General features: G+C 37.6%; 2 protein-coding genes across 9 annotated transcripts; both read right to left on the bottom strand.

The window, feature by feature from the left end:
• Window positions 1-19,595: 19,595 nt before the first annotated feature.
• LOC114309878 (putative F-box protein At3g10430) lies at window positions 19,596-20,438 on the bottom strand. The gene has a single exon (XM_028255755.2). It carries the CDS (start codon window positions 20,436-20,438, stop codon window positions 19,596-19,598), a length of 843 nt encoding a protein of 280 aa, XP_028111556.2.
• Window positions 20,439-43,002: 22,564 nt separating this feature from the next.
• On the bottom strand, window positions 43,003-51,716 carry LOC114317554 (disease resistance protein RGA2-like). Of its 8 annotated transcripts, none has more exons than XM_082879085.1 (8): window positions 48,237-51,716; window positions 47,494-47,942; window positions 46,423-46,555; window positions 45,473-45,535; window positions 45,249-45,357; window positions 44,940-45,109; window positions 44,494-44,538; window positions 43,003-43,399 (listed from the first exon to the last, which is right to left on the bottom strand). In XM_082879085.1, the coding sequence occupies exons 1-2, from the start codon at window positions 51,545-51,547 to the stop codon at window positions 47,912-47,914; spliced, it is 3,342 nt and encodes a 1,113-aa protein (XP_082735211.1). In that variant the 5' UTR covers window positions 51,548-51,716; the 3' UTR covers window positions 43,003-43,399; window positions 44,494-44,538; window positions 44,940-45,109; window positions 45,249-45,357; window positions 45,473-45,535; window positions 46,423-46,555; window positions 47,494-47,911. The 8 variants fall into 8 exon arrangements, with proteins under 8 accessions (XP_082735211.1, XP_082735210.1, XP_082735213.1 ...); XM_082879084.1 differs by having other exon boundaries at window positions 43,003-43,396; XM_082879087.1 differs by lacking the exon at window positions 44,494-44,538 and having other exon boundaries at window positions 43,003-43,396; window positions 47,494-47,624; window positions 47,731-47,942.
• Between the last annotated feature and the right edge of the window lie 20,373 nt (window positions 51,717-72,089).

The following is a 72,089-nucleotide window of genomic DNA, read 5'->3' as shown; positions in this document are numbered from 1 at the left end:
GCTTCAAAACCAACACAAAAGCACTAAAAGAAGTCGATCATTTACTTAATGTCAAGATGGAACCGAGCGACACATTGAAGGCATACAACTCAAGGTATTGAGAAACCTTCAACGAGATCTTGGATTGCCTGATCAACCTTGCAATCACGCAATACAAGCGTGGTCTTCCGGTCGGACATAGACTGCGGGACTCGTTTACCATGTACCAGCCGACATCCATGGGCCAACTCATGCAATGCATCAATGAGCATATTCGAGTTGAGGATGGCACGCCGGCGTCTAACGCAAAGTCAGTTCTGGCAACGTTAGACAAGAAGGCTGGAAAAGTGCATACAGTCGGACAGGAGTCCGGCCGATCTTCTTACCGCGCTGAGGAATCGGACCGTGGATCGAATCGAAAAAACCGGGGTAGAGGACGTCGGAATGACCGGGATGACTACCCCCGAGATGACGTAGCGGACGTAAACAGAAGGTTGAATGCAAGGACTGGCATAACCACGGTCTTCAAGATTCCAATCTATCGCATACTTAGTGAAATCCGAGACGAGGAGTATGTCCGGTTTCCTGCTAAGTTGGGCGATGGACAAAAGGGCTACAATCCGCGGTATCGTTGTACGTTTCATCGGGAGCGAGGCCACCGGACTGAGGATTGTTTGCCTTTAAGGCAACACTTAGAAGAGCAGGTCGCGGCCGGGCACCTAGACCTTTACATTAATGACGGCGTGAAGCCGAATCAGGCTCCGGTCGATCCCAAGGGACAGGATGACCGAGACGCACCACCATAGGGAGTTATTAATGTCATCCACGGCATCGTGGAACCAAAGCGTGTTTGCGAACTCCGGGGCATGATAAAAAAGGCAGAACATATGAGGGAAGTTTTGTCGGTACAGCCTGCCATCAAAAGGGGGAAGACTGAAGAAAAAGACGTGATTAGTTTCACCTCAAGGGATCTAGAGCGTATCCAGACGCCGCACAACGATGCCCTAGTAGTAACACTACGCGTCAAGGAATTTGATGTTAAACGGATCTTGATCGATCAGGGAAGCTCGGTCGAGATCATGTATTATGATGCGTTCAAGCAGCTCAAACTCCGGGAGACAAACCTGGCTCCGGCAACTTCGCCACTGGTTGGATTCAACTCACAACCGGAGTGGCCCTTGGGAAAGATTATCCTGCCGGTTAAAGCGGGATCCGTGGTCAATCAAGTGGAGTTTTGGGTGCTACAAGTGCTTTCGACGTACAACCTTATCCTGGGAAGGGGATGGCTTCACGCTATGCAAGCTGTAGCGTCGACCTACCACCAGGTGATGAGATTCCCCTCGGCTATGGGGGCAATCGAGGAGATCTGGGGGGATCAAGTCATGTCCAAACAGTGCTTCGTGGCGGTGAACGGCAGCCGGGCTGCCAAAGGCTTCGTGCAAATGATAGAAGGACCGGAAGACCGAGGAGTTCTGGAGGATGTAGGCACTAAGGCAGAGGATAAAGCTGTGGAGGACCTGGTTGAGGTGTGACTCGATATAGAGCGGCCGGATAAGTTCTTCCTGCTCGGTTCCAACCTTACTGCCCAAGAGAGGACCGAGATGGTTGAGTTTTTGATGGCTAACATCGAAGTCTTCGCATGGTCGCCTCACGACATGCCGGGCCTCGATCCAAGTTTTATCTGCCATCACCTCAACGTCTTCCCTGGAGCAAAGCCAGTCATCCAGCGAACAAGGAGATCGACACTGCATCACGCCGAGGTAGTTGCAGAGGAGGTGAAGAACCTGCTTGAGGCACGAGCAATTCAGGAAGTGCACTACCCTCAGTGGATTTCCAACACAGTAGTGGTGCCCAAGAAGAATGGAAAGTGGCGAGTTTGTGTCGACTATAAGACAAACAACCGAGCTTGTCCCAAAGATAGCTTCCCTTTGTCACGAATTGACCAGCTTGTGGACTTGACGACTGGACATAATAGGCTCAGTTTCTTGGATGCCTACCGCGGCTACCATCAGATCGCCATGTATGGGCCTGACCGAGAGATCACCTCTTTCACGACTCCAAGGGGACTCTTCTGCTACCGAGTCATGCCTTTTGGTTTGAAGAACGCTGGGGCAACCTTCCAGAGAATGGTGACCAAAATGTTTGCTCCTTTGATTGGCTGGACAATGGAGGCTTACATCGATGATATGGTGGTAAAAAGCCGACATGAGGCTAACCATTTGTCCGACTTAGCCGAGATGTTTGCCATTTTAAAGAAGCACAAGCTGCGCTTGAATGCGTCAAAGTGTGCCTTTGGTGTGGGATCTGGAAAATTTTTGGAGTTCCTAGTCACGAACCGAGGCATCGAAGCAGACCCTACTCAGATCAGAGCCATGCAAGAGTTGAAGCAGCCCAGCTCGACTAAGGACGTGCAGCATCTGGCCGGGATGGCCGCCGCTCTTAATCGGTTTATAAGCCGGTCATCAGATCGCTGCCGCCATTTCTTTCAAGCATTGAAGTCAAAGTTCTCGTGGGACGAAGAGTGTGACCGAGCTTTGGCCGAGCTCAAGGAATATCTGTCTTCTCCGCCACTGTTGGTTACACCAGAACCGGGTGAGGAATTCTACCTTTACCTTGCCGTTCCCAGCACGCAGTCAGTGCGGTGCTAGTCCGCGCTGAAGGAATCAAGCACCTCCCAATTTTCTATGTCAGTAAAACCTTACTGCCGGCTGAGACGAGGTACTTGCCGCTGGAAAAGCTTGCGTTGGCGTTGATGATGGCTTCAAGGAAGTTGGCACATTATTTTCACGCCCATACCATCATCGTACTGACCGAGTTTCCCCTTAAGGCCTTGTTCGAACGGGCGGACTTTTCAGGCCGAATTCTCAAGTGGGCGGTCGAATTGGGACAGTTTGATGTAAAGTTCCAACCGCGCACAGCCATAAAGGCCCAAACTTTGGCCGATTTCGTTGCTGAATTCTCGCCAGGAACTCATCCGGTCTGCTCGGTCGATATTGCCGTGGCAGAAGAAGAAAGGACTGCAAGCCTGACAGAGATACCACAACTGTGTGGAGTTGCCGACGTGGAATTTGCGCGCCCCACCACAGTACCCTCAACTTGTACAATTCAACCAACCGGTGATGCGATGACGGAGTCGGGTATTGTTGTCCCACTCACACTGTCCGGTACCGCGTCGTCAGAGGGTGAAATAATGGAACTACTCAGCACAGAGCCTGCGGCCGACATAATACCGCAACCTGGTGATTCGCCTACGGACTTAAGCATTGTAGACCGACTTGCTGAGTCCGGTACCGAATCACCAAGGGGGGCTGAAGTGGAACCAATCAACATGGAACTTGAAACCAGACAGCCAAGAAACCGTGATCCCATTGCCCTTCGCAACTCTCAGGACCCGTCGGACTGCTGGAAGCTTTTTGTGGGGGAAATGTGGAAGCTTTTTGTTGATGGAGCGTCCAACCGTCACGGTGCCGGCCTAGGTATCGTTCTTATCTCCCTGGATGGCCTAACCATTGAACATTCTATCACACTTGGCTTCCCAGCATCTAACAACGAGGTTGAGTACGAGGCCCTTCTCGCTGGGCTCAAGAGCGCTATTCAAATGAAGGCAGCCGAGCTACTGGTGTACAGTGATTCCCAACTTGTGGTTAACCAAGTCTCTGGGATTTACGAAGCAAAGGATGACAGAATGACGAAGTACCAAGCTCTGGTCAGGGAACACATCAAGCAGTTTCAGGCAATCAGAGTCCAACAGATTGGCCGTGAAGAAAATAGCCGAGCTGATGAGCTGGCCGGCCTCGCTTCGATGGTAGATAGTACGTCTCCGAACCCCCTGTTAATTGACTTTCTTCCACGGCCAAGCATTGAAGCCACCGGGCAGACGGATGTACTCTGCGCCGCGCTAAGTCCTTCCTGGATGGACCCCTTGATCTTATTCCTCAGAGACCGGACTCTACCAACTGACAAGAAAGAAGCACACAAAGTCCGGGTGAAGTCAGAGCAGTTTTGGCTCTCTCCATCTGGTGCGTTGTATAAAAAGTCCTTCACTGGTCCTTATCTAAAGTGCGTGCACCCGAGTAGTGTGGTGGCCTTCTTGTACGAAATTCACGAAGGTATTTGTGGCAGCCACATAGGGGGCAGGTCCTTGGCCTACAGAGCTATTTCACAGGGATACTGGTGGCCGTGCATGCAGGCCGACGCACAAAAGTACGTCCGCAAGTGCGAAAAATGCCAGAAATTCGCCCATCAGATCCATCGGCCTGCTAGGGAACTTCTTCCCCTCACCAGTCCTTGGCCCTTCGCCATGTGGGGGCTAGATATAGTGGGGCCACTGCCAACAGCACCGGACAACCGAAAATTCTTCATTGCGGCCACAGATTACTTCACGAAATGGGTTGAAGCTGAGCCCTTGGCAACAATCAAAGAGAAAGACGTGAAGCGGTTTGTCTGGCAGAACGTGGTCACGCGGTTTGGCGTCCCCAAGATCTTGATCTCTGACAACGGCACCCAGTTTGACGGTCGCCTATTCAGAGGATTTTGTGAAGATTTGATGATCGAATTCTACAACTCCACCCCGGCTTACCCGCAGTGTAATGGTCAAGCCGAGGCATCGAACAAGACTATACTGGATGGGTTGAAGAAATGGCTGGAGAAGGCAAAGGGAAAATGGGCTGAGGAATTACCCAGCGTCCTTTGGGCATACCGAACAACCCCGCAGCGATCTACCGGGGAAACTCCATTTGCTTTGGCTTATGGCATGGAGGCGATCATATCTCTGGAAGTTGGCATGCCCACCCTAAGAAGTGAGAGTTTCGAGCCCGAACTGAATGCCGAGGGTATTGCCTTGGAGCTGGACCTAGTGGAAGAGCGTCGGGAGAAGGCCCTCATCCATGTGGCTGCATACCAACAAGAGCTCTCAAAGAAGTACAACAAGACGGTGCACCCCAGACCGTTCAAAGTTGGTGATTGGGTTTTGAGGAAAGTTATGGGCAACACCCTGGTGCCAGGTGAAGGCAAATTAGGGGCAAATTGGGAAGGACCCTACAAGATCACCGGTCTGGCGGGCAAGGGGGCTTACCACTTGGAGGATCTAGAGGGAAGAGCAATACCCCGGCCATGGAATGCGGCCAACCTGAAACTATATTATTTCTAAGCTTTTGCTTTCTTTTCTTGTGCAAAGGAATTTTTTGGCTTGCACTTCAAAATGTAATTCTTTTTGTCAATATATAGAAGTAATTTTGCTTTAGCACTTGGACTGTTGTTTTAATGTAAAAAATGAGATGATTTACTCTGGTTGGAAGAGTTGGTGTTTTGTCCAACTTCGGATTCCCAACCGAGATGATTTACTCCGGTTGGAAGAGTTGGTGTTTTGTCCAACTTCGGATTCCCAACCGAGATGATTTACTCCGGTTGGAAGAGTTGGTGATTTGTTCAACTTTGTTATTACCAACCGAGATGGTTATTTCGGTTTATGAAGTTGCTGTTTTGTTCTGCTTAAGTACTTCAACCGAGTTATGTATTCCGGTTGGCGAGGTGTTTTGTTCAATCTATGATTTATACCGAGATGTTTTGCTGAAAATGGAATTGATGACAACCGTGCAAACACTTGGCAAAATTAGAGTTTTTCATTGATAGAAAGTCAATACAAACGGTGGGGACAGAGCCCGGTTACATCAGAAACGCAGAAAGCAAACATACAAAAAGGGAAGAAAACTAAACTAAGGGGGAGAGGTTGGTAAACTCGTCCTCGGCGGCCTCAAGGTTGATGGTTGGACTTTTGTCTTGGGCACCAGGCTCGTCATGGCCGGGCTGCTCCTGCACCTCGGCATCCTCTGCCTCTATATCTGTCTCGGCGTCTCCCTCTTTAAGCCCTTCCTCGGCCTCAGCTTGCAACCCGCTGAAGACGTCGTTTGCGTAAGGCACGAGGTAGACCGGTAGGAAAGCAGGAGGAGGATTGGCAAATACGTCGGTGTCAGAGCCCTGGCCGAGATGCTCGCAGGCGGACTTCCAGCCAGCTTTGAAGTAAATGTCTTGTGTTGCAAAGACTTGTTTCTTATAGCTCTCCTTGGCTTCGTTGAAGCCGGCGTTGTTAGCATCTCGGCAGTCTTTCTTCCGCGACTTTTTGAGCGCGTTTAGCTCGGTCTGGAGCTCATCCTGTTTTTTCACGGCCGCATCCAGCTGACCGAGCAGTCTGTTGTTGTCTGCATTAGCCATCTCAAGTGAAGACTTTGCCCGGCCGAGCTCGGCTTGGAGGCTCTGGACTTGGCTGGCTGTGTCATTGGCCTTTTGCCGAAGTCTATGGATGCGCTCCATTACTAGGTGTTGTTTCTGAATGGCCTGCAAGAAGCAAAGTTGATTAGAGAAGGAACCGGGCAAACACTTGTGAAAATTCCAGAGGCACATTGACTTACCCTAGCCATAGACTTCACTGATGATTTTATCAACCGAGTGTCAGGGACGTGGTCGCTGCCGACCACGTCGCTCAGTAGAAGAAGAGCTTTGGTAAGATCGAAGGCGAGCAAATGCTCTTTATCGCCCTTGATCGAAGCCGTGGCCGGGATGTCTTGACCCCGGTGCTTCAGCTGTGGACGCCAGGCCGGCACTGGGACAGGAGTGTCAGATGGCTGCTCGGTAGTCAGCTCGGCGACAAGCTCGGTAGATGGGTCTGCGCGAGCTCTTTTACCACCACGGCGAGGAGCAGGTTCTCGGCTGGACTGCCCGGTCGCTGGAGAGGCAAGAGCGACCACGGCGCCGCTGGATTGACCGGCGGCTGGCGAGCTGGTGACAACGCTCGGCATCTCGGCAGACGTGGCGGTGAGCAGGTTCTTGATTCTGCTTCGTTTGGCCATCTCTTGCTCCTCTGTCAAGCGAATGAGTGGAACGTCTGGCAGAGTTGGATCTGGTGGAGGTGGTGGAGCGCGGAGGAAGTCTGTAACTTTATTCCGGCGGGGAGCGGAGTATCTGTATGAGGGACTGTAGCCGAGCAATTGGTTGCAATCTCGATCGCGGTAGCGGAGCGCGGTCGTGATTGCCTCTACGTTGGGGAAATGATAGTTGGCTTGCAAGGCTTGGATTGCTGCAAAAGAAACAAGAAAGAAAATGACTAAGTACAGAAACATGAAGAAAGTATATTAAGCGAGCTAATTTGCGCGGCTTACATGTGCTGCCAAAGTTTTTGCTTATCATCCAGCCCGGTACCGCGGCTGTCTCGTAATCGCCTGACACCCAGAAGAAATCATCGTCGTGAAGATCCTTGTCTGGTGCACCGGTCACGATTTTCTCTTTGGCCGGTCTAATCTTAAGATAGTAGGCGAGGCCGTCGCCGGTGTGGCCTAGGGTGTATTGGCGCAGGAGCTCGGCTAAACCTAGGCTTATGCCTAACCGGTTGTTTAGCTCGTGCACGCCGTTTATTATCCGGTAGGTGTTGGTGGATACTTGGGTTGGTGCTAGCCCGGTTCGGCGCAGGAACTCGATCATCAGGGGATTGACTGGGAAGCGGAGGCCTCCTTCTACTATTGACAGCACGATGAAGGGGCATTGGTCTAGTCTGCCCCAGGGTGTTGTCTCCTCTTCAGCCAGTTCGAGATGGACGTCGGCCGGGATGCCGTACTCCTCTCTGAACGCAGCTAGCGCGGCCGGAGTATCCACTAGGAAGCGGAATTTCTCCATTTGAGGCCGGACTAAGGTAGCTCGGCTGAGGTGTTTGGCACAGTGGCAATTAGTAGTTGCTCGGTCTTGAGAGCCTGAGGAATAGACAGTGGTCCCCTTGGACTCTGCAAGAAAAGGATGGCAAGTGTAAGTGTGAGCGCGAGCGCGGTCGCGCAAAATGAGCTTTTCTTTAGCTCGGTCATGAAGAGTGCCAAACCACCTCGGTTTCCTAAGCTAACTAAGGAGCTCGGTCGCCCAAGCGAACCAGATGTTAGCCCGGTTGAGCGACCAATTCCTTTTGCTATCTCAGTTTTTGCTTGGGTTCTGACAAACATGTTATTTGCTCGGTTATAAAGGTTTTTTGGATCAAATGAAGACCAGGAGCCCGGTCCGCCCCCGTTCTTCAGTGTTCTTCAGGATAAATGAAGAACACCATCAGTAATGGAGGGTTTGGGATGGTTTTTGGTGCCCGAATCCTAAAAGCTGCGTTTCTCTCCCCTAATGTGTGAAATATCGAAGAAAATGACAATAAAATAGGAGTTTCAGGACTTACCAAGTTAGGGCAGTGTGTTCTCCACCTTGGAGCTCGAGTTCAGGAACGGCAGAGGATGGGCAATAGCTCTGTGAAGCTTGATAAGCAAGAGAGGCAGTGATAACGGAAAGAAGAGGGCAGGGGCATGTTTATAAAGGGTAAGAAACCGCCCAAATTCAAATTTGCAAAGACGGCTGGGTTAGCCACTCGAGGGCGAATAAAAGGACGACACGTGTTCCCATTAATGCAGCGTCAGAGTTGAAGCGACAGGAAGGTCAGGCGAGACGACGACCGAGGAGCCAGCCGGGCTGGTCTTGAAGACAGGAATGAAGAACCGAGAAGTTGAACCGGGCAAGTTCTGAAGCCAGGAATAATAACCGGCCTGATCGCCATTCTGCAAACCGCGGACCGAGGAAAAGATTATCCCGGTCAGTATAGGTAATCCCAGTCACGCTTCAGCGGACGAAATTAAGGGGCAATTGAGAGGGAGATCTATGATCTGTAATTGGGCCGAGGTAACGGCCGAGCAGGTTGAGAGCCTAATGGTGCATGGGGCTGAGATGACCGGCGATCCGCCCGGAGATGGGCTGCCAGGACTTGGGCCGGGCAGGAGTTGAGCCAAGTATGTGCCGCCCCAGACCGTAAAGAAGCTGCTCGGCAGGGCAGTGCTCAGTTGGACCGAGCTGCTTGATCAGGCGATGGTGGAGCCAGTCAAGCTGAGTGACCGGCGCCCGGAAAGGCGTGGTCAGCCGAGGTAATCGTTTGATCGGCAGGAAGGCCGACCACAGGAGGTGCCCCGGGCTCGGCTTTGCCGAGATGCCGCCTAGCCCGGTCCTCCTTGGGCTTAGCCAGTGAAGTGCTTGGGTATGAAGCACAACACGGCCGTGGATAGAGAAGCTTGACTGCCAAGCTCCAGCTGAGAAGGCAGGCAGTTGAGATTAGGTGATGTTCAACAAGGTTTACGCTGACAGATGGGATAGCGGAGCCACGTGTCAGGAGATGACTGGGAGTGGATATGGGGCGCAGAGGGTATATAAGCATGTCTGCGCCCCCCATACGCAGACAGACGAACACTTTGTAAGGAACTCCTACACTCAAACACTCTCTCTCTCTCTCTCTCCTGTCCCTAAGGTGTGTGATAATTAGATCGTCGGAGGGGTTTTCCGGCCACACACCGCCGGGTAGCTCACCCTCATTGTGCTTTCAAGTGATCGGACAGAAACAGAGCTTGGAAGAAAGGAATACGGGCTTGCCTGAATATTTACTCCCCGTACAATAACTAAACACCACAATACATTTGTTACTAATATCAATTTAAATTATAAGTTACATACGGTAATACGTGACTCTAGTTAAATACTTCAAACTAATTGACACTTTTGAGGGGGAAAAAATTAAAACTTAGAGAGTCCAACTCTTTAAAATCATAGATTCAACCACAAATATATATATATATATATATATAGTTTAGTATTTAGGGCTTTGGAAATGGATGCAGGGTCAATGACCCTTTTTAGTTACCTTTGCATCTGCCATTGGTTCAAAAATTGTCACAATAATTATTTTTAGCGACAATTTTATCAAGACTTATTTTCAATAGGACTTAATGAGAGTTAAGTCTAAATATTAGGACCTATTAATAATTTATCCTTTATTTTTTACCATACAAAATACTGCTAGCCACTAAATTCAGTGCATCAGTTTGCCCCCTCTTATACTTTCTCAATTATCCCCTCTTTTTTATCCTTTTCCTTTCATACTTATTGTCCTCGTTTTCTTACCTTTCCCCTCTGAAATTTGAAGTTCAACCCATTTAAAATTCCTCCATCCTTTGTTTAACTTGTAGCTCTGGCTAGACACAAAGCAGAATAATTTCAAATAATATAGAAGTAAGTTGAGACAGAATATTGACAAGTAGAAAGAAATCAACTTGAAATTTACAAAAAAAAAAAAAATAGTTATTTTGTTTTTAAAAAAAAATGTGTAATGTTAAGAATTATAAATATTTTCTGAAATTTTTTATCAAATATCTCACATGGGACTGGCATAGAACTTACATGGTGTGAGTCTCACATCCATATAAATAATTTAATAAAATATTAATAAAATATTTAAAATTCCTAATATTTTAAGCTGATTATCCCAATTTTTTTTTGACAATAGAGCACCATTCCATGGATATACATTAGAACCTAATGGCATCGCAAGCAATATTCAGAACTCAGCTCTTCAACAGCACCGGAAGATTCAAAATAGGGATGAAGACAGACATTTTTTGAAAAAGGCCAACAAGCCAAACACCGACGCCATAGGAATTATTATATGATTTAGAGGCCTCGTTTGGGAACAGACTAATTTAGTAACTTTTTGACTATTTGGCTGAAAAAGTAGGTAAAAAAAACTTATATGTTTGGGATGACTTTTTGGCTAATTACGAAAAGATGTGCAAAAAATAGAGAGAAAAGAGAATCTTTGACTTTTTTGTATGAGTTGTTGACTTTTTGACTAATTTAGTAACTTTTTAGCTAATTGGCTAAAAAAGTAAGTCTCCAAACGGGGCCAGTCATTATTACATCTAGCAACTAATTAGGATGTATTGTAGGGACACTAGATACATAAATATGGACATGAGACCCAAATATAATAAAAAATAAAAAATGGTTGAGATCATTAAAAGTGGTGCTCTAATAGCACCACTAATGATGTAACAGTGGACTCCGCCTATAGCCTATGCCTTGTTTTTTTTGAAAAATGAGTGGAAACACTAATTAGTGCCACTATTAATGATGTGGCAGTGGGTCTCATGCCACAGTGTTGTTGTGTCTGTTTTTTTTATAAAAAAAAAAATTAATGTTACATCATTAGTGGTTGCTTTAGATCACCACTTTTAGTGGTCTCTATCATTGCCTTTTTTGTTTTGACATTCCCAATACATTAGTACTATTAGTAGTATTTTTTTTAGCAGTATGAATCATTGTTGAAAATATAATAGTGCCACACTGAAATTACAATTTTCTAAAAAAAAACTTAAAATAAAAAGTATGACAAGACATGGCAGGAACATAGTATCAAATAAAAATATAAAAAAGAAAATATGTCATGCCTTGAATATTTAAGATCAAAATAACAATGGCCTCCTTGTTAAAGCGGTGGGAAAGTGATTATAACTTATAATCTAACAGCTTATAACTTATAATTGTGAACATAACCTGATTTTTGACTTATAAATTAAGTTTCTCCTCCCCACTCAAAGAATAAGTTGATTTTTGACTTACAAAAAGTTATAAGCTGTATTATTAAGCTAAACCAAACACATCAAAATAGCTTAAATTAAGCTAAAAACTGAAATAAGATGGAAATAAGCCCTACCAAACAGGGCCAATGTCAACAATGACCTACAAGAATTGAGAGAGAGAGAGAGAGAGAGAGAGAGAGAGAGAGAGATCAAACAAAATTTAGTTTAGCTACCCAAACCTGATGAAGAACAAGTAACAAACATCTCTTTCTAAAAATTGGATTACAAATGACCCAATTAATATAATCATATAGCAACTCGGCACATAGCAATATGAATATGTCAAAGCATTAAAAGGAGAGTGTGTTTAAGTTTGTGTGTGCATTGACACAATGTCAAGGTATAAAGAACATACATAGTTGTGATTTACCCTCAGATATCTAAAATAGTGCATAAAGTAACAAAAGATATCTCTCTCTTGCTTCTCACATCCTTCTTTACTTTCACTTGCTTCTTCACAACTGTTTCTCTTTCAACTGTATGTCTTGCTCTCTAGAAAGTTGGAAGCAGAGCATTACAAATGGTTCAACTGCCCCTCTAAGACATTTGTATGTTCTTTCACTAACATTAAATGAGTATGAACGCCCCTTTATTCCAGTATTTGACATTGTTTTGGTTCCAGGGTCATAAGAAATTAGCCAGTTGTTAGTTGTTGATAGCAGAACCTCACCATTCTGCCTAAATCCCAATGTCTTGTTCAACACGCCTGGTAGATTAATACTGAATAGTTTTGTCCAAGATTCTGCAACTCCATATTCTTTCATCACAGATATGCAGCAAGAAGATCTGCCCATTTCTGCACCACAAAACACAGCCAATGACTCTCCAAATAATTCAATGGACAGACACGTTGGACACCGACCAGCTAAAGCAGGAGGTAGCATCATCTCAGAGATTGCTTCAGAAACCATATCAAACGACACTGTCAAATTGCGAAAACCACCCACCACACTTGGATCATATGCAACCCAATGTACAGCTCCATTCACAAAAGCTTGTGACCACATAAATTCAACTAGGCAATATGGAGGAGCAGCAGCAGAATCAATCTCTCCACGACCCTATCCCTCACGTGTAAAGCCCAACCTTCGGAGGAACTTTGAACCGATTTATATGCTCCTTCTCATACACAATCCTCACCACCTTGTACTCATGAGTCATGGGGTGAGCCCCAAATCCAAGAACAAACATATAGGGGCCTTGTGGCTTACAAGGCATAGGGAGAGTCACTGATTTCCTAATTGCTGGGTTCCATAAAACAATATGGTGGGTATCACCGAAATAATCGTCGCAAAGACATAGCAAACCATTGCAGCTACCAACTATTCTGAAACACCCAATTAGGCTTTTGAATAGGAACTCGAATTCCGAATAATCGTCACCGAATTTTTTATCGCCGGAGCACAAGGGATAGTGTTCTTTCTTGTCATTATCAGTGTAAAGCCTAAGGAGAAGCTTGACACTGTTTCTTTTTCTGCCTGTAATGGTTTGATTGAGGTGTTTGGTGATGAAACTAGGGTTTGTGATGAGACAGTGCCATGATTTGCAGACAGATGTGAATCGAAGTAGAGATTGTACGGGTAGTCTTACAAAAATTTCAATTATGAGTTCATTGGGTATGTAGTCTGACATTGATCTAATTAGAAGAGAATACTGATTTTATAGGAATTGCGGTATAAAATACAGAGATTCTATAAAAAAAGAGCTAGAATTTGAGAAAAAAGAGCAAAGTTGGATTGTGAACTTACACTAGTGATGATCCATATATACATACAAGCCCCTGCTTTGACAGCTCAATTCTTCGAATAGTTTTGGCCATGCTTCAGCTTCAACTTCAACAGAGTATTTCAAAAGTCAAACCAATGGAGTAGAGAGGAGAGAGCAAATTCAAATCTGAAACCCTAATTTTCTTTTCGTTCCTCAAATCCAGAATTTTTTTTCCTGAAAAAAATAAATAAATAAAAAAGATCTTATCGTTTGAACCTTTTAATTTTAAGAAATTACCCTAAAAAAAAAACACTTAATTTTTTTAATTTTATCAATTTAAACCCTATACTTCTTATTTGTTTTCAATATAAACCATTTACTTATTTTTATCAAATAAATTTGATAAAAAAATATTTTTTTTTATTTATTCATTAAACTCAATAAAAAAAATAATATTTATGTATATTTACATTAAGTTTAATAGCTTAAATACTTTTTCTCCATTGGTTCTTAACACAAATAATTGAATAATTTAGATTGAAACCAAATCAAAATATTAAGGTTTAAAATGAAAAAATTAAAAATTTAGAATTCATTTTATTAAAAGGCTCAAAAAAAAAATAATTGTCTTTATTTTTTTTGGAAAAAATTTATATAGAAAACATGATAAATGTGAAAGGAAAAAATACGAACTCGGGCCCAAATCTATTGACATCTGCCAAAAAAAATGTGAAGAGCCCAAAGCAATTTCTTGGGCCCATAAATGACAGCTGGCGGCAGGTTGGTCAAAACTCACGCGCATGAGAGACAACTAAACATAAAGATGTCCTTTTAAAATGAAGACATGTAAATAAAGTAGGATTGTTGGATTGGGCTTCAACCCAATGAATGCGAATACATGTCAAGAAATTCAGAAATATAAGCTGGGACTAGCAGAGAGCAACGCCATCTAATCAAAAGCATCTCACGGCTACGAGGCCTAGCAAGTTGGCTACTAGCATCTAACGTGATCTTAGTTATCCAAGGAAGAAAGCAACTTGACAATTGGACTAGTCATTGCCAAACAAAGGCAGAACCCTCCAATCAAAAGATAAACGGACAAATAAGATTTAAGCCAAGAAACTATAAAAAAAATGCCAATAGATAAAGCCCTAAGGGCAAGCAAGAGGTAACTCAAGAACCCTCTTTTAAATACAAATTGTATATTTCATGATAGTCGATCAGTAAATTAACTTGATCATCAGAGGGTCCCCCAACCAAATCTAGTTGGGAGTGATCACTAACATTTGGTTTCTCTTAATAGAAATAAAAGGACAGAATATGTCATCTTGTTTTTTCTGTAGAGATAATTTCACATTCCACAATAAGTTATGGTAATTCGAAAGGATAAACGAGCAAATTAGTCAAAAAAATATTTTGTCGAGCTTGGTGTGAAAATTTTAATGAGTTTTAAGATTTGTTCAAGTTTGATTTATTAAATTTTTTAGCCAATCTCAAATTAAATTTTTTTTATTTTTATTTCTAGCTAAGCTTGAATAATTTATATTTCTATATAGTTTTACACTTATCAAATCGAGCTAAACAAGCAATTGACTGTTCAAATTTGGTTAAAGAACTTTAACAAAGTTGTAAACTGTATTCAAGATTAATTCATTTACTTAATGAACCGGGGATAAGCTCTCCTCCACATCTTCATCTCTCTATACCTCCCCATATCCCTTTTGTAGGCCCCAATTTGGACTTGTACCAATAATCCGAACCGTCATCTCGTAAGTTTCGTAATAAAGGTCATCTATGCAAAAAATAAGTTTCATCAGAAAATTATAGACTTAAAAAAAAAATGCATTTTATTTTATAAAATAAAAGACAAATATGATTGTAAAATTAAACCATCCATTTTATAAAATAAAAATATTTTTTTGTTCCTATGTTTCTAATTTTCTGATGAAATTCATTTTTTATATGAATGGCCTTTATTATGAAACTTCTGAGACAGACGGTTTGGATCATCAGCTTGGGTCCAAATTGGAGTATACAAGAAGAGTATGGAGAGGTAAAGGTATGGAGGGGACCATTTTCATAATGAACGAGTTTTTAATGAGTTGAACACAAATCAAACTTAAATTATTTGGTTCATTTATATCACTCTAATGGTAATATTATTATTATAAATAAAAATTATTTTTACGAAGTTGTGTTTTAAAATAAAAAATATATAAATTGTATATAAATTTTTTATTTGTACATTATTAGTTTGCCAAAAATTGGGGAGGTGGAATTACAATTCAGTGGCATGTCGCAAAAATATTTACAAATTCATAAAGTTTAAAGTTTAAAATGTAAAATTTTAATTATTAATATTTATTAGGTTTGCTATCAATGTGTATTTTTTTACTCTAAATTTACACTGAATTGTAATTTTTCTTTTTTATTTTTTTCCTTTTAGGATGAATGTACAGGCTTTGTTCGGTGTTACTTCTATTTTTTTTTATTTAGCCTATTACTTTAAAAAAATTAATTAATAGTGTTTAATTATAATTTATTTGATTTTTAGCTTATTTAACCCCTAAAAAAAAATTCTTAGCTACTGTTTGTAGTTTACCTTTTAACTTTTAACCATAATAATTCTCATACCTACGTTTGGTTATACCTATTAAACTCATGAAATGGAATAAGTTTTTTATTATTATTATTATTATTTTTAACAAGTTAGTAACAAATAAATTAAAAATTTATATATATCATGATAATATTGATAGTTGTGGAAGTAATAGTATGAGTCATAGTGGTGACAGTAGTGATAGCAATGGTGACAGTAGTTTGTTTTCATGAATATCATTTCAAATTTAACAACATATTCATCCATTGAGCACAATTGTTATAAAAGAGGATTCTCTCAAATCCAATTGAACTGGAGAATATTGTCGAGGTTATGGGGTCTATCATGGGTTCCACACTAATGATTTGAACTATTTATTTTCTTATTTTATGTATAGATTATCCTTGAAAAAAAAAGAAGAGTTATGCTAGGGACCCCAAATAAATTACCAAGTATTCTACCAAATCTCTCACATGGGTGCGGGACCCACACAAATCACATATGTGTGGTTCCCGCACCCATGTGAGAGATTTGATAGAATATTTAGTAATTTATTTGGGGTCTATAGCATTTTTCATTTGGAATATATATATATATATATATATTTTTATTTGAATATGAAAATGAATTTAATGAGTTTCAAGAGGCATGTCAGTTACATGAGGGTATTTTGGGTGATTTAAGATCAAAATTCCTAAGGAGGCAAATTTGTTGTGCCTTTTATATTGAAAATACTATTATGGAACAAATAAAAGAAAATAGAAAATGCTTTTTTTAATTTTCAAATTAGGAAACACACAAGCACAAAAATTTAGTCCCCAACACCCACTGCTACCCTACAATATAGATTAAAAAAGGTAGAGAATAAAAAATGAAAAGAATAAAAATGCCCAATGCACAAGACTTTGGCTAAAGTGGAGTATGAGGATGGCAAAATGTATGGAGTCTTACCCCTATTATTCCTATTTCTAAAGAGATTGTTTCCATGAACAGGAGAGATCTTAATTACACATTTAGAGAGAGAGAGAGAGAGAGAGAGAGAGCAATATAAACCAAGGGTCTGAGAGCCTTCTATGCATAAATTCCTTCAAAGAAAGAATTCTATAACCAAATAAAACTATTACTTCAAGATTGCAAATAAATGAACACAGTTAGAATAGTTATGATATAGATCAGGTTGGCAAGCTAGTACCAACTCTGTGTTGCAGGGATTTAAAGAAACACTAATTATGCAACTTTGAATCTCTTTCTGATATGGAAATTTATAACAAACTGATTTTATGATATTGAGAGATGTGGACTGGTAATGCAAGTTGAATTCAAATATACAATAATGACATCTAATATATGGAAATGAACAAGAGCCTTCAATTTCAATAACAAACCCCAATGCACACAAGCAAACAAAAGCTAAGGTAAGGTAACTATAGTAGAATATGATACGTGCACATGAAAACTCACCCTATAATATGATATATTCTCTTTGGAATCTAATACTAAATAGGGTAACTCTACCTCTTGCTAGCCACATATAGCAGAAATATTCCAAGTAATATGAAAGTAACTTGGCAATATCTTAAATGATATGAATAGTAGGCATGGAAGCTCAATAAAATTTTGAAGCCAGGAGGCTGCAAGGCCTGAGACAGAGTAGTGACAAGCAGAGAGGAATAAAACTTGAAAGATACAAAAACAATTCTTAAAAACAAAATAAAAAAGTTCTTATGCTGTCTATCCCAACTTACTTCATAACAGAGCACCATTCAACGGATAGAAATTAGAGCCTAATGACATCACAAACTATATTCAGAACTCAACTGTTTAACAGCACCAGAAGATGCAACACAGAGTTTAGAGGCATGGCCAATTAAGGTTAGACATTTCCCATGGTCAAAAGTTGGATTTAAAAGTGAACATGGATGGCGCTTCAACTGGTAATCCAAGACTAGCGGGTGTAGGGGCTTTGACTAGAAATAGTGCCGGTTTCTGGGTGGTGGGATTCATCCAGAAAATTGTGTGGGCTCATGCTTTAACGGCGGGCTATGTGTAGTATGGCAAGGTCTACTTTCGGCTTGGCAAAGAGGATGCAGGGAGATCATCTTGGAGATGGATTGCCAAGATGCAGTGAGTTTGTTGCAAGGTCGAAATTCTTTACATCCTAATTTCAATTTGGTGCTACAGATGAGGGAATTTGTGAAGGAATGGGACTGTAAAATCCAGCATATTTTCCTAGAGAAGCAAAAGAGTGTGCAAATCAATTAGCACATGAGGCACTACAAGGAGGTACGCACCTGCAGACCTTGCTAAGGCTGTCTCAAAGGATGCAACAAATTCTAGCTTATGAGACTCCAGATTGGAGATATTTCTGCTAGTTTTTCTTCTTCTTTTTTTTTTTTTTTGGTCCCCTTGGCTTTGGCCACCATTGTATACCAACACCCCCCCAAAACACACACACACACACAAATAAAAAAAGATTTTCCTAGGCTGAAGACAGGACATTTTCGAAAAAAGGCTAAGAAGCCAGACACTGAAGCCATTGGAATCCCCTATATGATTCAGCAATCTAAACTGATAAAGAATTAACTAATTGTTACATCTAGCAACTAATTGAGATGTATTAGAGGGGACTAACAAGACAATTTTCTAATAATAATAATAATAATAATAATATGACATGAATTTGCGAGAACGTGGAGACAAATAAAAAATAGGAGAAATTTCACCTTACCACCATGTGGTTTGGACCATGTGTGCATAAGCTCCCTCACATTAAAAAATAATCAAGTAAATCCCCATGGTTTCAGGACTAAAAAGTACCACTAGCTTCCGTTAATGGTACTTGTAAATTGACATTAATACCCTCATCATCTTCATCTACTCAATGAATGATTCTTTTCCCACCACCATCCACTATGGTTTTTAATACCTTTCGTTATAAATCCCATACTAGGGACAAAACGGCTCTGAGTAATGAAAACCAATAACAGATTTTTGTGACCGAAATGCATAATAATTGATCAATACCACAAAACAAAGTGCAACAAGGCATTTGACAAAATCAATCACAGTTTCTGAAATGGTGCAGTCCAAGAAAAAATATTAACAACAGCTTCTTCAATTGTATGATAATCAACTTGTTAAAAAAAAAAAGGTGAGAAATCAAACATAATTAGCTCCCGAAAACTAATGCAGAACAAGTAATGAACATCGATTTGTAAGAAATGGATTACAGACGAGCCAATAAAACAAAGCAATCTGAACATGTTATAGCATTCAAAAGAGTGAGTTTTTGTGTGTGCATTGACACAATTTTAAGGTTTAAGGTTATTGCATGGTAGGGATTCACTCCAAGATACCTAAGAGGAACAGAAACAAATGAGGGAAATATAGTGCTTAAAGTATTGAAATCAAAAAATATTGATTTTGTTTCCCACATCCTTCTTTTCATTCACTTACTTTTTTTCATAACTATTTCATTGTCAACTCTATCCCCATCTCCCTTAGAAGTTGGAAACATAGCTCACCTGTCCCACTTAGACACCATTTTCACCTTTCACTAAAACTAGGGTTGCCATGAAAACATCAACATTACATGAGTAAGAATTCCCTACAATTCCAGTATTTGTCATTTTTTGGGTTCCAGGGTGATAAGAAAGCAACCAGTTCTCATTTGTTGATAATAGAACTTCACCATTCTTTCTAAATCCCAATGTCTTGTCCAACACATCCGGTAAATTTATACTGAATAGTTTAGTCCAAGATTTCGCATCTCCATATTCTTTCATCACCCATATGCAGCAAAAACCTGCGCTAATTTGTCCGCTCCAAAACACAACCAATCATTCTCCAAATAATTTAACGGACAAGCATGATGGATGTTCATCGGCTAAAGTAGGAGGTAACATCATCTCAGATAATGCTTCAGTACCCATATTGAATGACAACATTAAATTGCGAATACCATCCACCACATGCGGATCAAATGCAACCCAATGTACATCTCCGTTCACAAAAGCCTGAGACCACCACATAAATTCAACCATACAATATGGAGGAGCAGCAGAATCAATGCATCTCCATAACCCTGTGCCTTGCGTGAAAAGCTCAACCTTGGGAGCAAAATGAGAAGAATAGGTAGTGAAATACACAAGCCTTACCACCTTGTACTCATGAGTTGTGGGGTGAGCACCAAATCCAAGAACAAACATATAGCAGCCTGGTGGCTTACAAGGCATACGGATAGTTACCGATTTTCTAATTGATGGGTTCCATAGAACAATTTGGGAAGCATCACCAATGGCACCATAAAAATGATCATGGGAATAATCATAATAATCATCACATTGACATAGCAATCGATTGCAACTACCAAATATCGTAAAATACCCATTTGGGCTTTTGAATGGGAAAGGTAGTTCCAAGTAATCATCAGGAAAATTTTCATCATCAGGGCACAAAAGATAGTGCTCTTTCTTGTCATTATCAGTGTAAAGCCTAAGGATAAGCTTGTCACTGTTTCTTTTCCTGTCTGTAATGGTTTGATTGATGTGTTTGGTGATGAAACTAGGGCTTGTGATGAGAGAGTACCATGATTTGCAGACAGATGTGAATCGAAGTAGAGAATCTAAAGGTAGTCTTGCAAGAATTTCAATTAATACTTCATTGGGTATGTAGTCTGACATTGTTATCAAAGGAAGAGGACACTGGTTCATAGGATTGGGGTTTAGAGTTGCAGAGAATCAATGAAAAGCCCTAGAATTTGAGAAAGAGAGGACAGCTGGATTGGCAACGTACAGTTGTGATGATCCACGGATACAGGCCCTGGATCAAGAAAAAGAGACGGAAAAGAACCCGGAAAAGCCCTGAACCTTATAAAAGTCCTGATTTATCGTTTTTTACCCACAATAAAGTCTTGCTTTATTTTTAACCCATGAAATGAAGTCATATTTTAAAAGAATAATGATATATGTTTAATTAGTGTATTAATAGATGATGTAGTATAATTTTAGAGATTTTGAATATTTATAATTTGTATAATAAGTAAGGTCAGTAATAATAACATAACGCTAATTGATACACTAGTTAGTATATTAATTGATGTATGTAACACTACCAATGAAATCACTCCGTTCCGATATAGTTGATATATACATTTTTTTAACATCTAATGAAATATTAAAGAAAAATGAGTATGGGAAAAATTTAAGATGTGAAATTTGTTGTATATCAATTGTCATAAATTTTTTATGTAAAATTAGTTTGTGTTATATGTATAATAAATATTATGTAAATTAGTATTATATATTATGCAAATGCTTGATAATTGTTTAAGAATATTTTTCAATCACCTAGTAAATTGAAACCATTCCAAACTACGGTTTAAATTATTTACCAATCCGTCATTTATCGATTAATTTATAATTTTATTCTCAAATTATTCTAACCGCACTAAATACCTCCTTAGGTACTACTATATATCATCATGTTAAACCATCTCTAAACATTCCCCACTTTAAAAAAAAAAAAAAAAAAATTTAATTTGATATAAATTCTTTCTTTAATTTTTTTAGCAATTTTTTTAAAAAATATTTCCTATTATTTAAAAAAAAATTCTAATATTTTATGTTTTTAAATTTTTATTAAATTCTAATTTGATAAAGGATTTAATAATTGATTTAATAAACGTCTAATGAATGGATTAGAAATTATTTTTAACTAATTTTTTTATCAAATTATTTGATAAAAAGAAGAAGAAAAACAGTTGGAGATACTGTTTCTCACTTTAGTTTGTTTCAAAAAGCCTATAAATTAAGGGGTTGTTTAGGATATCCTAAATAAGTGCACTTTTTGTCTTTTTAGACTAAAAAATTGAGGGAAAAAATATAGTTATTTGGGTTAATTTTTTGACTTTTTATGAAAAAATATGTATTAAAAAATTGTATAAATTAATGTGTAGGAAAAAATTAGGATTTGGAGTTGTGCAGCCGTAGTTTTTGACTTTTGGTAAATAGTGATAATTTTTTAACTTTTTGAATAACTTTTTGATTTTTTGACTTTTTTTCAACTTGCCAAACTTGGCCTAAGTTTAAACGCATATTACGGGCAAGTTTGGGAACTAGTTAAAAAGTCATTATCAAAAAGTTAATTATTCTCTCTATTTTTTGACATATCTTTTTATAAAATGTCAAAAAAATTAATTAAAATAACCAATTCTCAAAACAATCTTAAATTTATTTGATTTTCAAAAACAACATAAGTAATCAATTACTATGGCATGTTTTGGAAAAGGACTTGCACATAATAGTTGTGCATAAGGGTGTAAAAATCGATCCAACTACCCGTGATCCGCTCAAATTTTGTCCGAACCTGAGTCCAACCCATGATCTTGGACCTGAGCCGTGTGTTATGAGGCTCGGCCTAGCCCGAAGCTTGGCCTGCTCCAAGACCCAATGCCATTTCAAGCTATTTTGGTAGAAAAAATAAATAAATAATGGCTAGGTCCGACCTACAAGCTTGCTTGAGGCCCGAGTACCTCCTAGGTTTAAGCTTGGGCTTAGGTCGAGATCTTGCGTGAGTGGCCTAGCCCCGCCCAATTTTCTGTAGGGGCTCGCTAGGCCCTACGGTTGACTAGCCCGAGTCCGGATGGACCAAGCCAGATCATGCCATTTTTACATCCCTAGTTGTGCATCTAATGAGACCTATTTTGGGTGTCAATTCAATAATTTAAACTGTTCACTTTTTTGGGCATATAGAGTACATCATAAAAGTTGATCGGATATCGATATTTTTTTTATCAAATCATATTTGTATCTAAATAAATGAAGAGTGCTTGGGCCCAAAGTTAAAAATTATGGCTCTGTTTGGAATGATTTCCAAACTATATTTCTACCCCCATATTCCAACATGATGCTTGGATACCACACTCAAATCATATTTCCACAACATTTACAAAACTCTGCACAAAACTCTGTCTAAGGCGCGATTTTCAATTTTTTTTTTTAAAAAAAATTTGGCCTAACTGAACATCCCACTGGTTGTTTGGCCAGTTGACTGGAACAGTGCAAAAAAATTTTTTTCTTTTCTTGACATATGTTCATTTTTATATATTCGAAAAAAATATTTTCCGAATTTTTAAATTTTTTTTATGTGCTTTAATAGAATTTTAAGTTGTATGTTTGGTTATGAGTTGTAAGTTTTTGTATCAAATATCATGTCACATCAAAAAAATTTCACTCAATTCAAAACTATTTTTAAAACTCTTTCACCAAACAAATTTTTCACACTCAAATCATAATTTCAAAACTCATAAACTCAAAATACAACTCATACTCTCAAATCATATTTACAAAACTCTACCAAACGCAACTTATATTTCTTGTGGCCAGAAGTCCAGCCACTCAAACATTTTGTCCATAAAAACAAGTTTAGATAAAACAACCAAAATACCCCACGTGTATATATATATATATATATGCTATACACAAACCAAACATATGCCCTGTTTGGTAGGGCTTATTTCCAGCTTATTTTAGCTTTTAGCTTAATTTAAGTTATTTTGATGTGTTTGGTTCAGCTTAACAATACAGCTTATAGCTTTTTGTAAGTCAAAAATCAACTTATTCTTTGAGTTGGGGAGGAGAAACTTAATTTATAAGTCAAAAATCAGCTTATATTCACAGTTATAAGCTATAAGCTGTTAAGGTATAAGTTATAATCACTTTCCCACAACTCTACCAAACGGGGCCATAGCAGCTCATAAACTCTCTCTCTCTCTCTCTCTCCCTCCTCACCTCCTGTCTCTTTTTCAACTCTCAGCCTTCCGTCGATCGCCGCCGTCCACCCATCACCCTTCGCCTCACCCGTCGCTCCTTCCTCTGCTTCACCCGCAGCCCCTTCTCCGCCATGGTCACTCGGCTCTCTTTCTCCTCCTTCTCTGATCCCCAAAAGCTCAGCTCCGCCGCCACTGGCAATGTCTTCCGGTCGATCGAGCAGTACTTCAAGGAGCATCGCCATCGTCTCAAAGCTTAGAGGGCCGCCATGGATCCATGACAACCCCGTTCTCAAGTACGCCTCCAATGGACCCACTTACCTCTACCCTGTGTTCATGATTGATCCGCATTATATGGAGCCTGATCTGACCACTTTTTCTCCCTGGTCGATCCTTGCCAGCTTGAACCAGATCCGGTTCTTGGTTAAAAGCTTGGTGGATCTCGATTCAAGCCTCTAGAAGCTTGGTTCGCGTTTGTTAGTGTTTAAAGGTGAACCCGGCAAGGTTCTGTTTTGCTGCTTGAAGGAAGTAATAATCCATTTGGTTGCTGTAACTTTATCTGTATAGTATTGCATCAAATGGTAATCTCTTGATTTTATTAATGTATTTATTTTCCATTTTTACTATACTTTCTCCAACATGGCCTTGTGATTGATGGGTAGGAGTCTTCTTTTTAAATTATTTGGTGACGGAGATGGGGTGTTTGGCTAAGAGACTATTGTTTGGGAAACCAACACCACTTTTATTTCACTGTGAGATTGTTCTTTGTTGTTGTATTTCTCAAAGATCTGAGAATTTTTCAATTTTTTTTGTTTTGTTTTGTTGTTATTGTTGTTGATGATAATGATGATAAAGAAGAAGATTGCAACAGATAGGGAGAGAGAAGAGAGATCTGAACATATAGAAAAAAAATATTTGAACAAAGAGGGTTTGGTGGACTCGATGAGGAAGATGATGGTGCTGGTGATGATCTGTTGTTTGAACAAATAAAAAATTTGAACAGTTGATAAAAAAATTGAATAGATTAAAAAAATTCAACAAATAAAAAATTTAAACATATAAGAATGTGAATAGATAAAAAATTTTAACAAATAAAAATAGTTTCAACAGATAGTCAATAAAAAGTCAAACAGATAAAAAAAAAAGTCAAGGGATAATATTGGAAGTAAAATGTTCCTCAAGACTTTTCACCAAACTATTTCACAAAATGTGAACTTTTCATCAACAAAAAATATCCTTTGGACTTAATGTCTTATACCTTCTTTAAATTAAATTTATCACCAATTAACACGTAAATAAATAGTAAATGATTATAAGTATAAAACTAAATATGAATATGATTTGGGGAAAGGGATGCTGATCAATAAACTTAATTTTTTGTAAGTATGTTGTAATTAATGTACCTTAAAAAATGATAATTTTATATTATCAAAACGAGACTCAAAATAAGTCCCAACAAACACACAATCGTGACTACATTGCCTTGAGCACCCATCTTCGAGTATGTTTACCACTCTATTTGGATGAATTTATTGACCAATTGGCTATGTCCTCGACGACGATGAGGTCGGAATCGAAGTACATGATGAGATCGGCTAAGCTATGATGGTGTAGGTGTGGCAAAAAAAAGGAAGTGGAAGACAATTGGCGACGAAGTGGTGGAAGTAAGATGCGATCTCGCTAGGGTTTGCAAACAGGAAACTCTATGTCTCTCTCTCTCTCTCTCTCTCTCTCTCTCTCTCTCTCTCTCTCTCTTTGCATTCTTTTCTCGATCCTCTTTACAAACCATAGCTTTTTACTCTCTCAAATTTGTACAGATAAAGATCAAAAGGTAGTTTGGTCATTTTTCAAAAGTTTTCTTTATAGACATAATATTTTAACGTTTGGATCTTTGGACAAAGAATTTTCAAATTTGGATTTATCAATTAAGTGCCCAATTATTTATACATATTTATTTGGAAAAAAAAATCAAGATCTAATTCTTGTAACAAAATAAATCATGAATTTTTAATTTTATCAATTTAAATTCTAATATTTTTATTTGTTTTCAATCTAAACTATTTACCTATTTTTGTCAAGTAAAATCAACAGAAAAATAATATTTTAGTCATTAAACTTAATGTAGGTGTACATAAAATGTCTAAAATATTTTTTTCATTGAGTTTAATGACTAAAATGTCATTTTTCTTTATCTGTTTTACTTGACAAAAATAAAGTGATAATAAATCCAAAGATTAGGATTTAAATAGATAAAATTAAAAATTAAAAATTTATTTTATTACAAAGCTCAAACCTAGGGTTTTTTTTTCTTCTTTTATAATTTGTCCTATTTATTTTCTATGGCTAACTAAACAAAAAATGATTTTCTTTTGGGGGGGGGGGGTAAATTACACTTCACCTCTTTTATATTTGGCCATTTTCCTACTTTAGCCCTTAATTCCCCCCCCCCCCTCCTTCCTTCTTTGCCTTTTCATGTTTTATGTTTTTGTCAATTTACTCCTAAAACTAACTTATGTTCAAAATTAGACCGAAAATGTCAAATTTACAGTCATGCAACATAAATATATTTTTATGATATATAACTCATATATATGACATAAACTCGAACTTTAAATATAATAATATATTTTTTATGTTATGTGACAATTACCATGTCATTTTTTTAATCTAATTTTAAACAAAAGTTAACTTTAGGAGTAAACTAAAAAAAAATTGAAACATAAAGGGTCAAAATGGGAGGGAAAAAAAACTTCAAGGGTTAAAGTGAGAAAATGACCAAACGTAAATGGAGCAGAGTGTAATTTACTCCTTTTGTTTCAAATACATATTTATTTTATTGTCATTTTCATAACCCAACAAATAAATAAATGAATTAATTTCACTTTAATCTCTTAAACTATTGTCATTTTTTGTATTTCATCTCTAAATTATTAGTTTCATCTATTTAGTCTCTAAAAGTTCTAATTTCGAATGATATAATTCAATTGCAGATTGTCCATCCAAATCAAAAATGGTGAAAACATATTCAAATGGGCAAAACTAGCAGTTTTTTCTTGAACTCATGCCTTTTTGGAGGCACCATCTTTTTTGTTTTATGTTCTTCACAATGATTGTGCATCTTGTTGCAACTCTACTAACTTTTAGTTTTTAATTAAGGCTTCTAAATCGAAAGGAAAAAGGGCTCGTTGGGAAGAGGAGTGCGGCTTGTAGAGCACATGTAACGCACAGTCGGGTTGCTCACTAAAACTAGCAATGAAAGCATAGCAGTTAGTTACATCTCTATTCCATAATCCATGAGATTATCAACACCCAGAGCCTTCCACAATCAAAACAGCATCCGCAGATTGGACGGACTAGCAGTAGAGCAAATATTCCTCTTAGGAATAACAGCCTCAAGAAAAGTTTTTTAACCAACAAAGGATACCTGAACATGAACCACAGACACTACTCTTCAGAGAGTATTGATCTTAAATGAATCACAGACCTGAAAATGAAACAATCAGAGTATAACAAAGGAACGTAAAGAAAGAGTATGGGTGTGTTTGGTTTGTGTTTTGAAATAAATTTTCAAAATAAAAAATTTGGGGAGAGAGTTTAGAATTTTTTTTTTGTTTGTTTGGTTATATATTTTGAAATTCGTTTTGGAGTTTAGAAGTTTGGGATTATTTAATATTTTGTTGTAGTTGAATAAATATGTGTAATAGAATAATTGATTGAAAATGAGAGAGGAGAGAGAAAAAATGATTGATTGATGTATAGGAAAGAGAAAGTGATTTTTTTTCAAAAAAATTGAACCAAACAAAATTTTAAAATTTTTTCTTAAAAATTGTATCTTTAGATACAAACCAAACAAGCCCTACGCATTTATTAGTGTTGTTGGGTATACTTTGTTAGTGGAGTATGAGACTCAATTAGTTTATTAAAAATATTTAATTTGGTTTAGTGTTAGTTATGACATATTTTATATATCATATCTAATTTTTGAAGACACAATGGGTATTTAAATATCTGTTTAGTAACAGTTAGAGTTTTGATAAAAAGCTCAAGAGTCAACAATATTTTTGAATATTGTTTTTGTTTTGCCGTAGAAGCCAGCGGCTAATAAAACTTTTTTGTTTCGAAAGTTGGTTAATTTAAAATATAAAGAGGGTAACCACATTCCAGAACATTTGAATGAAATGAAGAGTATTGTTAACCAACTTGCCTCCACGAAAATTGTTTTTGATAATGAGTTGCAGGCTTTGATGATACTTAGTTCTTTGCCCAAAAGTTAGAAGACTTTGGTTGTGATGGTTAGTAATTCGGCACTCGATGGAGTTGTCAATGAGCCAAGTCACTAGTAGCTTGTTAAAGGAAGAAACTAGAAGAAAATTAGTGGATTCTTCTCATTCGGAGGCATTTGTTGTAAGAGGCCGAAACAAAAACAAGGGGGAGGAGTAAGACTCCTCATGGTCGTGATCAAAGCCGTGACAATTGAGAGATGATTCTTTTTCAAAGAAAGACATTGAGTGCCATTATTGCCATGAGAAAGGGCACATGAAGCGGAAATGTCGAAACCTCAAGAACAAGGAGAAAATGCGTGACAAAAGTGTAGATAAGAAATAAGAAGACACAACGGCATTTACTACTGGTGGTGATCCCATGGTGAAGATGATTGTGTCAATTTTATGGGCCAAGAGACCAACTGGGTGATTGATTCCAGTGCTTCTTTTCATGTGACTTCTCGAGTTGGTTTCTTTACTTTCTATACCAAAGGAGATTATGGTTGTGTTCGAATGGGCAATGAAGGTTTGTCTAAGATTGTTGGCATGGGTGATGTTTGCTTGGAAATAAATTTAGGCTGCAAGTTGTTAATAATGTGAGGCATGTTCCCGACATTCGCCTCAATTTAATCTTTACCGGAAAGCTAGATGATGAATGCTTCAACAACAAATTTGGTGATGGAAAATACAAGCTCACAAAGAGTTCTTTGGTGGTGGCTAATTGTAAGAAGACTCGCGCACTTTATTCGATGCAAGAAAAAATTTGCAAATGTGTTGTCAATGCACTTGAGGATGATACTTCTACTGAATTGTGGCATAAGCGGCTTGGGCACATGAATGAAAAAGGACTGCAAGTTTTGTTTAAGAAAGAGCTTCTACCCGGTTTGAAAGGTATGCATATTAAAACTTGTGTTCATTGCTTGACGGGTGAACAACATAGAGTTTCTTCTCATAAAAATGTTGCTTTTAGAAAAGAAAATGTTTTGGAATTGATTCATTCGGATGTTTGTGGTCCTTTAAAAGTTAGAACACATAGTGGTGCACTTAATTTTGTTACTTTCATTGATGATTATTCAAGGAAAGTTTAGGTTTTTGCACTAAAAACTAAAGATCAAGTTCTAAATGTGTTTAAGCATTTTCAGGCCATGGTTGAAAGAGAAATGTGGCGGAAATTGAAGTGCATCCGAACAAACAATGGTAGCAAATACATTGGGCCATTTGATGAGTATTGCCACAACCAAGGTATTCGGCACCAAAAGACAATTAAGAGGACTCCTCAACAAAATAGTGTTGCCGAGAGGATGAATCGCACCACCGTGGAAAGAACAAGGTGCTTGCTTTCACATGCTAGATTGCCAAGATCATTTTAGGGTGAAGCAATGAGGACAACAGTTGACGTGATCAATTTGTCTCATTCATATTCTTTGAATGGTGATGTTCCCGATAAAGTTTAGACTGGCAAAGATATGTCTTATGAGCACTTAAGAGTGTTTGGTTGCCGAGTCTTTGTTCACATTTCAAAAGGATAAGACGACTAAGCTTGATAGTAAGTCAAGACAATGTATTTTTCTTGGCTATGAGCGTGATGAATTTGGTTATAGATTGTGGGATCCGGTTAACAAGAAAGTTATCGAAGCCCTGATGTTGTGTTTCTTGAAGACCAAATAATTAGGGGACTCAAGCATATAAGTAGTAGAAGAAGAAGTTTACATGACCCAGTCTATCATTCATAAATTAGGGGACTCGAGCATATAAGTAGTAGAAGAAGAAGCTTTCTCATTAATTTTAGGGATAAGAGTCATTACATTGAGCTTAAACATACCGCCCGACATATACCCATTTCCCACATAGGCCCTGTTCTTGGTCAACATGACCTTATTAGCCTTAAACACCATGCAGAAGCCATGTTTACTTAAGAGCGACTCCGAGACAAGATTCTTATGAATGTCCAGCACATATAGGACATCGTTTAGAGTCAACTCTTTTACCAAAGTCATCATCAGGACCACCTTGCCTTTAACCTCAATAGTTGAGGTCGTAGAATTCCCTATGAACAACTTCTTCCTATTTGAAACCGGTTCGAAAGTTGTGAACATCTTCTTCTTAGCATAGATATAGCGAGTGGCCTCAGTGTTCTCCCACCATTCCTTCGGGTTAGACCCCACCATGTTCACTTCTGAGATGACAGCTGACAGATGAATGTCATCCACATCTTGAGACAAATCCTCCATCTCAACCATGTGAGCCCGACTTTTGTTTTGTGGAGGGTTCTTCTTGTAGGGTTTCTTCTTTTTGCGGCAATCAACCACCCAATGCCCATTGCTTCCACAGTTGAAGCACTTTTCATTGAACCTATAAGTAGGTTCCTGTGGCTTGTAGACCAGCCTCTTGGAGACTCCACCTCTAGCCCCCAACTTCAAGCTTTTGCCTGTCAGTGGCTTTTTCTTCACCTTCGAGGATTGGCCATGCTCAACGATGTTTGTTTTCATAGTGGAGGTACTCCCCCCTTTCTTCCTATTGTCTTCCTCAATATGGATCCTGACAACGAATTCTTTGACTGTCATCTCCTTTTGCTTGTGCTTTAAGTAGTTCCTGAAGTCTTTCCACCCATTAGGCAACTTTTTAATCAGTGCAGTTGCCTGGAATGATTCACTCAAGAACATTCCCTCTTCATGAATCTCGTGCAGAATTACTTGGAACTCTTGGACTTGACTAATGACAATTTTTGAGTCCACCATTTTGAAGTCCAGAAATCGGCCAATGACAAATTTCTTTACCCCAACATCCTTGGTCTTGTACTTCTTCTCCAAAGCATCCCATAGCTTCCTTGCCGACTTCTTGGCATAAAACATGTTGAAAAGTGAATATGCCAAGCCATTTAGAACATAGTTTTGGCAAAGGAGGTCTGACTACTTCCAAGCATTTAGAGCCATGAGCTTCTGCTTGTCTTGTTCATTCTCTTCCACGGTTGGTGGATCTTCACTCAAAAACCTCGCAAGGCTTAGAGTAGTTAGGTAGAATAGCATCTTCTATTGCCACCTCTTGAAATTCACTCCCATGAACTTCTCCGGGTGCTTATGATGGTTGAGCGGTCCTCCCTAGAACATTAAGAGCAGTAACAGGGTTGACCATAGAGGTCACAACAATCGGGTTGACCATAAAGGTCACATTAGCAGGGGTTGGCAAGCCAGTTGCCCCGGGGTTCTGATCCCCACCAACATTAGCAGCAATAGCAACAACATCGGAAACAGTTGCCATTTCTGAAAAATACAACAGAATTTCATCATTTTGTGTTTCCAGAAATCAAACTTTACACTAGAAAATCCTGGAGTCGAAAATTTAATTCAAAACCAGTCTCACCACTTAACCTAGAATCGAACATGGTCAGGAATGTTTTCAGGAAAACTAGAGAGGTCACAGCGGTCCCACTTAAAACTCAGTTAACATTAAATAAAATATTCAAGAGCATGTTGATTTCTAGTCCGTGGGAAACAATTTTGAGAATTAAGTTTTCCAGGGGATAAACTAGGTTAAAAACAAACCAAGTTCCAAACTTGCATGCAATTTAAAAAATTACTAACCAAATTACCGGTAATTTAAAATCAATTGCTACAACCATTACAAGCAAATAAAACTAGCTTTTACATATTGGTAAAAACGACAACTATAGTCCATCCAAAAATTACTTCTATTATATATAAAAGAAATAATCAATCCATAAGGATTCTATTTAGTCCAACAAATTCCTTTCTACGCTTAGGTATTCCTATTCAACAAAAATGTTAGTAGTCCAAACTTTTGGTTTTTCAATCCCAAATACTAGTGATTTGGTTTTGTATTTTTCCCATTCCTTTTTACATAGGTATTCCTGTAAAGAAAATTAGTAGAGAGCCACAAGAAAATACAAACCAAACAACCTAAAGACAACAAATTATTATTATTTTTTAAATTAATAGCAAAATAAAACTAATGAATTAAAATGCTAAATGAGTTGCAAATATAAAACCTATAACTTCACAATTAAATTAAAACTTTTCACTGGTAAGAGTTACATATGAACTTATTACACATTAAACATCTACATAAATATAGACAATTAACATGGAAATAAATAATTCTAGGAATTATAAAACAATTAGCATGCAAATTACACTACAAATCTAGAAACTTTAAAACATGTGAAATATCCTAAAAATCTAAGATCTAAGAAACATGTGAATTTACTAGAAAATTAGAAACAAAAATAACGAACATGTACATCGTACTAATGTCTATTTTAACTAAATATTTAAACACTCATCAACATGTAAATTATATTATATAAAATTATAAACTAAAAGGACATCCAAAGCATGGTAGGAAATCATGAACCATGCTCATAGAATAAAATTATACTACAACAATCAATATGCAAATTTTACTAGAGATCTAGAAATAAAGGTATTTAAACAAGTAGAACATAACATTGCAAAAATAAATATATATGTTATTATTATTTAGGAAAATAAATAAATAAATAAATAAATAATTGTGGACTATTTCCCAGACAATAATCATATCACTAAAGGTTTGAATCAATATTTGATAAGAGACAACTAGTAAGCAAACTCAGTGAAACAGTGATATCATGCATATATATATATATATATATATGTTATTATTATTTAAGAATCACAAAAGTCAACAACAAATTTCCAAGGAAAATTTAGAACACATGAACAGTAGGCTATTAGAAGTAATTTCGGTAATTGCTGGCAAAAGCAAAACAGTGTATCATTATTGAAATACTTATTGGAAATCCTATAGGTGGTCTCCACGGAAACCACCCCCCCCCAAAAAAAAAAAAAAAAAAAAATTCAACTATAATACATGTGAATCTATTGAACCAATTTCAAGGAAAATATATAATCTATTTTAAGCTTGTTGACCAAATGGTGTAACTAAATAACACAAATAGATTCATATGTGACACAAATGGATTTATGATTAACAATTTTGATTTCAGCATCAATAAACATGATGGTAATTGCAAAGATACACAAGAAAAGAAAGCAAATCAAAGTCTGCACTAAATAGTGTCTTTAAAACAGATTCACTGTCTCATCGGTTGGGTGCTGGAGGTTCTTCGACGTTTGTCTCCTAGGATATGACAGTTAGACTAGCTATAGCCAAGAACCTACGGTGTAGTTTCGGCGAATACAACTCAGGCAGCACTCTCTCATTCGAAAGAAAAGAAAAACTGGAGGGAAAACTTCTGGAACACAAATTTTCTCTTATAGAAACTGAAGGAGAAGGTTTCCTTTTATACACATGGAGTGAGAGAGGAACAGGCTCCTTTCATCAAATGCAGAATTTAACTATGTGAATTAATCTGCAAAACTGTTGGATTTATCTATCATCATTATAGAGGAGTTACACACATTTTATACACGTGTATAATTCTGCAGCCCACAACACTGGCTTGGCCCAAAAAGATTAAGAAAGGTGGGCCACGAACCTGACCCCATCCCCACACATAATCCAAGCCTCCAGCCTCAAGCCCAAGTCCCACGACCCACGGATCACGGACCTGACCCCGGCTCGGTCCGGGTGGGCGAGTGACGTGTGGCAATTTTTGCATAACCAACTTGGTCCATAGTCTTGGCCCAAGTCCATCCTTGAAGCATCAATAACTCCATTCCTTTGGAAAATTTGGATGCCCTAAAGGACTCACACCATTAGGCAAAAAATGAGTTTTAAATACATATCAATGCTTTCCTCTACAATCAATGTAGGATAGAAGGTTACACACCTTTCCCAACACCTCTTTCAATTTCTCATTCAAATCTTAATGATTTTTTGTCATTGTTTTTGTGGTGTAAAGACTTAATTACAAAGAATCTAAACTCACTTTAATCCACCTCAATAGAGGATTAAAACCCACTTTAATCACTACAACAAAAAACACTATTGGCGACTAAAATGGGAATTTTCATCGCTGAAAGTAGTAGAATTGGCGACTAAAATGGAATGAGTCGCCAAAATTGGTCACTTTTGCCGACTAAAAGAGTTTAGTCGCCGAATGCAATGGTTTTAGCGATTAAAAGGCAGTTTAGTTGCCAAATATAGGGGTTTTAGCGACAAAAAAATTTTTAGTAGCCAAAGGTTAGGGTTTTTGGCGACTAAAACCATTTGGTAGCCAAACGTTAAGGTTTTGGCGACTAAAAACCACTTTGGTCGCTGATTGTACCTGTTTTGGCGACTAAAAACAGTTTGGTCGCTGAAGGTCAAGCTTTTTGGCTACTAAAAAAAAATTAGTAGCTAAAAACAGGTTTATGACGACTAAAATTCACTTTAGTAGCCAAAGGGAGAGGTTTTTGGCGACTATAAACAGGTTTAGTCGCCAAAAGGGTAGGTTTTTAGGCGGAATAGTTTTCTTTAGCGATGGAAAATTAATTAGTAGCCCAAAAATAATAGAATTGGCGACTAAATAATTTTTTTAGTTGCCAAAAGTGATCTAATTTTTTTTTAATAAATAATTTATTTTTTACATAAATTATATTGAATATATATAATTACATTTATATATAGTTTTGTATTAATACTGGTGAAAGTAATATATAAATAATATAAGTTGCAACTATAGTCATGAGATGGTTCAGTGGCATAGTGGGGTCGAGTGTGTGGTTAAGGTTTGGAAGCACCTGGAGGTCTCAGGTTCGAAGCGTGGAAGGTCTGAGGCACAAAGGGAAATTTTTTTTTTTTTCAAAAATGCTTTTGGCGACTAAACACTGTGGTCGCCAAAAGATTGAGCATTGTCGACGAAAAAACTAGTCGCCAAATGTATAAATAATAAAAAAATTAATTCACTACTGGCGACTAATAGTTTAGTCGCCAAAGGTATAATTTCCAAAAATAGAATTGACTATTGGCGACTAAAAACTTAGTCGCTGAAGACCTGTGTATTGCCGACTAAAAGTTTTTTAGTCGCCAAAGGTATTGGCGACCGTCTCTTCGTGACAAACTCGGCGACTAAAAGATTTTGTCGGGGAAAGTGGAAATTTGACATTTGGCGACTAAAAAGGGACTTTTGGCGACTAAAAATTTAGTCGCCAAAGGTGTATTTTCTTGTAGTGAATTTCGCATTAAAGTTATCGAAAAATCATTATTTTCCAACATTCAACAAGTAGAAATAAAGTAAATATAGTGCTTAAAGTATTTAAAAAAATGTCTCGATTTTGTTTCTCACATTTTTCTTTTCTTTCACTTACTTTCGTCATAACTGCTACTCTGCCAATTCTATCCCTTTTTCTCTTGGAAGTTGAAAGTATAGTACAACTGCCCTCTAAGAGACCATTTTGTGCCTTCACTAAAATTAGGGTTCCCATGAAATTATCAACATGGTATGAACTCCCCAGAATTCCAATATTTGTCACTATTTTGGTTTCAGGGTCATAAGAAAGCAACCAGTAGTTGTCATTCGGTAATAGAACTTCACCATTCTTCCGAAAATCCCAACGTCTTTCCCAACATAATAGGTAGTTTAATACTGAATAATTTAGTCCAAGATTCTACAACTCGGTATTCTTTCATCACCCATATGCAGCAAGAAACTCGGCCCATTTGTTCATGGAAAAACTAATAGAAATTGAAGGATTTTTTTCTCCTAAAAAATATAATGAAGTCATACAGTTATTTATACTCAATCAAATCTAACTAAGTTTGTTACACCACCTTATCTAACTAACTCTGTTTCCATGACCGTATCTATATTTTCTAACTGAATTTGATCCAGGTGATTTATCATAACTGCCTTGCATATCTTGCACATGTTTTTGCTGTGGCTGATACTTCTCTTGCGGCTCTAGTAGCAGCTGAGACTGTGGCTTGAGCTGTGATTGTTGTGGCTTGAGCTGTGATTGTTGTAGTTGTGGTTGGTGTGCCTCAATACTCTTATCATCCCCCCTCAAACCAATAGGGCGAGAAAGCACTACTAGTTTGTCTTTAAGATAGTGAAACCGAGAAGTTTTTTATACGCAATCAAATCTAACTAAGTTTGTTACACTAGCCTATGTAACTAACTCTGCTTCCATAACCATATCTATATTTTCTAACTGAATTTGATCTGGGTGATTTATCATAATTGCCTTTCATATCTTGCACATGTTTGAGCTGTGGCTAATGCTTCTCTTGTGGCTCCAGTAACAACTGAGACTATGGCTTGAGCTGTGATTGTTGTGACTTGAGCTGTGATTGTTGTGGCTGTGGCTGGTGTGCCTCAATATTCATCCACTCTACGTGGACCATATGCGACCCCAATTTACAGCTTCATTCACGAAAGCCTGAGACCACCTAAATTCAACCAAGCGATGTAGAGGAGGAGCAAAACCAATGCATCTCTATAACCTAGTGCCTTGTGTGTAAAGCTCAACCTTCGAGGGAACTTTGCACCGATTTGGATTAGAACGTTTCTCCTTGACATATACAAGCATAGTTCTAAAAATCGGCCGATACGCTACATATCGGACAAATAGGGCACCACGACGGATACAGGTCAGTATACCACTGAGATTGAAAATCGCAGGAGAATCGGTCCAGTCTCAGCATATATCGGTCTATAACCGTTACACAAGCTGCAACGGGGCCGATACTCTCTGATTCGGACAGGTAAGGGAAAGAAAAAGCTAAAAAACCTGTGAAATGATTTTTAAAATTTCACTACCGCGACATCCGATTCTTGATACGTACCGATCGATACTACCGATATCAATACTCCGCGATCGATATTGTTACGTTACCCGATACTGCGATTTAAAACCATGTATACAAGCCTCGCCACCTTGTACTCATGAGTTATGGGGTGGGCACCAAATTTAAGAACAAACATATAGCTGTCTGGTGGCCTATGAGGCATATTGATGGTTATTGATTTTCTAATTGATAGGTTCCAAAGATAAATTTGAAGCGTGCGACTGAAATGATCAAGATGATAAAGGTGGAAAACATAGCATAAACATAGCAAACCATTGCAGTTGCTAATTATTTGGAAATCCCAACTAGGGTTTTGGAATGGGAAATGGAGTTCCGAATAATCATTAGCAAAATTTTCTTTTTTGTTTTTTATGCCCAGACTTGCCCCACACCCGCCATTATAACTAATGTGGGCCAGAATAAACTGGAAAAAGTTAGCGGGTCCACCTTAAACCTTGGCTTCCACTTGAATGTAAGGAGATTCGAATCGTGGCAATAAGAAGAGGAGAAAACTCCCCTACCACTAGGGCGGCCATCTTGGTGGTATCAGCAAAATTTTCATTATCAAGGCACAAGAGATAATGCTTTTTATTGTCATTGTTTTTTTTTTTTTTTCCTGTGATGGTTTGATTTGTTGAGGTGTTTGGTAATGAAACTAGGGTTTATGATAAGAGAGTACCATGATTTGTAGACAGATGTGAATCGAAGTAGAGAATCTACAGGTAGTCTTGCAAGAATTTCAATTTTAAGTTCATTGGGTAGGTAGTCTGACATTATTCTCAGAGGAAAACGATATAGTAATTTTGGAATAGAGATTATACAAGCCCTAGCTTTAGGGGTTTTGAGAATGAGAGCAAAGTTGGAGAGTATACTTACAGTTGTTATGATCCATACATACAAGCCCTCATATTGACAATGCAGATCAACAATTGAGCATTTCAAAGTTCACTCGTTTCTTGGAACACAACTTTTGAGCATTGTTATTGGGGAAAATTACAAAATAGATGTACTCTACAAAAATAATTACTTACCATGAAAAAGTTATATTTTTAATAATTAAAATTTATAAATTTAATCATTATTTCAAAAAAATAAATTTCACTGCTACACTGTTCAATTATTTCCCCTTTGTTATTTGGAAAAATTATAAATCAATGGAAAGATTTCAAAAAAAATTGCTGATTTATAATTTCCCCTTGTTATTTTTTATGAGAAATATCTTATCATTGGATTTTTCAAAAAATATTTAAATAGTCATTGGAAAAAGTTATAAGTTAATGTTTAAAGACTTTTGGCATTTTTTTTTTTTTTTTGTAGTTATTGTTTTGTTGTTTGTTTGGCCATTTAGGGTCATATTGTATGTTGTTTTCTTTTATTTTGACATAACTATTTTTCTTGTTCTCAATATATATATATATATATATATATATGTATATGTTTATAAAGTTTATCAATAGTAATTCTATATAAACAAAAAAAAGTATACGTAATGATATGAAATGCTGCTATTAGCACCTCAATTAATACTTTGGACCTCTATTTTCTTTGAACCGCTACCTATAAAATTCAAAATCTTAAAAATTTCTAAAAGACCTCAAATAATACCAAAAATTATTCTTCTAAAAATATCACACCCAACAAAATGCACACCCTTTAGCATACCCCTTAAAAATTCTTCATCTCCCAAAACCCTTAACAGTTGAATTCTCCAAACTTCCTCTCACCGTCGAGAGAGCTCCGCCGTCGATCCCTGTCACAGCCAATCTCTTACCATTGACCTTTCTCCGTCGTCGATCTCTTTGTCATCGATTTCTTTGCCTCAATGTTCGGACCTGTGTTGTCGAACAAATTACCCATGTTTGGACATGTGTTACTAAACAATTTGTACATATTCAGATTTGTGTTACCGAACATTATAAAATCGTAAAATCTTATGCCTGTGAACAAGTTTGACCCATCAAATTTAACAAATAAAGATAAGTATGCATGACCTAGTTTGATTCACAAATAAAACTAAAGTTTACCACATTTCCAAGACATAAGTATGTATTAAGGTTAAAGTGTTGAACGTATGAATAAAAAAAAAGGACAAACTACCAATAGGTTTTAATAGTTGGACTTAATTTTCATTAAAGCCTATTGAAAATAAGTCATAATAAAATCATCACTAAAAATAATTTTTTGTGACATTTTTTGCATATGTCGCTAAAAATTGACAATTAGTGACTTTTTTTTTTTAAATTGTCACTAATACTTACAATTAGTGGCGTTTTCCTATGATGAATTTTTTGAACTATCGCTGAAAGTTGAAAATTAGTGACTTTTTTGTAACAACTTTTAAATTGTCGTTAAAACTTATAATTGGTGATTTTTTTATGACAAAACTTTCAAATTGTTGTTCAAAATTAACAATTAGTGACACTTTTTCAATAGTGTTTGATGAAAAATACCATTAATTATCACATGACCTATTGGACAATAAGTCTACCTATTAGGACCTAGACGTAAGTCCCCCTAAAAAAATTTCGTATCTAAAGTGCCAAACATATGAATAATGTTTGGCTAGACATTGTTGAACTAATGTCTTTAATTCAACACCGTGTTACAATTTTTTTGGTATATGTCAGGGAGTTTAGTAATGAAAAAAAGTCGAATTGTTTTCACCATTTTGTTTGGGTGTGTTTTTCAAAGAACTTATCATTACAAGGTCAACCTTCTCCGAGTTGCAAACAACACCCAAGCTATGAACCTCTTTTGAGCTTACATTGTGATGCTCCATTCATCTAATGGTATTTGGGTTGCCTGAAAAACTTTCACTCATTGCTATTGTCGAAGAAGTGTGCATTGTCGAATAGTTGTCACCATTTTCATCGGAAGCCTAGCCACTGGAGGTTTTGAAAGTTTTGAGGGTGCTTAGGTATTGAGGGTTTTGAAGTGTGAGGTAGGTAATGGAGGTGGGTGCTCTCATAAACCCTATATTATAATTTAGTGAGTGAGTGGATTTAATTGTGAGATGGGTGTCCCAAAATAATTCATGTTCTTTTTAGTAATTTCATTTAAAGTTATTATTGTAATAAAAATAAATGATAGAAAAGTGTTGCAATTAACACCCCCTTTATTGTTTTGGACACTCCAAAACCCCTACTTATTAATTTTAAAACCCTTAAAAAAAATTTCCTCTCCCCAAATAATTTCAAAATTATCCTTATGAAAATTTCACCTCCACTCAAATGCACAACACCCCTAAAAATCATTATCTCCCAAAACTCTAACAAAAAAAATTCCCAAAACCCAATCTCTCTCTCACAATGGTGGAAGAAAAACATTTTTGAAGTGAATCAATTGGTGTAAGGAACATGTTCTCTATGATCTTCATTTTTTTTCTTCGCATTAGGTGCATATGTCTTCCTTCAATTCTATCAATTTCTTTGCTCAACTCTAAACCCCCAAAACAACAGATATATATATATATATATATATGTGTGTGTGTGTGTGTATCTAGAGTTCGAATGGAGCAAATTTGCATTTTGCTCAGTCTCAATCTCGTTCATCCCCCAGCTTCCGAAGTCTCTTTCAATCTCGTTCTTATCTCTTTCAATGAGAATGTACGTTACATACATTAGAAAACAAAAACTCCTACAGCTGTGAACAATTTTAACCCTTCAAAGTGTATCAAATTTTGATGTTCGGATTTGTGAACAAATAAGCAATATTCGGGCTTGTGTTCCCAAATTTTGGTCATATATTCAGGAGTTCAGTACTAAAAAAAAATATGAACAGTTTTCACTATTTTTGTTGTATTTTTCAAGAAACTTACCCTTATAATGCCTACCTCCTCCAAGCTAAGAACAACATCAAAGCTATAAACATCTTCTAAGCTTACATTGTACTTTTCTTGTCTCATGAAATTGTGGTTGTAGGAAAAAGTTTTACTCATTGCCATTGTCGAAGAAGTGTGTGTAATTGAATGATCACCATTGCTGCCGGAGGGTTCTCAAAGTTTTGAGAGTGGATAGGTTTTGAGGGTGGGATTTGGGAAAGATGGATGGGTGGTGATGGAGGTGGGTACTCTCATAAACCCTATCTCATTATTTAGTAGATGTGTGAGCTTAATTGTGAGATTGGGTGTTCTAAAATTATCGACATCGTCTCTAGTAATTTCATTTAAGGTTGTTATTGTAATAAAAATAAATAGGGTGCTAAAGCTAATAGCAACACTCTAAAAGAAATAAGAGTTCCAAATTAGTAATTAGGGTGTTAATAACAGTACTATTTTGTAATATAAACCATAAAATGACAACTTTTTTCACTATAAAGTATAAATTTTTGTACATCATAAAAACACGTGGCAAAAAGCAGTGTTAAAATAATAAAAAAGAGTGATAACTCAATTTTTTTTTTACCTTGGTAGCAACACCACAATGATTCATCAAAAAATAATATGACATGTTAGCACTATACAAACCCAAAGTGAAACAAAATATTACAAAATATTTTAGTCAAAAAATTATTACAAATTTTTTTAAAAAATTGAACTAATACAAAAAAGTAAAAAAGATATATTCTTGTTTACTTTTTGCATGTATTTTTTTTTTTTATAAGAATTCAAACAATTTTTCTAAATGTATTAATTTTTTTTCTCATATTTTTATCAAAAATTACTGAAAAAAAAAATGACTTCCCAAACAAGTTCTAACATGAAAAAATAAAGGAGTTGAATCGGTGTTGACAAAATTCTGACCCATATATGGACCTACATGAGCAGGTCTATCCCAACAATCAGGAACCATTCCCTCTCAGATCATAGGATTGATTGATTAAATTGATGATGAATGTGATGTGAGTAATCTACCAAATCTGCAATGCAATTTAATACATGAATTTGATTAAATCAAGGTCCAGATCTTGTGTATTTATATTCATATCGTTAAATTGAAGGCGATCTCATAAATTCACATTGGCACACAAAGGGCTAAAGTTCGAATGGCTATAGTAGTGATGGTTACCATCGTTTGTCCATTCCAAAAAAGGGATCAATTTCTTAAAATTAGCTCATATCTCCTTCATTATCAAGTATCATTTAGAAAAATATGGCAGGTTTGCAAATATTTCTTCATCATAATTTGCAAACAGTTCATTTCATTGATCAATTGTGTCTGTTTTTAGGCTCTTCTAATTAATTGATTAGTAAACCACGGTTGTGTGAACAATTATGTGGTGTGGATTAGGTCCTTGCCGTATCGTTGTAATGCTTTTCACTTTACTGGATTTATTTACATTATCGGTGTATGAGAGGGTTCAGGAAAATTGTTGGAAAATTCGAAAATCTTCGAAAATCTTTGAAGAAAAATTCGAATTCTTTAAAAGATGATGAGAGGCTTAGATTCTTCAATAGTCTCAACTAAGAACACAAAAGCAAAGAGATGATGGAGATAAAAGATTGGGTGAAGAAGAAGACAAAATAGTTAAAGAGAGAATAATGGCAAGACTCTCTCATAGATCTCCCACTTTTACTCTCAAGGTTGATAATAGAGAAGGGAAATTAATTCTTTTCCAAAAATTATCTCTCCAAAATCCATCCCTTGTAAAGCAATGGGTGGGTGCTATTTATAGGCACCTCATGATATAGGATGGAGCTCATGTACAAGGCACATGGGGAATATTCTCTCTAACCACCTTGTCCGAGGAGGTGAGCTCTCCAAGGATGAGGAAAACCTCGAAGAGGAGATCAACCTCTCGGTGAACCCTTCTTCTTAGCTACACCTAACCAATGATCCCCAATCATCCCAAAGGGTTAGGGGTAGTCCCAGAGGACGTCCTGCCGCGAAAGGGTCAGGGTAGTTCAAAAGAACGCCCTGCCGCAAATATTGCCGAGTCTCAGGGACCCCCTAGATCATGCCACCTCAACCCAGGTATAGGCTAGTTTAACCGAAGAGTGAATTTATCTCCACTCACCGTCCTCGGGATCGGGTCCTTTGTTCGGATTCCATTACGCCCATGGTTCGGGTAAGTAGATCTCGGAAAGCTCCGAGTCCACAAGTGTTCTGGAACTCATTAATGAAGCGGCTTCTAGATTGCATCTGAATCCGTTCGAAGCCAAGTGCTTCGGATCTCTAGGTTCGTGGATCCGAACCCTTTCGAGAGTTAGAGCGATTCAGCCCGTTTGATGGCAATAAATGCGGGCCCACCAATCTTAGACTATTGGGCCTAATTAATTTAGTGGGCTCCAATTAGCTCCTCTTACAATCAGAATAGATAAGTTTTGTAGCATTTTAACTTGATCCGCTGATGGAGTGGTTTGCACATTCTTAATGTTGTAAGGCAAACACAGGAGCTCTGCTAAAATTCATACCAAAATTATTAGTTTTTAACTAATTCATTTGTTTAGTCTCCCAATTTATCCATGTACTAATATCATCTATCTTCATCATAACATCTAGCTGGGTATTCCTGAGAGTTAAAATTCAAGAGTAAACTCCTATAATCAACACAAAATACATACTACATAACACTAGTGAAAGAATATAAAATTATAACAGAAATTGAACTTCAAATCATCGCTCAAAAAAATAGTGGGCATGATAAGAGGCTCTAACCCTCTAACCTCAGAAGGCTAGAGCACCCAGTGTCCATCACACACTAATATTATTACACATAGCCCAGTACGACCTGCATTTAATCTTTATTTCGCAGAAGATAAATTAACACAAAGGAGTCTGAGAACAGAACAGCTGAATGAAACCACCTCCGGTTACCCAACCTCACACCTAAAATAAGCAGCCCAATATATTCCCCGCCAGCAATGTATCCAATGCTACAACCACTGCAAAACTTGCAGCTATCATGCTACTGTCATTGTGACCTGAAAGCCTAGTAGCACCTGCTATCATAAAAACAAACATATATTGTATGCTTTAAAACTAGTCAAATAACCTTCAACACCAAAAAGAAAGCACAAATCCATAAAGATGAACATAAATAAATAAAGAAAGAAACATACAATCTCTGAATCATGGAGGACTCAATGCGCTCATAGGCAACCACAAATTCATACAATCAGCACAAAGTAATCATTAGGCATTTTATGCTTCTAAGGCCATTTGAAAGCAAAACCCATTTGAATAGACAATCTTAGATATCTCAGGTTCAAAACAATATATGGTTTATGTTGTTCAAATGTAATCACGTTGAAAAAAAAAAACAAAAGATTTTTCTTCCTCAAATAATTTGGTACAACAATTTGTGGTGCTAGTATATGAATTAGCTGACGGTTAGACACGCTGATCACGACATGGTTACCATTTAGTAACTATGTTGTTCTTGAAAAATCGGTATTTATGCACTACTGATGAAACTATGAGAGGCAATGAGAGCAATAAAAGCTAAAGAAGTAGTCAATGATATTGAAATGGATGCACTAGTGTGAAACTAAACCATGTACTCACTGCAGGAATTTTGAGAATTAGCGACGTTTAAAAAATGCCACTATAAGTCTACAAAACGCCGTTAAAGGCTAAGGCGACGTTTATAACTTTCGTTGGAGATACGGGCGCCGTCTTAGGTATACGACGTTTATAAAACGTCACTAATGACTTTAACCGGCGTTTTTTAAAACGTCATAAATTCTCATACATTCCATTATGTGAAACCGTCACAGTTAAACGCTGATGTCATATGACGACATTTACTGACGTTTTTTAAAAAAAAAGCCATCTTTTCTCCTTTAAAAATATATATATATATAGCACTGCAATTTATAAAAAACGAAAAGTTATAATTTCAAAACATATATAGCACTGCTATTTATATAAAAAGAAAAGGTATAATTTCAATTGCACTAAATCTGCAAAATAAAGCTTCTCCAAAAAAAAAAAAAAAGAAATTGCAAAATAAGGATTCAATTTTCAAATTGCACTATTAGCTAAATAAAATCAAATCTGAAAGTCAAGGATTCTATACACAAGCAAATAAACTAACCTTAATACTATTGTCAATTAATGGGGGTGGGCCGTAATTGCAAGCCTGATGCATAAAATTTTAAGTAAATAATAGATCAGAACAATTAAAATCCTAATTCACAATGTTCATGAACCACCAAGAAATAATAAAATTGCAACATGTAGTAATGAAACATAACTGAAACAAAATGAATAGGCAACAAGATCTTATTTATTGACCCAGAAAATATACACAAAGTTGTTGTGAACTAGATGAAACACAAATTTTGAACCAAGCATGACTTGTGCACAGGCCAATGTATCCAACCGAAGTCACTGTATGATATAAAAATAAATAATAAAAAAAACCCTCCCAAATGATATATTGCAATGCAACACAGATTAACAAAATAAGGAAGTAATATTATTTACACCTTTATGTGAAGGAAATAGGGCTATAGTAATTAGTAATGCAGTAGAACTTACTAATTGATGACTCAACTAGGCCCTGACCCAACTGCTTAAGGCCAGTGAGATAAAACCTCCTTTCTCCAATTAGTTGCTTTGGATCCCGTTTCTGGTAAGTCCTTTGGCAAAAGTCGAAGGTTGAACTTTACCATTCCACCCGAAACAATCATCTTTTGTGGACCAGACCTCTGTAAAAGTAAAAAAGCAGCACACTTAGACTCTGGTTCAGAAAGTGGAACAGAATAATAATACAAAAATTATGAATTAATAAAAAATAGTTAAACTCAGCGTTCAAACGTTGATCAACCAAATTATGAATTAACCTACATGCTGTAATTCGAAATCGCCAAGGGTAGGATGATGGAATATTGTGGAATTTCTTGAAGGATTAAACCTAAAGCTCCTCTCCCGTTCCACAGCTTCAAGCAATTCCTGACTGCCACAACAAAGAAAATAGGATATTATATAAGAAACTAACAGCAAGAATATACTATAAGAAAGTGATGGCAAATATAAAATTAAAATTACTATAGAGAAAACCCAGAATGAACCTGGAAGGATTCTTCAGGCTAATGGATTTCCAACACATTGGACAGTTAGAGCTTCTCTGGCACCTATTGAGAGAGAGAGAGAGTTTTTTTTGGCTGAGTGAGAGAGAGAGAGAGTTAAATTTCATGTTCATCCATCCTTCTCTAGTTATTTACATTAGATTTCAAAATTCCAAGCTGGTACGCTAAGTGTAACCTCACATGCTAATTAGATCAGTTTATGCTACCAATGCTGAATGGTTGTTTGATGGAAAGCTTGAAGAAGGGCTTATAATAAACTTTTAAACAAGTCTATATCATAATCTACACAAGATCCTAGATCTTCCAGAGAAACAACATGAAAACAATTTCACCAGAACCAAAAACCTAGCCTTGGGAGGGGAAAACTTCTCAAACTCAACAAATTAGATAATTTTAAGACTCCATCTATAAACATATTTGGTGTTCTCCTATTTCACATTCAGCAGGTCCATTTGAGTTTTATATATCAAAACAAATTGAGATAAAGTCCATCCAACCTTACAATAATCCTAATTATATGAGATTGTGCTTGAAAGCGTGGTGGTTTACAGCCTGAACTAGTTTTGCTTGTAACATTTGTAAATTTTAGATTACTCAACATTCCATCTTCAAAGCGTTGACCTAAATTTCTTTGTCTATGTCAAAGTAAAAATTCAGATACCACTTGAAATTTCAGAATGAGAATGATTGAATTTCCTTCAATCAAAGTAAAAATTCAGATACCACTTTAAATTTCTTTGTCTATGAGTTGATACAAGTCCATCCTCTGCTGCATCAGTTAGGAATTGAGCATAATTACTCAAAATAACCAGAGGTCTTTTGCCAGAACACATCAGGAAGTGGAACCAAAATCGTAAAATAATATGCAAAAAGTCACAAGATCATTGGACAAAATAAACTATGATTGATAAAAATAGATAGGGGCAACTTGCCTCTCCTTCATAAACTTCCTTATTTTCCTTGATGCGTAGACCAATTGCACGATGGAAATTTTCCATTAAAACCTCAGTTTTCTTCACTTCTGAAGAATTACACTTCTGATCCAACCATTGGGCAAAATGGAACCTACAAGTCATAAGAAATGGGGGAAAAAAGTAATCGCTCAATGACTCTGCCAAGGATCAGTGCTTGGATAAAGGATTTGAGGAGTGCTTTGGGGAGAGAAAGGGAAAATCAAGAAATAGAAGCTTCTTTTTTTTTTTTCCTCTTTGGTGTGCACGCTTGTTAGCAAGACATATTGAAGTTAGGAACTTGGGATATAGGTTAAGTTATCTGGAATGAATTGGAACTAATGCTTGCAGTTATAAAGCAGATTCACAGAGATTTACAAATCAATATTGAATAATATTAAACAATAACACCAGATTTACAAATCAATATTGAAGCTACATGAACAAAAACAAACAACACCAGATTTACAAATCAATATTGAATAATATTAAACAATAACACCGACGATCTCACACCCCCACAATATAACAGTATGTCCCCCAAGTTCCACAACCAACAGAACACCTCAATCACAACCATTACAAAACTCTCACACATGTACAATAAGTCAAATTCAAAGAAAAACTCTGCATCTGTCTCTTACTTTTTTTCTAACAACTAATAGAAGCTCAAAGAAAACCTAAAAAATAACCAGCAATATGAGTATGATTTATATCCACCTAATTTGTCCACTCCAAGCTAAACAGAACTATAAAGCAACAAACTCATTCCACTTATATAGAGTATCATTCCTTGAATTCTTCTTATTTCCAGCATCTTTTTATATGATCAAAAGACAATCAGTCCAAACCCAGTTCATCCAACAGACTTTCATGATTTCTCTAATTCGAAACCCATTTTGGAATTTCATCGAACAGGTTATCCGCATACTCTTACCACAACCAAATTCATATAACAATTATATAGCTATATATATATATAGAGAGAGAGAGAGAGAGAGAGAGAGAGAGAGAGAGAGTATGCGAGAGAGAGAGATAGCTATATACTCTTACCGACAATCGGCTCGCAGAACGCTGTCGTTCCATGCAATCACCTCATTGTCCATGCGATTGAAGCTTCTCTCCATTGCGATATTCCACTCCTCCGTACTCGAGTTCGCATTTTGGTCAGATCATGAACAGATCTAACAAAATGCAAGAGAGATCAGATCAGATCGAGTTCGGATTTCGATCAGATTAGATCGACATTTGTTGCAGACTAGTAACTAAGGTCTGTTTTGGTGAGTATACAAACAGATCAGATCCAACTGTGTTGCACTCCGGCGTTTGGAGCTCGCATCGACAATCGGCGCGCAGAACGCTGTCGTTCCATGCAATCACCTCATTGTCCATGTGATTGAAGCTTCTCTCCATCACGATCTTCCACTCCTCCGTACTCGAATCCTTCTTCTCTATCTCTTCCTTTACAAGTTCATGTAAGTTGTAATCGATCTCTCACCATTCTACCTACAAAGAAATCAAACACCGATTAACACTTGTTAATGAAAAACAAAATAAAAACGACTTGCTTGAAACCTTGTTAATCAGCAGATCTAACAACATGCGAGAGAGATCAGATCAGATCGAGTTCGGATTTCGATCAGATCAGATCTAAGGCCTGTTTTGGTGAGTATACAAACATATAATATACTTACTGAACAATAATATGACCTTTTAAAGTAAAGCAATTGTTCTTTATGAATAACTCAAACATTTTACTAATCTTTAAAAAAAAAAAAAAAAAAAAAAGCACTTACAGATTGATTTTTGGAATATGTGCTATCTTATACCAATCCTCCCCCTTTTCCATTTGACATCGCCTTACCAATTCAGGACCGCATACATTAATGCTCAAAGTTTGGAGGTTGGTTAGCCTTTGAAAGCCATGTGGAAGTGATGGAATCCTGGGACAGTAAATAATGCGCAATGATTGAAGTGACGTAAGGTTTCCCAACCATTCAGGCAGTGATGTGAGCTCTGTATACCCAGAAATAGATAGAGATTGAAGTGCAGGGACATGTTTCAATGCTTCAGGCAAAGTCTTCGACTCTGCACAAAGTTCACCATGAATTTCTAGGTGTCGAAGAGAAACAAGATGTTTAATGCTGTCTGGCAAAGTCACTAGCTTGGGACACCCACTAACATTCAATTCCTCCAAGGCAGTGAGGTGTCCCAAACTCTCAGATAAATAACTCAATTTATAGCAGTGGTCAATCGTCAGACGTTGGAGAGACTTTAGGCTTCGTAACCCATGATCTGGCAAAGACTCAATCTCATGACAACCCCAGATACTCAATGATTCAAGAACAGTTAGGTTTTGCAACATCTCTTCTGGAAAAGAAATCATGTCCCCGCCATAAACTGAAAGGGTAGTGAGATGATTAAGATTTGAGATTGAACTTAGTACCACGTTGCTGGAACTCGCAACATTCAAGAGTTTTGGTGATGAAAGACGCGGCAAGGTCAATTTTGGGCAACTGTGGATGTTTATCTCGTGAAGACAAGGGAGTAGCTCTCTTCCTTCCTCCCTTGACAACCCTACCAAATTTGGCAACTTAGAAATATGGAGTACTTCCAAAGCCGGAAATCCTCTAACTGGGCCTCCGCCAGGGAAGTAATTGTCAATGTACTCCACATAATCCATTTCGGAAATATCAAGCTGTCTCAGGGAAGGCAACTGTCCAAACGCTGGAAGTACTAAACGGTTTCTGCAGCTATGTAGCTCAATAGAAATTATGTTTTTAAAAATTGATTCCCTTATCCAAAGTGGGAAGTAGGCACCTCTGTAATTGTCTATGACCAACTTTTCAACATTTGGGTGAGGTTCCAGGGATTCGAGTAGTTGTTCGACATTTGCTTGTGATTCTGATTCACTGTTATGTCCCCATGATAACTTCAAGATTCGGAGGTTCTGTTTTCCGACCAAATTGGCTTCTTTGGCATCCGTTGAGTTTCTCACTCTCTCAAGGTGACGGATACACAGTTCTCCCCCAAGATCTAAGCATTGCAATTCAACTACCCGATGACCTCTACTCTCACCCACGACAAATAAACTTAATGTCCTCAGGAGAGTTAAATGCCCAAGCTTTGGAGGCATGTCCTGTATTTTGTCACAACCTTCCAAATAAAGATGTCGGAGGTTTCTTAGGGATTTCATGTTCTTGGGCAGCCTCTGAAGCTCAAAACAGTAATTTAGGTTTAAAGTCTGCAAATTGTGAAGGCTACAAATTGACTTTGGTAGTGTACGAATGGGAGTATGAGAAAGGTTCAAGTACGTTAGATGTTTTAACTTACCAATTGAAGATGACAACTGCCCCATGTTGGTGCCCAATGCATCGAACACTCGTAACGAACCAAAATTTGTGAAGTCACAAGAAAAAGGAACATCACTAGTATAGAGAGTGTTTGGCTGCCTATATTGTAGAAGAATTGTATGTAAGGATTCAACTCTATATAATGCTTTAGGAAAGACACCTCGGTGCACATAGTCAGCAACCAGTGTAACATGATGAATTCTTTGTGCTGAAATATTCTTTGAGCTTTCAGCCTCCATCATATGACATTCATCTTCCATAATGGATTGGGCAAGATCGTGCATAAGATCATGAATTTTGAAAATAATGTTGCCAGATGGATCTTTGTCCACGTCTTGGAAAAAAGATCTCCAATATAACTCATTCCATATACCATTACCAATATCTTCTAACTCAGATTTTCCGCTGGATGAAATAAAGCCATTAGCCATCCAAAGATGAATAAGTTTTTCCTTTTCAATTTTAGAACCTTTTAGAAAAATGGCACAGTAAGCAAAACACCGTCTCAATTCCAATGGAAGGTTATAGTAACTTAATCTTAAGAGAGGCAAGATGGAATTTTTTTCTTGGGGTAAGTTCCAAATTTCACTTTCTTTAACAGAATGCCATTCTGTTTCCTCACTTTTGAAGCGCAATAGCCCTCCAAGGGCCTTTGCAGCTAAAGGCACACCCCCACACTTCTTCACTATCTCCTTCCCAATGGCCACAAGGTTTGGACGCTCTTCATTCTCGTGTCCAAATGCCCGTTGTTTGAACAACAACCAGCAATCTTCTTCAGATAAAAATGACAAGTGATGTGCTGGAACAGTTCCCATGATTGATGCCACCTTTGCAACACGAGTAGTAACGATAATGGAAGCACCTTTTGATCCACATGCTAGTGAATTCTTTAGCCCATCCCACTTGTCTTGATTTTCGTCCCACACATCATCTAATACAAGCAAATACCTTTTCCCATTTAGCATCTCTCGAAGCTTGTTCTGCAAAGAATCCAAGTATGAGACTTCACATGTTCTCTGAGATACGGATTCGATTATTGCTTTTATCACCCTTTTCGCATCAAAATCCTGAGAAACATAAACCCAAATTTTAGGCTCAAAGTGGTCCTGTACCCTCTTATCGTTGACGACCATTTGGGCAAGCGTGGTCTTTCCTAGCCCCCCCATGCCAATTATAGGGTAGACAGAAACATCCTGGCAATCACATATATTCTCAACCAAAATTTTGACAATTTTTTCTTTATCTTCTTCTCTTCCATACAGTTGCAGAAAATTATAGGTTAGAGCAGAACCGGTTTCACGTCCTTCAGCCAATTCAACTCGCTTCTCCACAACCACCTCACGTAAATGAAACTTCATCCGCTCTTCAGCAATTGCATTTAAGTTCTCTATGGTATCTTTCATCCTATTCCCTATCTTGTGACGGAACAGAATGTTCTCAACAGGATAAGTCAATAAGGAAGTGCTTATTACCTTCTTTAGAGAACTAGAACTCTGCCTTTTTTGGGGGGCTTCGGTTTCGCAGTCCTCCAAGATGTCGCTTACTTCATAGGCTGCATCATTGAGTTTTCTCAACCAATTTTGTATTGCTTTGTTTTGGAATTGTTTTTGTTCTGCATCTTGCAGGACAGCCTGGATGGTGGTGAGAGTGCTTGAAAGCTTTTTCATCTCCTTGTCAACACCCCAAAGCAAGCCCACCTCCTTTTGGATCAAGGAGTTGAGATTCTGAAGCACAAATGGTAGAAACGATGCCATGTTGACTTGATATCTGGATTCAATTCCAGGAGAGCTCTCAAAATTGCAAATAGTGTTTTGCCAAGAACTAAATGACCCAAGTTGAGATGTATATCAGAATAAAGGTTTCATAAAAATTGTGCAAAGACAAATGAGGGAAGACTTGGAAAATGGGGGAAGACTTTGGAAAATGACTCATTACCTACTGATGAATTAAAATAGTTGGTTAGTGTGTGCACTCTCTAACACCATGTCTAATCTTTCACTAATTTTTTCATTTAATTTGATTTTAAATTTAAATAAAATATTTAATTTGATACGATGAAAGTCTTTTTCAAAGTTTCCATCTTATTCCAAATTTTCTTTTTTTTACCAAATTTGATGAATATTTTTTTTTTTAAATCTCCAAAGCTTTATCTTTTTAAATTTTTATTAAATTTAAATTTGATGAAAGATTGGATAGTTCTCAATTTGATTTTTTTTTATAAAAATGATGATGAATATTAAATGAAAAGATTAGATAATTTTTGAGTACTTTTTATTAAATTTAAATTTAATGAAAGAAAAAATGAATGATTGAAGGTACACCCAAATTGATAGCCATTAGATCTCTTCTAAATAATTTAAACTTTTAAACTTTTATTTTTCATCTTGAATCAATATTAAATTATTTAAATTCTTTTATTTATTATTTAAATTTAGAATGTTAACAAAATTCAATAGTAAAATAAATATAGCTTTTGACAAATATTTTAATTTAAGCTCTAGAAAGAAGTGTATATATATATTCTTGTCTTTTATATTTTTTTTTATAATATATATATCGATATTTATATTTAATATTTATAAATTCAGTCAGAATTAAATAAATTTCATATTTAAAATTTTTCTTAAGTTTTGGCCTATATTTTAAGAGGCACTTAAATTTTTAAATAATATCAACTGTAGTTATCAAACGGACTTAATTAATTATCACTTAATACATTCAGTTTTAACTGCTGAACTGATAAAATTGAAAATTAAAAACTGAAGACTAAAAAATATGTATTGAAAACTAAATGATGAATTGTTACATTAAAAAACTGTTTGATAAAAATTGTGCTGAATTAAAAACAAGTTATTTGATATGTATAAAATTAAATTTGAAAATTATTATTTTCAAATTGTATATTTCAAATTTTATATTGTGATGGTGGTATTAGTGGTAATGGTGATGGTGATGGTGGTAGCGGTGGTGGTAGTGGTAGAGGTAGCGATAGCATTGATGATGGTAATAGCAATGATAGTGATAGTAAAATGATGGTCGTGTGGCAACAATAACAATGGTAAAGAAGTTGGTGGTGGTAGTGGCGGCATGGTGGTGGTAGCAATGACGGTGCGCGATAGCATGATGGTAGTGGTGGTGGTGGTAGTGATAGTAATGGTGGTGGTGGTAAGTTTATAATAATATATATTGATACTTATATAGTAGTCATAAATTCAGTCAGAATTAAATAAATTTTATATAATTTAATTTTAATATATATTTAATTTTTTTTTTAAATAACATCAATTGTGTAAATTTGAAAATGCCTAGGCACTGCCTAAAAGAATTCTCAAAATAGGAGGAAACATTGGATAGTGAGATATCTTTACAGTTAAATTCCATGATCTTTGAAGTTACGAGGAAACTACATTGGGTTTCATTTTTCCAAGTTGCATTTGACTCTTGATGCAATGGGGATGCACTTTTATTGAAGTTTCGGGGAAATTACATTTAGTGTGTTTGGTTTGAGTTTTTTGAGTTAAATTTTTTAAAAATTAAATTTTTTAATTTTTGTATTCTTTTGTTTTTAGTGAATATTTTTTAAATTTTAAATAATTTTTTTTACTTTTTTAAATGTACCTTAGTTAAATATATCTAAAAAGTAAAAAATTTGTGAAAAAATATTTTAAAAAATTAATAAATACATAGAAATATAAAAAATGTACTGAATTCTTGTTTTTTTTTGTATTTTTCATATTTAGTGAATTTTTAAAAGATTTTTTTTTATAATTTTTTTTACTTTTTAGGTGTATTTATGTTACATGTGTCTAAAAAGTAAAAAAAAATTACTTAAAATATTAAAAAAATCAGTAAAAATAAAAAAAACACAAAAAATAAAAAAATAAAATTTTCTAAAAAATAAAAACAAGCAAACTGATTGGGTTTCATTTTTTCAAGTTGCATATGACTTTTAATGATGCAATAGGGATGCACTATTATTGAAGTTTCGAGGAAACTACATTGGGTTTCATTTTTCCAAGTTGCATTTGACTTTTGATGCAACGGGGATGCACTTTTATTGAAGTTTCGGGGAAACTACATTGGGGATGGGCATGGATCGGCGGTTGTCCCTCCCCGTCGTCTTTTCTTATCGCCTTTCAAACGATATTGTTTTGGGGGTGAATTTTTTAAAAAAAAAAACACAGAAGAGGGAGGAAGGAGAGGAAGAAGGAGGGAGGAGGGAGGAAGAGGAGGAGGAGGAGGGGAAGGGCCGGACTGGAGGGGGCCATAAATACAGGGGAGGAGGAAGAGGAGGTGGAGACGGGTCGGAGGCGGAGGTGACAGCGGTCGCAGGTGTTGCGACGAGGTGGAGCTGCTGCGACCTGCGACGGCTGCGACGGCGGCGAGGGACGAGGACGGCGAGCTCGCAGCCTCCTCCTCCTCCTCCTCCTCCCTCCTCCCTCCTTCCTCTTCCTCTCCTTTCTCCCTCTTCTCTGCGTTTTTTTCTTTTGAAAATTTGCCCCCAAAACGACATCGTTTTGGGGGCGACAGGGGAAGGCGACCGGTGATCCGAATTCCATTGGGGATGCACTTTTATCTTCTTTTTTTTTTTTTTTTTAGAACCAAACACAACAACAACAACAACATATATTAGTTAAATATAATGTCTTACAGCAGTGGCCAGATGATGAGCATCTTGGACCACATCACGCTCTACCTTTTCAAAAGCAACATGAAGAAAAAGTATACAATAAGATAATATATCAGTCAAAATAGATTGACTGATATATTAAACTCAGGTTAATTTATAGAAGAATTTCAAATTCATTTATATCGTCAATGTTAATCTGGTGTTCAGTTTAATTTATAGTAGAATTTGAAATTGAGTTTTGAGGTGTTCGGATTAAGATTTGAGATAAATTTGTTTGGTCTACTTTGATATATAATTAGACCATGTTTGACTTATAAGTGAGACCCATGATTTAGATTTAATTTAATTTGAGTTTGTTTAGTGACTCATGTTTAACTGTTTGGTCATTTTTAATTATGTAATTGGTAGTAATCACCTTGGGAGTTATTATTTTTTATTATATAGGGGTTATAATAAATATTTGATAATTGATTTTATGGTGCGTACCATATGGCGAAAAATTATATACTTTATAAAGAATGAAAATATGTATATTTCGTAGTGAGCAAAATATTATATTTTGTGATGTACAAAAATATTATATTTTATTATAAAAAAAAATTATATAATTGTAAAATTATGAAATATTATTACAAAAATTATATTTTGAAAAAATCAAATTTTAAGAAGCAAACCACGTGGATTGCCTCCCCCGCTAACTCTACTTTTGCCTTTCATCTCTTCATTCTTTTTTTTTTTTTCTTTTAATTCAATTGTTGTTGGCTTGGAGCAGAGAGCTCCTCATTCTCTTTCCCTCTCCGTCTCTCTCTCTTCTCTCTCTCTCTCTCTTTGGCTTTAATTATTGGCTTAAGCTTTGAGTTTAGAGTGTGAACTTTTAGAGTGAGATTTTGTAAAAGTATTATAAATGAAAGTCGCAGAGCTCATCGTGATCTTCGCAATGGTAGTCTCGGATTCATGATCGGTCAAGATTTGCCTTCTAGATCTGCTCTTCTTTATTATTTGAAGTAGGGACTTTCTTCATATTTTTATATTAATGCTATATTATGATTATTTTGAGAAAATATATCATTATAAGAGGCATTGCATATATATATATATATATATTCAGATTTTTGTTTGGTAATTTTTGGAAGAAAAATTATGTTGAAATGTTAAGAATGTTGGCATTTTGACATTGATTTGGAAAAATCATTTTGTATTGATAATTTTGCAAAGAAATCCAAAAATAAAAATTTAATAGTTGTATAATTGTATTTACATCATATTATGATTAGATGATTTATTTTGAGAAATATAAAGTTGAATTTTTTTTTTTTATCTTTGAGTTTTGGAATTTATTTTTGAGAAGAAAAATAAATTGATGTTGATGAATATGGTGTAAATTGTTAAATTGATATTATAGAGTTGTTTTGGGATTAAAAACTCAAAGTGTTATATTCATGAAATATGATTATGCTTGAAAGATGAGTTGGGTTAAGTTATGTTTGGTATTATTTCTTTTGAAAAAATGTAAATATAAGAAAATTACTAATTTAATGGATTAAATTAGTTTGGTTAAAAGTTTATATCCTTTATGGTTAAAAGTGTGTTATTGAGATTATACCAACTTTTAATATAGTAGGATGAAAATGTTAATATTTCATAAGTATGAGATATTGGTGAAATTTATTTTGGTTATCTTGGTTGAAGTGAAACAAAATTTATTGAAAGTTTTGTGTAAGTCAAGACAATTGAGAAATGAATTTTTGATTTTAATAGTGGAGTATGCTAATATGTTGCTTTTAAACATCAAATTTATATATATGTTTTTTTTTTCAAGATTTAGATGATTTTCGAAATCATCCGATGATTTTCGAAATCATCCTTTGATTTGTTTTGAAAATTGATTGTTAATTTAAGGAAATGAGAGATTTTTTTTTAAAGTGTGTTTACTTTCTTGTACCTTTTAAAATAGAAATTGAGAATTTTGAATTATGAGAATTGAAAAGATATGTTTTTGATGACTTTTTTTCAATAAATGAAGATGAGTGGTTTTGGTGAGAAAATCTAGAAATTGAGGGTTTTTAAGAAAGATGTTGTTATATTTATTTTCCGATCACACTGCCCCCTAGGTTCTGTGTGAGTGATTTTGTGTGAGTGATTTTTTGATCACACTGCCCTCCTTAGTAATTCAGCTGTAGAACACAGGCAGAATAGATGGCACCCTGCCGTCCTGCACAAAAAGAGTAGGCTCCGGCGGTGGTTCTTCTACCCGAGGGCACTCCGACGATCAAGTCAGTATATCTCTCAAAGATAATCAAGTATTCAACTCACAAGCTTGAGTATATCAAAAACATCCCTTAGACTCATAGGGGTGCCTCTCTTTTATAGCCAATACAATCCTAGTCCCAATAGGAGCCTAACCCTAATGGACTTAGGATTACTGCTAATCTGGGACTCCCAGTGGGATTAGGATAAACTCTCTAAGAGTCTTATCTTTACCCAAACTGAAGTCTTCTCCCAATCTAGGACTCTTGTCCCATATCCGCTTATCTCGGATTCCGGTATTCTCGCACATAACCTTGGCAACTCCGAGATCTCCTCGGCATAACTACCACGACACGTGGCACCTCGGCTGACACGTCGGTGTCACCTTGTCACGTGTTGGTACTCTGAAAATATATCCCCACAACTGCCCCCTAGGTTCTATTACCTCGGCATTCTGAGGTGATGGAACCTATATCGGTACTTCTTTCTGTTACGTCGGCTATAAACCCCTCAGCCGAGATCATGTTCTTCAGGCCGACATGTCTTCTTTTAAGAACAAGAATTCAAATGAACTCTCCCACGCACATGAGCTGTCATGCATCATTTCTCAACCGTTCCATTGACGCGTTTTATCTTCATTGGCTCGTGCCTGTGACGCGCCTGAAAATCGTCTTCTCTGCGCGCGCCGTCTAACGTATGCGTTGCTCCAAGCGTATTAATTATTCTGTTTTGCCGCCGTTTCAAAAATTTATTTTGACAAAACGTTTTCCCTTTGTCATTTTTTGTACTTTTGCATTCGATTTCTCTCTGCTCTTTCTCTCTCTAGCTCTTGAACACGCCATTGTTTCCAGTCATTAAGCTCTGCAACTGCCTTCATTCCTTACTTTTAGTGAGGCTTTCGTCGTTCTATTGCCTCTACGACCGTCGTCTGACTTCAGCGATCTTTACACCGACTTCCTATTTTCTAGTAAGCAACTGTTTCTTCTTATCTCAGTTCTTGACCTTTTCTGGAAGTTCTTGTTATTACTGTCTTGCTCAAACATTTAATTTTGCAAATCATTCATCTGAATACGTCGATTTTGCCTTTTGCTTACCTTAAATACATGTACCGTTCATAGTTTCCTTGCACGTTTTGCCACTGTTCTTGGCCTTCAACCCTTTGTATTCTTCATGTTTCTGATAGCCCATCTTTGTTCTTGATTCTGAAACCTCGTCTCTGTTTTCTGTTTTTTATGTCTTTTCCAGATCTGTGCCTTTGATCTTCATCTCCATAGTTTTTTAGGCTTGGGATTTGTTTGTAGAACCATCAATTATTAGGGAAAATTGAAACAACTCCCCATAGATTTCAAGCTTTAGCCGAGGTCCCTAGATCCTTTGAAAAGCCCTTTCTTTCTAAAATCCAATTCTTCTATCTTAGGCCGACATCATGGATTCATGGGTATGTGGAAGCATAGGGTAGACACCCCGACGAAATTAGAACACTTTAGGCTGGAGTTCGAAATCCCAGCCGATGTCATTCTGAGGTTGGCTGGGGATGACGACTCCATCATGCCTACTGACGACTCCATGCCCTTCCCTGTAGTTGCTTTTACGGAGTGTGGACTTCGGCTCCCACTCAACATTCTCTTTCGTGAGATCCTTCACTTTTACAAGTTGAACCCTATGCAGCTTGCCATAAACTCTTATCGAGTGATCAATGGCATTATAGCTTTAGCAAAACAGAAAAATGCTAGGATTACCTTAGTTGATGTCCAGTATTGCTATACCATGTGTTCCCTCAATTTGAAAGAAAAAGGCTTCATTTACTATCTTAAGCCGAGGTCAACAAAATTCAAAATTGTGGCCGACCTTCCAGACTCCAACAAGGGGGCTGGAGATGACTACTTTATTATCTCGAGAAATTGGGAGTTTGCCCCAGACGAGGATGCCTATCTCTACCCTCTTCCTCAATCAGTTAAAGAGGGCAAGGGTAAGAGCCCAGTGCCAACACTTAGTTGTTTCCTTTCAAGTCTTTAATACTTTGTCTGTTTCTGACGTCTTTTTCTTTTTGCAGATGTTCGCAAGCCACCAAAGAATTTTCGCCAATCCTACACTCCTAGCAAAGATCTAAAGAAACTTCTGGACTTGCCAGTCCATAAGAGGAAAGCGCCTGTACTTCTCAATTTCATCCCAACATACAAGTCAACGTTGCCCGACATCCCAAAAAGGAAGAAGAAAAGTCTCTCTCCACCATCTGCTACAACTCCATTGACAGCATCCACGTCACGAACAGACCAAGGATCAACCTCTGATCCAGCCGATCAACCATCAACTTCGGCTCCATACTTAATCCCAATACCAGAAAGAAAACATCGGCGACGACTGGTACTCACTGCCAAGATGGGTCGCGCGAAACCAGTGGCCAAAGATCTCCTAGCCAGCATCCCAACCGACGTTGACACTTTACCAACTCAAACACAGCCTCCACCCAAGCCAAAAAGAGTCAAGAAAGCTCAATCAAAGGCCAAAGTGACTCAGGCTGAGAATGAAGACACTTTGCCAATTTCCCAGTTGGCTCCTGTTGAAAAAACTGCCTCTGTTTCTACAAAGAGGTCTGCTGAAGCCCTTCCCACTGAATCCACTAAGACCAAGAGGCCGAGGTCATCTTCTGCGACCACCTCGGGGTCCAAGAAGCCAGCTGCCCCTTGGGCCCCTGCAATTACTTTGGAAGATAAGCCAGTTATGACAAATGATAGTGCCGAGGACATTAATGTCGGCGTTGCGCTAAGTACTGCTCTGCTGTTACCTGGTGATCTAGAGCAGAACGCCGAGTTTAGTGAATACGAAAACTATGCGTTGATGCTTCAACGATCTGTCCAAGTAAGTAACTTTTGTTTGGTACTTTTTTCCTTCCTTTTTCACACTTCAAAAGTTTTTATCGATAACTTTTACCTTGTGTTTTCCTCAGGCCATCCAGCATGCCCACTCTTTTTCCATGCAATCTTTTGAAAACCGACAGAAGTTGGTTGAGATGAAGAGGGAGTTCTCTTCTCTTCAGAAAACTAACAAAGGCTTACAGTCAAAAGTGAAGAAGCTAGAAGACCAAGCTGAAGCCGCAATCAAAGCTCAGACCAATGCCGAAGAGAAGGCCGAGGCTGCTGAGGCTATCAGGAAAGTGGCTGAGTCTTAGAAGAGAGAAACCGAGGAAAAAATGATGCAAGCTGAAAAGGAACTCTAAGAAGCATTGGCTACTAAAGAAGTCGAGATAAAAGATGCCGACAAGAAGGCCTATGCCCAAGGCATAGCCGACGTCACAGATGCTTATGAACAGCAAGTGAATGAGGCATGCAACAAGGGTTTTACCCTTAGTTGGATGTCCCTTTTCAAAAAACTCAATGTCCCAACGAACTCACCGTTCAGGAAGGCTGATGCAATTCCTCTTCCATTTCCACCTCCACTTCCAAGTCAACCCGAAGGTGAATCTGAGTCTGGAGATGAAGCTAAGGATGAAGAAGAGGCCTTGGTTAGGAGGCCAAAAGATGTCACTGAGACCAAGTCCCCTCCTTAGGATGATCAAGTTTTAGACTTGACTCATGATGAGGAGGATGGGGAGGTTGTCAAAGAGGCTACTCTTGAGCAAGTACCATCTGACGCTCCTCTAGCTGATAAAAGTCTTGATGAAACCCTTGCCGAGATTGATGCAGAAATAGCAACAGAGAAGGCGGCCGAAGTAGCTTTTCAAGAATCTTCCGAGGTCCCGACCCAAATTACTCCTGAAGCTGAAGAATCATAACTTTGATATCTCTTTTTTCTTTTGTACTTTTGACTTGTTGGACAGTATAAGCTTCTTTATGTGGCCGATGTGCCTCCTGTTTCTGTTTGAATGCTTTAATACAACTTTCTTTCTTTGAATGCCTGCATTCTTTTGTCTTTTCTTTGACTGCCCCTGTATGATTCTATACTTAGAATATTTTGCAAGTCTCTTAGTATACTCTTCCTTCTTTGTGTAATCTTCTCGGGGTTATATACCTCGGGTATAATAACTACAAGCTTTACTTCGGCAAGATACTAACCTGCAAACTTTTCATAAATTTTAACAAGTGTGAAACATATACTATTCAATGTTAACTTTGCAAACTTTTTTCAAGTTTCAACAAGTGTTTAAACAATAATCTCGGTCTAACCTACTTGTAAATTGCTACAAATTTCAACAAGGATTAACATATACTGTAACAAGGATCAACAAGGATTAACATAACAAGTGCTAAACAATAATCTACTTGTAAATTGCTACAAATTTCAACAAATGTTTAAACAATATACTTAGCTTTTACTTCAATCTGTAAATTGCTGCAAATTTCAACAGATGATCATATGTCGGCTTAACGTTATCTTGTAAATTGCTACAAATTTCAACAAGTGTTAAGCATTTTCTTTTTGGTTTAACCACCCTGTAGTTTACTACAAGTGTTTAAGCAATAACCTCAGCTTCACTTTGACTTGTAAATTGCTACAAATTTCAACAAGCGAACATAAGGAACAATCTCAGCTTAACTTCAACTTGTAAATTGCTACAAATTTCAACAAGTGAAGATAAGGAACCATCTCGGCTTAACTTCAACTTGTAAATTGCTACAAATTTCAACAAGTGAAGATAAGGAACCATCTCGGCTTAACTTCAACTTGTAAATTGCCACAAATTTCAACAAGTGAAGATAAGGAACCATCTCAGCTTAACTTCAACTTGTAAATTGCTACAAATTTCAACAAGTGAAGATAAGGAACCATCTCGGCTTAACTTCAACTTGTAAATTGCTACAAATTTCAACAAGTGAAGATAAGGAATCAGCTTAACTTCAACTTGTAAATTGCTACAAATTTCAACAAGTGTTAAGCGTCTTTGTCTTCTCTCTGCCCCCAATGTGAACCTAAGTTCCACTTGGGTTCTCATTATTCATGTCTCCCAGAAACAACATTATGTATCTTTATCAATCATATGTGTTTGAAGAATTTTGAAAAAATTTATTGATGACATCGGCCAAAAATAATGCACATCTAATGATAGAAAAATTTCAAATTACAAGTGTTCCAAGGTCTTGGCAATGCTTTGCCCTCATTGTCTTCAAGCCGATAAGTTCCATTGCCTAATACCGAAGTAATTCTGTAGGGTCCTTCCTAGTTTGGGCCAAGCTTGCCCTCTCTGGGATCCTTCTTGTTGCCGACGACTTTTCTCAAGACCAGGTCGCCGATTTGAAAATCTCTTGGATTGACCTTCTTGTTGTAAGCTCTGGCAAGCTGTTGCTGGTATACTGCGAGCTGAATTGCAGCTTTCTCTCTTCGTTCTTCCAAAAGATCCAGATCTCGTGCTAAGAGTATATCATTAGTCCCATTCTCAACTCCTTGGGTTCGGATCCCTGGGATGCCGACTTCCAGTGGAATGACTGCTTCTGTGCCATAAGCCATGGCAAAGAGGAATTCCCCTGTTGATCTTCTCGGCGTAGTCTGATATGCCCAAAGTACGTTGGGCAATTCGTCTACCCACTTTCCTTTTGCTGCCTGCAGCCTCTTCTTTATTCCATCCAAAAGTACTTTGTTGGATGCTTCTGCTTGCCCATTACTTTGGGGAAAACTTGGTGTTGAAAAGTAATTTTTGATCTTGAATTTCGCACAAAAGCTCTTGATGAGTTTGCTGTCAGACTGCGTTCCGTTGTCGGCAACTATGGCTCTTGGAATGCCAAATCTGGTGATGATGTTTCTCCATATGAAATTCTTGACGTCCACATCTCGGATTTTGGCAAGAGGTTCTGTCTCTATCCACTTCGTGAAGTAATCTGTTGCTACCAGCAAGTATTTTCTTTGCCCAGTTACCTGGGGAAGTTGTCCAACAAGATCCATGCCCCACTAGGCAAACGGCCAAGGGCTGGATACTGGATATAGGTCAGCAGCTGGCTGGTGTATCAAAGGTGCAAACCTTTGGCATTGTTCGCACTTCTTCACGTATGCTTCTGCATCTTTTTGCATGTAGAGCCACCAATACCCCTGGGTAATGGCCCTATGAGCTAATGATCTGCCCCCAGCGTGGCTTCCACAAACTCCTTCATGAATTTCATATAAAAAATCTTCAACCTGTAAAGGGTGTACGCACCTTAAAAGGGGTCCAGTGAAGGACCTTCTGTAGAGATGTCCGTCCGCAGTCAGACTGAATCTTGCTGACTTCAATCTGACTTTGTGTGCCTCCTTGCGGTCTTCTGACAGCTTTCTTTCTTTCAGGAATGCAACAATTGCATCCATCCAGCTTGGCCCCATGTCCACACACATTGCTTCCTGCTTTGTGTTATGTGGTTCTATGCTTAGGCCCAACATATAGTCAATCATAATTGTCCTTATTTTTCCAGTCTGCATTGAACTTGCCAGATTAGCCAACGCGTCGGCGTGGCTATTATCGTCTCGGCTTACTTGGAGTAGTCGGCAGTTCTGAAATAGGGCTGCCAATCTGATGACCTCTTTTGCATATGCTGACATCCTTTCATCTCTGGCTGCAAATTCTCCTGTTGACTGGTTAACAATAAGCTATGAATCACAAAAAACTATTACCTCATCTGCTTCTGCTGCTGCTGCCAGTTTTAGCCCTGTAATTAATGCTTCGTATTCTGCTTCATTGTTTGAGGCCTTGAACCCCAAACGGATGGGCTGTTCTATTATTTCTCCATCTGGAGCTATCAGCAGCACTCCTGCCCCCGCTCCTTGTCGGTTTGAACTTCCATCGACAAACAGTTTGAATGAGTCGCCGATGTAGATGCTGCAGGGTCTGAGTTTTTCCTTCCTTTGCTCTTTTGCCTTAGGCTGGGATTCTCCTTGCTTGCTGGGACAATGTTCATCTTGGCTCAACGGAGCCCGATGTTTAATGGATTCAGGCGTGAATTCTGCCACGAAGTCGGCCAAAACTTGGCCCTTTATTGCTGTTCTGGGCCTGAACTCCAGGTCATACTGGCCCAAGGCCACTGCCCATCTTTCTATTCTTCCAGTTAAGTCTCCTTATTGCAATAAGGACTTCAGTGGGTGCTCTGTTAGCACCACAATCTTGTGCGCCTGAAAGTAATGGTTCAATTTTTTTGAGGCCATTACTAAGGCCAGCATTAAATTCTGTAGTGGTAGATACCTTGTTTCTGCGTCGGCCAAGGTTTTACTTACATAATAAACAGCCTTCTGTTCTCCTTGTTCTTCTCGGATTAGCACTGCACTTACTGCGTGTTCTGACATAGCTAAGTACAAAAAGCAGCTCTTCCCCAGGTTCAGCTCAGTCTATAAGAAGTCCGTGGTCTCTTTCACCAGGTTGAAGAAGGGTTTACCTTTGTCTAAGCTTCGGCTAATGAACCTGTTTAGGGCTGCGGTCCTTCCAGTAAGCATTTGTACCTGTTTTGCCGATGTTGGGCTCTGTAGGTCTAGGATGGCCTTGATCTGATCTGGGCTGGCCTCTATGCCCCTCCTTGTTACCAGGTACCCCAGAAATTTACCAAATTCAACTCCAAACGCGCACTTTAATGCGTTGAGTCGGAGCCGATATGTTTTGAGGATCTCAAATACCTCTTTTAGGTCGGCAAGATGACTCTTAGGCTCCTTGGTCTTCGCGACCATGTCATCGATGTAGACTTCTATTGTTTGGCCAATCAGGTGCTTGAACATTTTGGTTACCAGCCTTTGGTAGGTTGCTCCTGCGTTTTTCAACCCAAAAGGCATCACTCTGTAACAATACAGGCCTTTTGGGGTGATAAACGCTGTCTTCTCTTCATCAGGGGGTACATGGCTATCTGGTGGTACCCCCTATAAGCATCTAGGAAGCTCATCCTTCCATGTCCAGATGTGGTATCCACCAGCTGGTCAATTTTGGACAGAGGGAAGCTATCTTTGGGACAAGCTTTGTTCAGGCGTGTAAAATCTACGCATACCCTCCATTTACCGTTCTTCTTCTTTACCACCACAGTGTTCGACAGCCATGTCGGATAATTGACTTCTCTGATGGCCCTAGCTTCCAGAAGTCTATCTACTTCTTCCTCCACTGCTTCGACGTGCATCAACGTCGGTCTTCTGGCTCGTTGTATTACAGGTTTGGCCGACCTGTCGACGTTCAGTTGTGACATGTGACCTCGGGGTCAATGCCAGGCATTTCATAAGGTGTTCAGGCGAACACCTCTATGTTTGTTCTCAAAAATGCTTCCAGTTCTCTTTCTTCTTCTTTGGCTAAGCTTGAGCCGAGAAGAAAGAAGCGTTCTTCATCGCCCTTTTGGACGAGGATTTTCTTCAGTGTTTCCTCACTTTTCTCGGCTGGCTCTTTGCCAACATCATCTAGGACCTCTATGTCCTCATCTTCAATCTCTGCCTTCCCTGGTTCTTGAATGTTGCAGGTAGTTTTCATTGCTGCCATGGAACAATTCTTTGCCTGCAGTTGATCTCCTCTGACTTCTTCGATCCCATGTTCTGTTAGGAATCGCAGTAGTTGATGCAATGTTGAGGGAACTGCCCCCATCGCATGCAACTATGGCCTTCCCAAGATGATATTGTAAGGTGAAGTTGTATCAATCACAATGAATTATGTCCTGATCTTCTTAGTGCCGGCTTGTACTTCCAAGCTTGTTACGCTGAGTGGCCATGTCGGCATTCCATTGAAGCCGACCATCGGGCCACTGGATCCCTCCATGTCATCTGGGTGAAGGCCCAGCTCCTTGTAACATCTAACATACATGATGTCGCAGGAGCTGCCTTGGTCAATTAGGATGTGTTTTACTTGGCATTCCCCAACTTGGAGGGATACTACCAAGGCATCATTATGCGGATGTTGGACCATCTCTAGGTCGGCTTCAGTAAACGTTATCATCGGTCCTTGGCACTCCTCTGGCCGATGTCTTTTTTCCCCAACTTGGTAGACATGCTGTAAATGCCTTACCCTCTGGGTCTCTCCTCTGACTTCGTTCTCGTTGACCCTTGAGTGGATCACATTAACCACCCGTGGTCCCCCTGCCTGTGGCTGCTGTGCTGGGGGAGACGGGGTTGCTGGTGCTTGGGGCAATCTTGCCTGTTCCTCTCTTCTCCTGGCCTCATCGACAAGGTCCCTCAGATGGCCTTGTCTTACTAAGTCCTTTAAGTGTGCTCTTAAGGCTCTGCAGCCCTGAGTTGGGTGCCCCTCTTCATTGTGGTAAGCACAGCGCCTTCCAACGTTCCTTCCCATGTATTCCCCTAGGGCCTTTGCTAGTGCTCTGAAGTAAGGTTGACTTCGGATTTGCTCTAGGACTTTGTGGATCGAGATTCGGAACACGGTCGTCACTGCCTGTTTACCCCTCAATTCTATCTCTGATTTGTTAAAACCGTTGTTACCTCGGCCTCGCTTCGGCGAGCCGTTTCCTTTTTCCTGCTTTACCTCCTTATTCCCCGATGTATCCTCCTCGGCTCTAGCATACTTCTCGATTCTTGCCATGAGTTCTTCCATGCTCTTTGGCAATGTCTTTGCCAATGATTTCCGCAGTGAACAATTATCTTTCAGGTCGTTCTTGAAGGACACGACCACCACTTCCTGATTGCATTCGGGTATTCGATTAAACACCTCGTAGTATCTTTTTGTATAGGCCCTAAGGCCTTCATCCTGGCTGATCTTCAGAGCCATTAATGCGTCCACCCTTAATGGCTGCAGCTTGTTTGTCACGAACCTGGCCACAAACATCTCGTCCAGGCCTTCCCAAGTCTTCACGCTTCCCTTGTCTTCACGCTTCCCTTTGGTAGTTTGTGGAACCAATCTGATGCAATCTCCCCAAAGGACGAGGGGAACACTTTGCAGAGCAATTCTTTCTCCATGGGTTGTGTCAAAGCAGAGCCCATGCCCTTGAGCATACCGATGCTCTTTGTGCTCTGGGTCCTTCGTATGATACGTCCTCTGGGACTTCTCTTGTCTTGGTTCCTCTCGTCCGACTTCCCTGGAAGGCGGGTGAGAGGGCCTTCCGCTCCTGGTGTGTTGAGGTGCTTCAGAAATTGCTTTCCTTCCTCCCTTTTGAGTATTAGTTGCTGGAATTGGCATGTCCTACAGCGGGTACGGCGGCTGCATGACATTGTTTTGCATCATGAAGTTGACGACCGACTGCAGGTCTGCCAACTTGTCTGCCAATTCTTTTACCTCTTCATCCCTTTGTAGGCATCTGTCCCTCCATACCTGGAGGTTGTCTTCATTGTAGTATCTGCTCTGATCCGCCTTCTTTGCAGTGTCGTCCTCCTGGCTGACGTCTTTTGCTCCGTGATTCTTGTTATGAGTTTTTGCATTATGGTTGTCGCCTTCGACATCAAGGTTAATAGGTCTGTTACTCCCAGTAGGAGCATCGTCCCCAACCTTTTCCTTTTGTGCGTTACTGGCTATCTATTCGTCTTTCTTTCCCACAGACGGTGCCAAATTGTGTGAGTGATTTTCCGATCACACTGCCCTCCTTAGTAATTCAGCTGTAGAACACAGGCAGAGTAGATGGCACCCTGCTATCCTGCACAGAAAGAGTAGGCTCCGGCGGTGGTTCTTCCACCCGAGGGCACTCCGACGATCAAGTCAGTATATCTCTCAAAGATAATCAAGTATTCAACTCACAAGCTTGAGTATATAAAAAACATCCCTTAGACCCATGGGGGTGCCTCTCTTTTATAACCAATACAATCCTAGTCCCAATAGGAGCCTAGCCGTAATGGACTTAGGATTACTGCTAATCTGGGACTCCCAGTGGGATTAGGATAAACTCTCTAAGAGTCTTATCTTTACCCAAACTGAAGTCGTCTCCTAATCTAGGACTCTTGTCCCATATCCGCTTATCTCGGATTCCGGTATTCTCGCACATAACCTCGGCAACTCCGAGATCTCCTCGGCATAACTACCACGACACGTGGCACCTCGGCTGACACGTCGGCGTCACCTTGCCACGTGTTGGTACTCTGAAAATATATCCCCACAGAAATTGAGAATTTTGAATTATGAGGATTGAAAAGAGATGTTTTTGATGACTTTCTTTCAATAAATGAAGATGGGTGGGTTTGGTGAGAAAATCTAGAAATTGAGGGTTTTTAAGAAAGATGTTGTTATATTTATTTTGTGTGCCAAAATAAATGATGTTTGAAAATTTATTTTTTTTTGTTTACATATAATGATAGTTTTCATGGAATATGAGAATTGTTTAAGTTTTGGAAATTGTTGTTCAAAATCTTGATATGGTCTTGAAGGGACTAAATGGTTGAGATTACTCTAAGTGTGAGAATTTTGTTGTGCAATGGATGAATTGGAAAAAAAAGTATTTATATTCATCTTGAGAAATTATATTGAAATGAGAAATGAGAATTTTGGTCACAATGGGAATATTGTGTGGAAGTATTGAGAGTGGAAAAAAATATTGCATTGTATTATTAATCATTGCATTGGCATATCAATTCATTTGATAATGATGAGCTTTGAAATATGATTTGAAAACTTTGCATTGAGAAAGGAATGTTGGGAAACAAGTTCTCATGAAATGATTTTGGGGTAAATACGGTGGTAAGTCTTGAAAGGTGGTGTAGATGATAGGTGCCGAGCCTTCCAGTTAATACTGGCAAAAATGACAAATTGGTAGTACTTGTATAGCCTACTTGCAGACACCAGCCTAGGGATTGAAAGGTGGTGCAGATGATAGGTGTCAAGCCTCCCAGTTAATACTGGTAAAAATGACAAATTGGTAATACTTGTATAGTCTACTTGTAGACACCAGCCTAGGGATTACCTGAATCATATTTACCATCTTGGAATTTTATTGAAATTGTTGGATTAATGTGTTTTCAAATTGGCATTGTGCATAAAATTTTCACAAGATGAAAAAAATATTTTGAGCATGACATGGCATATGCATTCATTTTATAAGACTGTATAAAATGGATTTGATGAATTGTTTAATTATTTGATTCAATTGATAATGAGATAATTGAATGAATTGAAAAGAATGTCCTGTTACTATCGAAACATATTTATTTATTTAAGTTAACTTGTTGTGGTTAATTAAATAAATTGGATTTAAGAGATTATGTAATAAAATCATACGGTTTTGACATGATATGATTTCATGTATATGTATGAGTATTTTGGTACCCACATATCTTCTAATGTTTTAATATGAGATTGCTTGGTGAGGTAGTGGTTGCTCACCCCCTACCTGTACATGTGTACATGGAATGCTTTTCGGATTTGAAGATCAAACAATGGTTTTTACCATTTCATAAGTGTAATGTAGTGATAGATTATACTACTTCATTTGTTTGTTTGGCTGAGTACTATTTTTTTGTAAAGAGTAGTGTCTTCTCTTTTGTTGTAAGCCTCAGGGCATTCCTTTTATTTAGATGTAAATGTCTTTATTGTATCACGAGAGGGAATATGTATATTTAATTATTCATCATTTCATCCAAGGATGAATTGTCATTTGTAAATGAACTTAATTAATGAATATTGATAATGTTATCCGAGTAATAAAATACAGGGCGTGACAGATAGGGTGTGAGCATGGTCCGAATTGGTTCGATTTGAAGTAAAACCATGATCAATCGATTGTGTACGATTCCATAAAAATGGGAACCAAACCAATCTATTTAAATTATAGAACAAACCTGAACCAAACCATTTAAATACGATTCAGCTAGGTTTGGAACCACAGTTTCATATAATTTGTTCACAAAGAAAAATCATATAACATTTTCTTTTCAACATTAATCTGCCCATGATTTTTCGAAACATAAATATGCATATTGTTTCACAATTAACGTAAACAAATATATTATCTAGTACATAAACATATTGTTCAACATGTAGCAAGTATAAAACTCCCATTAAACAAATATTTTGTTTTTTCGTCTCTTGATTTTGAGGAGACTTAAGATAGTTTGCAATATGTTTTCTCAATGTACTAGCTCCATTTGCACTAACCCAAGCACAAGAAGCTTTACAGTGGTTATATTTAACACATAAAGCAATCTTACTCCCTTTTTTATATGGTTTAAGTTACATACAATCCGGATTAGTTCTAATCTGGAAAAGTAAACTCCAATTTGGAATCAATCCGTAGAGAACATATTCCTAATTTTCCAATTTAGAACCAAGCCAACAGGATTGGACTGGGCCGGTTCAGATTGTGAATTTTTCAAATTCCTTACTCAGCTCTGTCTATAGAGAAAAAGAAGAAGAAGAAGAAGAAGAAGAAGAAGAGAAAGGTAACAGATAAGAAATATCCAAATTAGATTTTGTTAAATTTTAGAATAAATTATACTTTTAACCTTCAAACTTTCGTTCAAATTTCACTTTGATCCTTTATCTTTTAGAGAAGAATTCCACATTCATTGAAGTTTGGAGGAAACTGCATGGGCTTTTGTCATTTTCATTTTCCTACTTAGTATTGATGCAAAGGGGAATTGATTGATTTTTTTTTTTTTTTTTTCAGAATTCATTTGATTGATTTTTTCGGTGAAATGTTTCTACTCACAACATTTACCACGTAATTTATTCTGTTGCCTAAAAAGAAAGAGGAGAAATGAGAAAGTTAAGCTGTAGGTTGATTGCTTCATGTTTCTGCATTGTCCTGACAATGAATGGAGGTTTCTTTCTGGTCTATTTTGATCTTTTGAGGGCTGTTTCCCATTTTCTGTGGAGGTTTTTTCATCCTCCCTTGGGCCTTTTTTCATTGATGTGGAGTGACTCAAACTGAGCTAACATTGTTGGTTTCTAACATTACTTTATTAGCATCAACACAAGTTTTGATAGGGAGCAACATTCCATTGCATTACTATGCACCCTATTGACATTTTGGCAACATCAATGACCAAAGGCAATTCGTTTTTCTATAGTGGCCTAACAAAGAAACAAGTAATCTTTATTTTTGTGACTGACAATCTTCAAAGTTCTCAGGACTAGATGTTTAAATCATTCAATTCACTCTGTCAAAATTGATGCAGCGGAACCGTGTTTCACCACAAGTGGAAATAGTGACATGCCTATTTAGGAGTGAAAAGAAAAAAAAAAGAAGTAGAAGAAGAAGTGATGGAAAATTAAATCCACTAATGAGATATATGGGAATGGAGTCCCAATGATATATTTGAAGAATATATTTGGAAGAACAAACTATTTTACTTCTTAAATTGTTGGATACGAGTAGTATTGTGCTTACTTCTAGATTCCTTACGTCTCTTCAATCATTATAAATTTGGGACTGCCCCAAGATTCCATTATTGCTTCATAGCTTTCAAAGCCTAACCAAACTCCAAACTTCGAGCATTTATGGATGCAGTCCTAAATTGGCAAGGCAATGTCAAAAAGGAAATGAGGAGGGTTGGTATAAGATAGCACACGTTCCAGATATCGATCTGTAAATACATGGAATCTACTCGTTAACCATGAGTGTGTGAAGTGCAAAAAGGAATGCGCACATTATATGTGAAGATTCCATATATACCAAGGTAAATTCTCTTTCACTTATTTGAATGTTTTATAATGCCTGTCGACTATTTCATGCATGCAACATATTAGATTTCATCTGGAGATTTCATTGATTCTTTGTTTATTTGAAGAGAAATATCCACATTCCTTTATTGATCAGATATATCTTTCTATATGTTTATTGAAGATTTTTTTTGTCAATTTTTAGCGACATATGCAAAAAATGGTTATAAAAAATTATTTTTAGCGACAATTTTACTATGACTTATTTTCAATGAAACTTGATGGGAATTAAGTCCAACTATTAGGGCCTATTAATGATTTATCCTAGAATGAATTGTTACTTACCTAAAGTTTGAAGTTTGTTTAAACTGGGATTCATTCCAAGAAATTTCAATTTGCTGATGGAATCACATATGGAGTTTTATTTTTAGGGAATGACTAAATTAGCTACTTGATTTGCTAATTAAGATAGTTTGCACACAACACATAACAAATTTAGCTTATAAATATTGGTCTGCTAGCTTTGGATTAAAAACTAAATCTGACAAGAAGGATAAGAAAATAACAAATTCATATGATTTTTAATTTGTTTTATGTGGAACTATAGTGGGTTGTTTGAGGAGCAATTAATGTAATTTTGTAAAAATTGATACAAATCTGTATGTTGAAGGCTTTACCAAAGATGTGGGTTTCAATGACCAAATGTCCAGGTTATTTACATTATCCATTTCTTCTTAAGGTGGTAATTGTTACAATTTTTATGTTCAATAAGTTAACATTTCACAGGTCGGCTATCCTTGTTAACATTAAAATCTCATTATGTATAGGTCTGGAATATTCATTTCTAATCCAAGCTTTACTTGATGACTCCGTGATATTGTCTATGCTGCATTTTTGGCTTTGGGTCTTGATTTTCTATTTCAGTTGTTTGACACCTTGTTATAGCATCAAATGAGTTTGGAAAATAAATATG

This window comes from Camellia sinensis, chromosome 7, assembly GCF_055761805.1.
Source record: "Camellia sinensis isolate YWXY chromosome 7, ASM5576180v1, whole genome shotgun sequence".
NCBI classification, from domain to species: Eukaryota; Viridiplantae; Streptophyta; class Magnoliopsida; order Ericales; family Theaceae; genus Camellia; species Camellia sinensis.
The sequence above is the reverse complement of the archived record's forward strand: the minus strand, read 5'-3'. Positions and strand labels throughout refer to the sequence as shown.

Excerpts from the sequence above, each read along its gene's own strand:
- LOC114309878 (XM_028255755.2), bottom strand. The coding sequence starts at position 20,438 with ATGTCAGACTACATACCCAATGAAGTATTAATTGAAATTCTTGCAAGA.
- LOC114317554 (XM_082879089.1), bottom strand. The coding sequence starts at position 51,547 with ATGGCATCGTTTCTACCATTTGTGCTTCAGAATCTCAACTCCTTGATC. Across the intron at positions 47,943-48,236 it reads CATATTCCAAAAATCAATCT|AATGGTGAGAGATCGATTAC; the intron begins GTAAGTGCTTTT and ends CTTTGTAGGTAG.